This window comes from Nomascus leucogenys, chromosome X (genome assembly GCF_006542625.1).
Source record: "Nomascus leucogenys isolate Asia chromosome X, Asia_NLE_v1, whole genome shotgun sequence".
Taxonomy (NCBI): domain Eukaryota; kingdom Metazoa; phylum Chordata; class Mammalia; order Primates; family Hylobatidae; genus Nomascus; species Nomascus leucogenys.
Window position 1 is genome coordinate 115,612,130 of NC_044406.1, and position 58,489 is coordinate 115,670,618.

The 58,489-nt window shown below is 43.6% G+C and overlaps 2 protein-coding genes across 3 annotated transcripts in view; one reads left to right on the forward strand and one right to left on the reverse strand.

Moving 5' to 3' along the window:
* Window positions 1-739, forward strand: part of SASH3 (SAM and SH3 domain containing 3) — a 14,858-nt gene extending 14,119 nt beyond the window's left edge. Inside the window, exon 8 of the mRNA XM_003262310.2 lies at window positions 1-739. This exon is cut by the window's left edge and continues 820 nt beyond it. The gene's annotated coding sequence lies outside the window, so the exon portion shown is untranslated.
* A 9,660-nt stretch (window positions 740-10,399) lies between these two features.
* ZDHHC9 (zinc finger DHHC-type containing 9) lies at window positions 10,400-49,496 on the reverse strand. Of its 2 annotated transcripts, XM_003262311.4 has the most exons (11): window positions 49,258-49,496; window positions 48,835-48,902; window positions 47,345-47,646; window positions 34,139-34,299; window positions 28,795-28,953; window positions 19,780-19,917; window positions 18,800-18,848; window positions 17,841-17,943; window positions 16,525-16,628; window positions 16,025-16,121; window positions 10,400-11,948 (listed from the first exon to the last, which is right to left on the reverse strand). In XM_003262311.4, the coding sequence occupies exons 3-11, from the start codon at window positions 47,509-47,511 to the stop codon at window positions 11,832-11,834; spliced, it is 1,095 nt and encodes a 364-aa protein (XP_003262359.1). In that variant the 5' UTR covers window positions 47,512-47,646; window positions 48,835-48,902; window positions 49,258-49,496; the 3' UTR covers window positions 10,400-11,831. The 2 variants fall into 2 exon arrangements, with proteins under 2 accessions (XP_003262359.1, XP_030662435.1); XM_030806575.1 differs by lacking the exon at window positions 48,835-48,902 and having other exon boundaries at window positions 49,258-49,445.
* Between the last annotated feature and the right edge of the window lie 8,993 nt (window positions 49,497-58,489).

A 58,489-nucleotide genomic window follows, 5' to 3' on the forward strand; every position in this document is an offset into this window, starting at 1 on the left:
AGAATGGGTGATCACTGAAGGCCTTGCCTGCTCTGACATTCTGTGACATTAAATGTCTATTCTCCTGTTACCTGTGGCCTGGGACACCAGTGGGGTTTATCGAGGGGACCAGAGGGGCTTCAGGCTTTCAGATGAAATGGCTCCTCCTACTCACCCACTTTATTCCTCCCCATGTAACTCAGGACAAGCTGCAACTTCCCCCAGCTTAACACAATGCCCATACCTCATATGACATGCGCCCTCCCGTTCCATCCCTGGCCCCCTCAAACAAGACTTCTCAGAAGGCTGATTGCAGATGGTCAAACCTGGCTTCCAAGGACAGAATTGCCTCTCGGAAGCCAGCTGCGGATCTGAGTCCAGAGCTGGCCACTTGTGTGGGTCCTCACAAGCAAAGAGAGCACTAAACTTGACATTGGGGGTCCACCACTCCAACTTTGCTTTCTGAAGGTTTTGGTGTACATTGAGCCCCGAAGGAAAGGAGAGTATCTGTGAGTGGGGGCCTCCCTTGACCCCAGTACCAAGTCTGTGCCCTGAATCCCCAGAGTAGCCCTTCCCTGGTGCCCAACTGGCCTGGGGACAAACAGCGTCCACTACATCTAGGACTGCCGGCTAAGTGGACACACGTCTTGACCTCCTACCAGGAACTTTGGTAAAAGCTAGCTTTGGGGAAGGGGTTGGGTGTAAATATGAGAGGGTGGAGGGAGACCAGCTGGTAGCAATAAACATGGGTAGAACTAAATTACCGTCTCCAGTTATCTTTTCTATGGAGAGAGGGTTGTGGGGAGGGACAGACTGGTCTCCTTCAAAGCTGACCTCAGCAAAGTGTCCCTCACTGTCCTTTCAGGTCCATCTTTCCCTTCCCTTAAATGTTCAGTGCCTTTGACTCTGCTGACCTAAAGCTCCAGTCTGAAGCCATAGCTGGCTCTGCCCTTCCCTCTAACCAGCCCTCCTCAGAACAAGGCTCAAGCTCCCATGACCACAGGCTTTGTTGGGGTCCAAGAGGTGTAGGGGAGAATGGCTATTTCCCTCATCCAATAACTGTTCATTTTAACAGGACCCTTAAAGACCTTCACCTGTATGAAGAAAGGCCTGCACTGAGGAGCTGTCCAGGATCTAAGAGGGGGAGATTTGGGGTCAGCATGGCCTTTCCTCTGAAGTCACCTTTTCCTGGCCCCCACCCTGTACCCACTAAAGCAGTACCATCTCCTGGGAGGTAGGATGGAGATGAAGACCCCTAGCTTCCTTTCTGTTTCTGCCAGAATTAACTGCATTGGGCATTGGGAAGGGGGTTACTGGAGGGAGAGCTGCCACCAGAGTGAGGACAAGGCCACTTGACTTCCAGGCCTTGTTCTCAGCTGCATTCATCCCACCGCCCTTAGTGACTGGGGGTGCCAGGAAACTGCAAGCATGATCCTCACCAAAGATACAAGAGCCCTAACAGCCTCAAAGCCCCAAGGGTACTGAATAATTGCAGTCAGTTAAGGAGCACCTCCACTTGTGCCAGGCACTGAGCACTTTACATATAGCATCTCCTGTAATCCTTACAGTGTCCCCCTGAGGTGGGTGCCCTCATCATCCCAGTTTACAGAGGAGGAAACTGAGGGTTGGGGAGGTTGAAGAAGTTGACTAGAAAGTAACAGAGCAGGAGTCTGCCTGACTGCAGAGCCCATGTTCTTAACTCCTATGCTACAATGCTTCTCCAAAGGCCTCATCCAACAAGCATTCAAAAGTCCTGGGCACTTTGGAGGGCAAGCTGACTCTCTGACCCAGCCATTTCCCTTCTAGAATTTAATCAGCCACATAAGTGCAGTAACAGCCACATAAGTGCACAAATACCTATGGACAAAGATATCTACAACAGCTCTGTCTGTAATAGTAAAAAATTGAAAACAACACAAATGGGGAATTAAATGCTTTATGGTTTGTTCATATACCACGCAGCCATGACACATGATGTTGTAGAAAAATATTTAATAACATGAGGAAAATCTTTGTGCTTTTTTATTCTTTGATTCTATTTATTTTTCTAGAGACAGGGTTTCACTCTGTTGCCCAGGCTGGAGTGCTGTGGCACAATCATGGCTCACTGCAGCCTTGAATTCCCGGGTTCAAGTGATCCTCCCACCTCAGCTTCCTGAGTTAGCTGGGACTAGAGGCATGCGCCACCACACCCAGTTAATTTTTGTTTAGTTTTTGTAGAGATGAAGTGTGGTTATGTTGCCCAGTTGCCCAGGCTGGTCTCAAACTCCTGGGCTCAAGCGATCTTGCTACCTCAGCCTCCCAAAGTGCTGGGATTGCAGGCGTGAGCTACCACACCCAGCCTTCTTTAATTTCAAATTTGAAAATTACACAAATAATGTATAAACATTTTAGTTGTAAAATAAATTTGTGTTATAGCAAGGGGAAAAGCAAATCCTAAAACATTATTAATAGGATGATTCCATTTTTATTTTAGAAAAGGAGAACATATACATAGAATAAAGACTATGAAGATCTGCACCAAATGACTACTACTGGTGATCTTGTGAGGCGTGTGGGGTGGGACTAGGGGAGCGAGGGAGAAAAATGCTTACTTTCTACATTCTTGTTTTATTTGCACTTCAAAAGTATTATTTTTATATCTATGAAGAAAAGGAAACTGCATTTCAATTTTTGAAAAAAAAAATAAAACTAAATTACCAAATAAATAGGGCCCATGCCTCTGGCCTCCAATATGGTACAGTAGCAGCAAAATCATTATCCTGCTGCCTTTTGGCACACGGTTCTGGAAAGATGAGAGGTGAATAATGGCCAAAGTGCTTAAAATCCATGCATACCAGGGTGCACCTATCAGAGGAGATTCCTAAACCTTTTAAAGCCCCTGTGTAATAGGTATTGCTCTAAGCTGGGGAAAGGAAAAGATCAGAGAGAGAGGAATGCCTGGGAACATTATGTTTGGAAATCCTCTCCTACCCTGGGGAGGCAGCTCAGGGGTGGGAGTGTGTCTCAGATATCAGGCCCAGTTTGGCGTATAGGATGATTACAGGCTGGAGGTGGGTAGCTGTGCAAGGACCCCAAGGATCACAGGAGTTTGGGAGGGGCAGGTGAGGTGGGGCATCAAGCGAATGTAGAACAGGCCAGGGCCCGAGGGGCAAGAAAGGCAGTGCTGAGCAGGGCCACAGGGCCCAAAGCTCCTCCTCCAGGCAGGGCTGCTGACACCTATTGTCCTGCCTCATGCACTTCTAGAAGATGCCAAGTGGTGCCCTGAATCCAGCAACCAAGGTCTAGGGTGCAAAAAGCTGATTCTTCACAGCTGGAGACCTTACACGCCCACCCCAGCCTGGGACTTCAGCAGCCCAGAGAGCTGTAGCCTCTAGCTGACTCCCCTTGGAAGGGTGGGGACAGGCTGGTCTAAAAGGGTGATGAGGCAAGCTCTTCTTCTGCCCGTGGGCCTCTCCAGGGCCTGGGGAGAGCAAACAGAAGCTTCTCTAGGGTAGTTGAGGCCTAGCACTTAGGAGCTCAGGCCTACCTGAGTTCAAGTCTTGGCTGTGTCACTTCCTAGCTGGGTCACCTTAGACAAGCCACTTAACCTCCTTGAGCCTTCGTTTCCACAACAATAATGTAGGAATACTAGCACTAGCCCCATGGGACTGTTATGAAGATTTAATGTACTAGCATAAAGTCCTTTGCACAGTGTCCAGCACAAAATAAATGCTCAATGAGTGATAGTGTGTCTGGCTGCCTCGATTTGCTCCATCCTGCTACCTCCATTTCACTCCTTTCAAGGCCCATCTGACCTTTGACTCCCAGTCAGTATAGTGAAGTGACCAAAAGCAAAAGTCCTTGGAGTTCAAATAAAGTGTTTTCAAACTCTTGCTACACCAGTTACTAGTTATATAACATTGGGTAAAGTACATACATATACATTTCTTTTCTGTGGAACAGGAATAATGATCTAATAATACCTATCTCTTGGGGGTCTTGAGAGAAATCAATCAGATAACTCGTAGAAAGTTCCCGGCACATGGTGACATTAAATGGCGGCTATTCGACTTTTTTGTAACCTCCAAGGTACTGAGCTCAAGACTGGGCACAAAGGCCATGTCAGTACATGCTTGTCTGAGGACTGACTGATGTTCAGACCTGTCATATCCCAGACACCACTGATGTCCAGGCCCCCAAGAGGTATTGGGATTCAGGGGTAGAGGGTGCCAGCTCTGGTACCCAGAGAGGCTGGTAATGAAAGAAAACCCACTTGAGGAGCCTGGGGCAGCCCTGGCTCTGCCCAGTCCACAGCAAGTTGATCAGCCCTGGGCATTAGACTTACTTTAGGCAACTCTCTTGGACTTCTAGGGGCTGCTAGAAAGAAGAGAATAAAGACCAGATTTCAGAAGAAAGAGTTGAGTCTAGCCAGCTCCTCACCAGTTCAGAGTTAGAGCCACCTTCTGTATCTCCTTCCTATCAGGAGAAGCAGCAGGAGGCACCAGCACAGCCCAACTGAACCATGTCCTCCCTTACTTGCTTCCTCTCTATCTCACAACCTGACCTTAGACTACCCCAGCAGGTTCTGATCAGCCCCCCAAAGGCCTCTGCAAATTCCCTCTCCTAAACCCCAAACCCTATGGCACTGTGATCTGATACATGGCACTGAGGCCCCAGCCCCTATGAGTCAGTTTCTAATTTCCTACTCACAGAGCTCCCCGCCCACGGTTGGGCCATGAGAGACCTAGGCATTAAAACAAAGGCTAAACGAGGTTTTTTACAGGAAAAATAGGCACTGATCACCATCGTCTCAACAAGGCCCAACAAGGCCCTTCCCCCCTCCCAAGTCAGGAAATTCAGGATGAGGTATGAGGTTTCCCACTGGGGAAAAGAAGTGGCTCTCCCACCTCTCCTTCACAATAGAGGCTACCATAGCTTCTCACACAACATTGGCCATATTACATATTATTCAGCCAACAACACAATCAAGTGGGAAGGAACTGCCTCCCCTCTAGACTCAGCCAAGACTCCTCCTCCAGGAAGGACCTAAATAAATGGAATTCTATAGCACTTGATATGTAGGCTTCACCTTTTCCTATAACTTCACAGTGACCAATATAGCATTTGTATACCATTGCCTCTGGGACCTGCCAGGGATAGCGTCAGAAAGAGCCCAGAGCAATGGCCCTCACAAAGGGAAAGCCAACTTGACTGTGGGAACTTAGCAAGGCAATTTCCTGACTTTCTGTGCTAAAGAAACCACATCATCAGTTCAACCTAAATGCAGGGGTCTGGAGAGAGACTTAAGAGAGTTCAGTTTAAAACAAAAATCCAACAGCCAGCCTCATATCAGCCTGACTATATATAGTCAGTCCTCTGTATGCCTAAAATGGAGAGCTTATCAGTAATATTCATCCCAAATGGCAAATAATCCTAAAAATCATTGCTGTTTCTCAACTTACGAGGGTTGGTACTGCAATTTCTCCTAAAGTTAACCCTAGCATGCAGTCAATCTTCAACAAGTATTTATTGAATATTAAATAAATGAAAGCTTCATTTCACTCAAATGTCATTTGCAGTTATTCCAACTCTTTTATCTGTCTACACCCGCTTGACAGAGGACCAATCGGTTATGCCACAAAGCTCTCTAGACTGGGAGCCAGTACATCTGGGTTCTGGTCTTGGCTCTAACAGTAACTCTCTATGTGACCCTAAGTTACAGTATTTAATTTGAGGGAGAAAGAGAAAGAGAGAGAGAAGCATAGACTACATGATCAATATGTTCCTTTAAGCTATGTCGTTCAACAGAATCTGTGTTTTATGACAAATAATCATCATGTCTCCTATTTGGGCAGAAAACCCCAACCCTTTTCACCAAGTTGGAACAGCTAAACAGCTGAAGATGGGCAGGGGCTGGCAGAAAAGGCAGTGAGAAGGCAAGCGGAGGAGCGTGAAGAAAGTGAAGGGCTTGGAATGTCAGGGAGGTAATTCTACTCTAGATTCTAGAGTTGTAAAGCCACTTCTAAATCAAGGGCCCCTTCATTTCCTGGCCCATGGTGAAGTGTGAGCTCTAAGTTCTAATTTATTAGTCAATCAGAAAACCCCTTAACACCTGAAGAAAAATAGATAAAAGATTAGGACAGACAATTTACAGAGGAAATACAAACGGTAATAAACATAAGGCAGAGGAGAGGTGCAGAAAGTGTTTAACTTCGCTATTAATCAAATAAATATAAACTAAATAACACTGAGATATAAGTTTACAACTATCAAATTACCATAGGTTTAGGCCGGGCACGGTGGCTCACGCCTGTAATCCCAGCACTTTGGGAGGCCGAGGCGGGCAGATCACTTGAAGTCAGGAGTTGGAGACCAGCCTGGCTGACGTGGCAAAACCTCATCTCCACTAAAAATGTAAAAATTAGCCAGGTGTGGTGGCACACACCTGTAGTCCCAGCTAATCAGGAGGCTGAAGCAGGAGAATCGCTTGAACACGGGAGGCGGAGAATGCAGTGAGCCAAGATCATGCCACTGCACTCCTGCCTGGGTGACAAAGCAAGACTCTGTCTCAAAAAAGCTAAAATAAAAATTCGAAAGGTTTAAATGACATGGGTTGATTAGAGTCTTCTCTGATACACTCCTGGCAAAACAAATGGGGACAGCCTTTCAGTAAAGCAGTTTGGCCACATTTATCAAGAGCCTTTAAAAGAGCATTCCCTTTGACTCAATAATTCCACTTCTAGGAATCTATCCTAAAGAAATACTCACAGACACACCCATATTTAAGGAAGTTCATCACAGCATTATTTGTAATAATGAAAAATCAGAAACTCTTAAATGCCTGACATGTACAAGTTACAAAGTCATTAAGAAGTATTTTCAGCTGGGAGTAGTGGCTCACGCCTGTAATCCCAACACTTTGGAATGCCAAGGCAAGTGGATTGCTTGAAGTGAGGAGTTTGAGACCAGCCTGGCAAAATGGCGAAACCCCGTCTCTATAAAAAAACACAAAAAATTAGCCAACTTTGGTGGCATGTGCCTGTAGACCCAGCTACTTGGGAGGCTGAGGCAGGAGGACTGCTTGAGCCTGGGAGGCGGATGTTGCAGTGGGCTGAAATCGCGCCACTGCACTTCAGCATGGGTGACAGAGTGAAACCCTGTCTCAAAAAAAAAAAAAAAGTATTTTCAAATAATTTCTAATGATATGGAAAATACTAAGTTAAAAAAGCAGGTTTATAAAACTACATTTATAGTCTAATTCCAGTTATGTTTAAAAAAACATGTGCACAGAAAAAGACTGCCAAGAAATGCACCAAAACATTAATGGTGATTATTACATCTTGGTGATGAGGTTATGGGTGATTTTTTCAAATCTTACTATTCTGTACTTCTCCAATTTTCAAAAATGAGCTTTAAATTTTTAAAAAAGCACATTAAGGGTGTAAGGGGAGGAGGATGTTTATTTTCTCTCCAAGCTTTCCAAATATTAAGGGTTAGAAAGGGACCCTTGAGATAATCTAGTCCAGTGGTTCTCAAAACTAGCAGCCCTAGCACTCCCTTGGTATATGTCATATTTTGAATGCATCCTTTGCCACCCTGAAATGAACTTTATAGTTAATATGACCTGCTTATGCACATAATTTCAAGAACAGTAATATAATATACTAATTAGACTATAAAGAAGAAAAAAAGTAATTTATAATAGGATATGTATTTCAATATACAGATACCTAAGGCAAGACTATACCAAAGCATATAATAGAGTATGAGGTGCTTCCACCTATATGTAAAGTCACTGTGAAAGCAATCTCTATAAATGAAGACTCATACAGGTATGTTATATTGGCAACTTAAATACCCATGAATGGCACTGTCGTCAGTGACATGATTTTCAAAAGTTGTGAGCAACTCTTAGTAAAGTTTTGAACAAAATAAAATATCCTCTTCCCCCAATGTACACAGTTGTTGCATTCCTGGAAATTCAGTGTATATATTAAAACTGTAAAAACATTTTGTGTTCATTTGTAAAATAATTAGGTCTAGCTAATTATACCAGGTTTTTCCATCTACATTAACGTATAGAACGTTGAAAGTTTTACTGATGTAGATTTGCAGTTCCCATTGCCCTTTCATATTAATCCCAAATATAAAGTTTATAATGATTCTTTTTTCTGTGAGCTGGGTTTGCATCCTTTAAAACAAATGATATTCCGAGTTGTAGCCTTTGACACTGTTTCTAAAGCCTATCATCAAGAACAGCAAGAGATTCCTAGAATGTATTCTCCAAACTGACACAAATGCTTTTTGAATTACTGGGAACATGACTCTTCTTTAGTAGCACCAAGGCACGAGAACGAATTATCATTTTTTTAAAACCATTTACTGTGCTCCCTTGGTGATTTTCCCTGGCCTGGCCCCAGCTCAGGAGTATAAAATGAACTGAGCTGGAAGAAAAGGACTAACAGGGCCAGGCCATGGGGAGAGGGGAGGGGGCTGGGTTGCTAGGTTACTACTAGAGCCAATCGAAGTGGTCCCAGAGGGGTACCAGATACAGGACAGGTCCTTCTCTCTGCCCCACTAAGTTGAGGGCCCTCTCAGAGGAAGGGGGTCAAAAAGTGGGGGAGGGAGGCCAATCACTCACACTAGGCACAAGTAAAGAAATGAGGCAGAAGCACAAAGAAACAGACAGCCTTGTATTTCTAAAACCATTCAAGGCTCCTTCATTAATTGGCTTCCCCCCAAAAGAAAGATTTCTTTATTAAGAAATACCAGAGAGTGAAAAACCCCCAACACATACACATTTGTAGGCTCACACAAAAGTGCAGAGATTTACATATTAAATTGCATTTAAGTTAGAAAATAGATTTAAAAACAAAATACTTTTTTTCTCCAACAAAGTAAAGAGATTTGGTCAGTAGGAACGGGTGCTTTATGGGTAAAGGCAGGATGGTCAGGACAGGGAGAATGGAATTTAGCTGCTACGGAATCAAAATCCACCTCTAACCCAACCTCACTCCTGGGGTAAAAGCAAAGGAGGAGATGATGATCTCAGCTAGGGCCAGGAAGGCCTCAGAGCTGAATGGACATGAAGAAATGGCTCACCACAGCCAATTTCCACCTGCCCCCAGAGGTTTGGGATCAGTGCCAACCATCCTGGCCTGGGAAAGTAGGGTGCATAGGAAGCTTGAGGAAGAAGGAGGAAGGGGAGAGTTGGAGACAGTGTCAGCCATTGAAAAGACCAAACAATTTAAGGCCCTTTTCCCCTGGGAAGATTGATTCTTTAATCTCCCCTCTGATCAGATAGGGACAGTCCCGGCTGGTACATGGTATGAATGGGACAGACCTTCAGGCCAACATCTTAAACACAGAAGATTTATTAAGGAAAAGAAAGAGGGCAGGGAGTATGAAAAAGCAGAAACTTAAAAAAAAAATCATTTCACACTAGAGATAAGAGATTTCCACTTTGACCCTTCCCATCAGAAAGAGAAAGCTTCTCTGTCTGACCTAAGGGTCCTCAGGAGAACACTTGAGGTAAGGTGAGGGAGGAGAGAGAGCCATCTGAGCCCAGGAGAGGAGATGGGCTGAGTACTTATTAAAATGGGGTTCATATGAGTGCCAAGTTACCTGGGAAAACCTAACAACTTACAAACTCTCCAGGTTTGGCTTTATAACTTCAAGAAAAAAAAACTGGGAGAACCAGAAAAAGAAGCAGACAGGAGAGGGATCTGAGTCAGTCTCTCCCCATCTCTCTTCCAATCTCTTTCTCTCTCTCTCTCTCTTTATCTCTCTCTCTCTCTATCTCTCTCTCTCTCTTTATCTCTCTATCTCTCTCTCTTTATCTCTCTCTCTCTATCTCTCTCTCTTTATCTCTCTCTCTCTCTCAAGAATGCTCAACTTAAATCCTGTTACAAGGAAAATAGGAAGACATGGAAAAAAGTCTGGGAGCAGCCAAATTTCGTTAATTCCAATTAACTGGGAAGTATGAGATGGGAATTGATAGGGAGTCTTGATTATACACCACCTAGAAAGAAATATATACCATCACTTGTAAAAGACCACTGATCAAATATTTCCAAGGGGGGACCCTGATGAGCCTGCATTAATAACCAAGACTTATTAGCAATTAACGGCATCCATCTGCTTCAAAACAATATCCTAATATAGAGCTTGTTCTCTTAAGTAAATATAATCCCTCTACCTTCCCGATCCTGTTCACACTATATCTCCTTGAAAGTCCTTTCTTCATAGTCCAGAATAAGAAAAACTTCAGCCCGGAATATAGTACAGATCAATGGAGAGTTTGGAACTACCTATCCAACCCAAGGGTGCCCTGGTTAATGGAAGTTTGGGGAGTAACAAGCAACCCCTTCCAACCCCCACCCTCACCCTACACACAAACGTATTTTTGAAATGGAAGGGGGAAGGAGGAGGCAGGAAGTTTGCATTAGACACAGTTTAATCGCCTTCGAATAGATGAAAAGTTCTGGTTTACACTCCCCCACCGCATAAGTCATCCAGACAGGACCCTGGCTTAGAAAGAGGAAAACACAGGTGCTCTAGGAAATATAGCCACATATAATACATAAATCTTCTTCCCTGAAATAGAGCAGGTCCTGAGCAGAGCTGACTGGGGGCCACAGCCCACCGCCAGGGTGAAGTGGCTCTGGGACTCTGCCAGTGGAAGTGCTGGAAGAGTGGGGCTTGGAGGAAGCCCCCAGTGTGGTTACCATAGCCAGAGGTGGGCCGAGGCCTTAGAGTGAGTTACCCGAGAGGGCAGCAGTGCTGGGCTTTCCCTCACTCAGCCGAGGCTTAATGGAAGAACTGGTTAGCATTTTTTTTTTTGAGGGTACATCGGGGGAGAGGAGAGGAGAGGAGAGCCTCTCTGTGCCTTGGTTTCCCATTTGTGCATTCAGGGCCTCTGCAGGCCTCACACAGGGAGTCTGAGGGGATAGTGTTTAAGTGAGCACTCGGGCTTCCTCTGAGGAAAAGAAATGACCAAAGTGCAGACTTTTATTACTGCCATTCCTGCTCCTAATGGGAGCAGGAGTCAAAAGGAAAAACAAATTAAAAGGGGCTAATGAGAAAGGAGGAGAGATGAGACAGAGAGTGTGAAGGGCTATGCCGTTGGCATCTCATAAATTCTTATTGAGAATGGCACAGGTATTAAAAACGTTTCTGGGTAGTCTACGAGAAATGTCAATTATTATCTCTACTACAACTACTTACATATATCTAATGGGAAAAGAGCGGGGCTTAGGTGTCAGAGTGGATGGGAGACAAAGGAGAAGCTACACTAATAAATACAACAAGTGGAAGGTACCTGTCCCATTCCTAAAAGGATTTGTGGGCAATGCTGGCACTTGGTGGCCAGGAGAATCCTCTGACCCCACTCTCCCTTCTCTTCAATCCTGAAGACCCCAAGAACCCAGTTAGGATCCCCTGGCCAGAGGTCTCTGTGACTGCCTCTGGACTCGGGACGTGCAGCAGCTTGGGAGGATTTGAGCCAGTCTCAAAAACTTTTAGCCCCAGAATGAGACCAGTGACCCCAAGCAAGAGGGCTGGGATCTGGAGGGAAGAGAGGGGGTCCAAGAGGACCCTGTGGCTGAGGCCATGGAGAACCAGTGCCAGGGCCCAAGAGACCCATTTGTCCAGTTATCAGAGGTGACTGACATCTTCTGCCACTGCCTTGAGTTCAGAAATTTAAAAAAGCTTGCAGCAAGAAAATGCCAGTGTGCAACCAGGTGACTAAAGACCAAAGAAAAACAGTTAAAAGGGACAGCTTACTTGCTCTCTGTCTCAGGTTTATCTTCTCACCTGAAATCTCTCATAGCCCTAATTAAACACAAACAAAAGTCTCTTCCATAGATAGGCTACTTCTCAGCTTCAGCTGCCTCCTGTGGTGGCTCTGGGGGCTCTGGAGGTGGCATCTCTTCAGGAGTGCTGCTGTCCTCCGGCATCTCATTTGAGTTCAGGTGTTCTGTGGGGGCCTGAGAAGGAAAAAATATGAGATTCAACACAAAGCTGTCCCTCAAAATCCAAATGCAGATAAACCTTAGACACTGAACTCTTCCTCTCAGCCCCCTGACCACACTGATGCTACAGATATGCAGCCACCGACACCAAACTCAGAACCAACACCAGGCTATCGTCTTCTCAGCAGAACACAACTAAAGTTTATTTGAGTTTGACCCTTAACTGTCTGTTGGGGACAGATTTTTCTATTATTATTAATAGTCATAATAATAGGGATCACAAATAATTACCCAGGTCCTCCCCACTTCAGAACAAGTGTCATAACATACTTATGTAACAAGGCCGGACCCAGTGGTCCTCAATCGTGTTTCTGCCCGAACACATAGCTCACTAGAATAGTGATTCCGAACCACAGAAGGCCAAGTGTCCAAATTTTCAGCTGGTCATATGTGGTTTGAAAATGTCCCCAAGTGATTCTAAAATACCACCCTTCTCCACTTTGAACCAAGAATAACTAACCTAGATTGTTACAATTTGAGTCCAGACTCATTTAAAAAATAATATTAAAAATGACAACAATAATATATAAACATGGGTTGCTGTACTTTAAAAGGAAATTCAAAATTTAGGAAAGGCAAAGTAGAGAACAATTATCTACCTTATAAAAAGCTTTCACTTAAAAGTATGATTCTATTTTAAAACAAAGTTCAAACTACTAAAAATCTGTTAGAACTAATGAACAAGGGCCAAGCACGGTAGCTCATGCCTATAATCCCAGCACTTTGGGAGGCCGAGGAGGCCAGATCACTTGAGGTCAGGAGTTCGAGACCAGCCTGGACAACATGGCGAAACCCGGTCTCTACTAAAAACACAAAAATTAGCCAGCGTGGTGGTGGGCACCTGTGATCCCAGCTACTTGGGAGGCTGAGGCAGAAGAATCACTTGAACCCAGGAGGTGGAGGTTGCAGTGAGCCAAGATGGCGCCGCCACACTCCAGCCTGGGCAACAGAGCGAAACTCCATCTCATAAAATAAAAACAAAAACAAACAAAAAGAACTAATGAACAACCTTGGCAAGGTTTTAGGATATAAGATCCATATATAAAAATCAACTGTATTTCTATACACTCCAAGTGAAAAATCCAAAAATGAAATTAGTAAAACAATTTCACTTACAATAACATGAAAAATAATCAAATATTTATGAATAAATGTAACAAAAGTGTAAAACTTATACTCTGAAAACTACAAAATGTTGTTGAAAGAAATCAAATCATACCTAAATATGTGAAAATATTGTCCATGTAAATGGCTCAGAATATTTAATCTTGTTAGGATGGCAATATTTCCCCAAATTGATCTATAGATTCAATGAAATCCCCATCAAAATTCCAGCTGGCTTCTTTTCATAAATGACAAGTTGATCCTAAGATTCATATGGAAATTTAAGGCACCCAGAAGAGCCAAAACAATCATGAAAAAGAAGTATAAAGTTGGAAGACTCACATTTCCTGATTTCAAAACTTACTACAATGCTAAAGTAATCAAGACAGCGTGGTACTAGCATAAGAACAGACATATTGAGCAATACAACAGAACTGAAAGTCCAGAAACGAACTCTCACATTTACAGATTTTCAACAAGGGTGCCAAGACAAGTCTATGGGAAAAGAATAGTCTTTTCAACAAATGGTGCAGAGACAATTGGATAGCTACAGGCAAAAGAAAGAATGTGGACCCTCTACCTCACACCATATATAAAAATTAACTCAAAATGGATCAAAAACCTAAATGGAGAGCTAAAACTATACAACTCTTACAAGAAAACAAGGGCATAAATCTTCATGACTTTGGATTAGGCAACAGTTTCTCAGATATGACACCAAAAAGTACAAACAACAAAAGAAAAAAATAGACAAACTGGACTACATCAAAATTTAAAAATTTTATGCTCCAAAGGACACTATCAAGAAAATTAAAAGATAACCCACAGAATAGGAGAAAATATTTGCAAATTGTATATCTGGTAAGGGACTTGCATACAGATTACATAAAGAACTCTTACAACTCAACAATAAAAAAAATCCAATTAAAAAATAGACAAAAGCTCTGAACAGACACTTCTCCAATGAGCATATAAAAATGGCCAATCAGCACATGAAAAGATATTCGACATCATTAGTCATCAGGGAAATGCAAATCAAAACCACAATGAGATACCACTTCACATTCACTAAGATGGCTAGAATCAAAATGTCAGATAATAAGTGTTGCCGAGGATGTAGAGAAACTGGAACCCTCAGGCACTGCTAGTGGGGGTATAAAATGGTGCAGCCACTTTGGAAAACAGTTCAGCAGTACCTTAAAGGTTAAACATAGAGCTACCATATGACCTAGCTATTTTACTCCCAGGTATATAGCCAAGAGAAATGAAAATATATGGGCCATGCAAAAATTGGTACCCAAATGTTCATAGCAGCATCACTCATAATAATCAAAAGGTGGAAACAATCCAAATGTCCATCAACTGATGAATGGATAAATGAAATGTGGTATATCCATATAATGGAATATCATTTGGCCATATAAAGGAACAAAGTACTGCTACATAGTACAACATGGACAAACCTCGAAAACATGCTAAGTAAAAGAAGCCAGTCACAAAAGACCACATACTGTATGATTTCATTTACATGAAATACCCAGAAGAGAGAAATCTATACTAAAAGGAAGTAGATTAGTGGTTGCCTAGGGGTGTGGCTGGGGAAGTTAAGGGGAAAGGCAGAGTGACTGCTAATGGGTACAGGGTTTCTTAGGGTGGAAGGGTAACGAAAATGCTCTAAAATTGATTGTTATAATGATTGTACAACTCTGTGAATATTCTAGACCAGTGAATCATACATTTTAAATAGGGATCAGCTGGGCACGGTGGCTCACGCCTGTAATCCTCCACTTTGGGAGGCTGAGGTGGGCAGATCACCTGAGGTCAGAAGTTCGAGACCAGCCTGACCAACATGGAGAAACCCCGTCTCTACTAAAAAATACAAAATTAGCTGGGCGTGGTGGCACACGCCTGTAATCCCAGCTACTCAGGAGGCTGAGGCAGGAGAATCGCTTGAACCCGGGAGGCGGAGGTTGCAGTGAGCTGAGATTGCACCACTGCACTCCAGCCTGGGCGACAGAGCGAGACTCAGTCTCCAAAAAAAAAATAGGGATCTATGGTATGTGAATCATATCTCAATAAAGTTCTTATTAAAAAAAGAAAGCTCAGCTGGGCACGGTGGCACACGCCTGTAATCCCAACACTTTGGGAGGCTGAGGCAGGAGGATCACGAGGTCAGGAGATGGAGACCATCCTGGCCAGGATGGTGAAACCCTGTCTCTACTGAAAATACAAAAATTAGCCAGGCATGGTGGCAGGCGCCTATAATCCCAGCTACTCAGAGGCTGAGGCAGAGAATTGCTTGAACCTGGGAGGTGGAGTTGCAGTGAGCCGAGATCACACCTCTGCACTCCAGCCTGGGTGACAGAGCAAAACTCCATCTCAAAAAAAAAAAGCTCAAATAATATTTTTTTTTAGGAAAGTACTTTATATACTTTAAAGATATACTTTATAGATCTTAAATAGGACAGCTAGGAGAGTTTCCACAACTTTTCCATATTCCAGTTAGGAAGCCCCCTTCTACCAAGGTAACCACATCACTAATACAATCCCCTGACCTCTGTCTTTGCCCCTATAGCATTCCTCATCAAGGCACTTTTCACAATGTTGAGCAATGGCCTGTTTACTTGTTTCTTGCCCCCACTAGACAATGAGCTCCTTGAGAGCAGGGACGTCATTTGCCTCATTCATTGGTATATCCCTGGCAGCTAGTACAGTAGCTGGCACAGAGTCACTCAATATACACCAAAGAAATGACTAAATCTTAATCTACATCAAGGACACAAAGATCTGAAGGCAACATCAGGGCAGGTGTAGAGGCAGGGAAGCTGGGGTGATTAGAATACAATATTGCCTAATTATATTTCCAAGCTGTAAATTAGCCTCCGCCCTCTCTATCATCGACCCAGCCTTAAGTCAGGAACACTTACTGGGCTCTGTGGCAAGAGGCTGCTACTGGTCTCTTGAGTACTGGGAGGTCGACTTCCACTTTCCTCCAGTGGCAAAATACCCCTTCGATCCAGCACACTGAAGGAGATAAGAGAGTTAACAAAGAACTGAGCATTCAGCCCTGCACCCACCCGGCCTACTGAATTTTGCTGCATAGACTGGAAAATATAAACCTGTCCTTTGACAATCTAGCCTGAACACAGCACATGCCTCTTATCTCCCATTCACTTTTTCTTCCACAAACCAGGAAATGTCATGTTAACCAGGGAACAAACAAATGAAATAAGAATGAAAGATCATCCCTCCAAAACAACCAGCCCATGGTCTACGGTCCATGTAGACATGGTAACAAGTGGCAAGCCCTGGGAAGACCTATTTGACACCAAGAGGCCACACTCAGAAAAACACATCAGACCAGGTAACAGGATCAGGTTGAGCTGCTCATCCCAAGAGTCCCAGGACTTTTGAGTGCCCTGAGCACCTGGGGGGCAAGGGGCCACACAGCACTTCACAGCAGTTCTTCACAATATTGCCATGGCTATAGGGATTCTGGACACGATTCTTCCCTGTCCATGATCCTTTGATCTGCAAGATAAAAGCCAAGGCTGACATTAAAAATAATGTTAAAATGAACAAATAATAATAATAAAATTAAAAACACACACACAAAAGAAAAATAATAATAATCATGTTGAAGAAACACATGCAGCATGGGATAATAAAAAAGTTCTGGAAATGGATGGTGGCAATGGTTGCACAATGTGATGCCACTGAACTGCACATTTAGGATGTGAGGGCGATCTGGCTGCAACATCTGTCACCCCATTGATCGCCAGGGTTGAAAGACATTTAATATAGCACACTTTATATTATGTATATTTTATCACAATAAAAAAGAAATACATACACAGCCATGAAAAATACTCACAATAGAGTGAAAAAAGCAGATAACTGAATGATATATATTATTTTTATTTAAAAGTACATAATATAAACACATAAATAAACATGGAAAAAAGTCTAGACAAGTCTAGAATATATAAATCATACTACTAACAAAGGTGATGTCTAAGAAGTAAAGTAAGAGGAACTTACTTTTTCTTTTTGCTCATCTGTATTTTCTGATTTTCTACAGTGAATGTAGATTAATTGCTAACTTTTTTTTTTTTTTTTTTGAGACAGAGTCTCATTCTGTTGTCCAGGCTGGAGTGCAGTGGCATGATCTTCGCTCACTGCAACCTCCACCTCCCGGGTTCAAATGATTCTCCTGCCTCAGCCTCCCGAGTAGCTGGGACTACAGGTGCACACTACCACACCCGGCTAATTTTTGTATTTTTAGTAGAGACAGGGTTTTGCCATGTTGGCCAGGCTGGTCTTGAACTCCTGACTTCAGGTGATCCGCCCGCCTCAACCTCCCAAAGTGCTGGGATTACAGGCGTGAGCCACCACACCCAGCCTAATTGGTAACTTTTTATATAGCAAGGATTCATCCAGTGCAACTGTCCCTCTCCACGCCAAACAGAGGCACCAGCTAGCCTTTAAGGACCTGTGAACAGTTAAAGGCTGTATACCCACCCAACTTTTCAACCTCTTCTTCCTAATGCTCCACAAGCATTCAACTCCAAACAAAGCCCTCTCCTTTCTCTTCCACACGTCTGACTTAACAATCTCGCACACCACGTTTCTGCCTGCCTCAACCTCCCAGGCCCTGGAGACTCGGTAGTTCTCTAGCAGGTAGCAAGAGGATAGGCTTTGGGAAGAAGAATATGTGGTGAGGAGAAGAGAAAGTTGACTCACGTCTTCATTGGTTGTCTGGTTGAGAGCCACGAGGAAAGTGTGAAATCCAGTCAGTCCCACGACGGACCAGAGTGTAAAGAAGCAAATGAGGACTTCTAGAACAGTGAGGTGTGGTTAAGGAATATTGAAGAACTCAACATCGGGAGACTTGATGCCTCCACCCATATTCAGGGCACCAGTCACACCATCTTTACCTCCTGGAACGTATATCACAAAAAGCCATGTTTCCATATATAACAATAGATGAATTCTGAACTTACTGGATAGATCCCTTATGAAAGAATTTCTAGCGTATCTAGGGTATTTAAGGGTGTGCTTATTTACTCATCATTGGCTCTTGGAAGGGGATGTGTGGGAGCGGCCAAAGCTAAACAATGTTGGCCATCATTGCCAATGGAAATTCTGTCAAAAAACAAAATTCATGTAATCCCGGCACTTTGGGAGGCCAAGGTGGGCGGATCACGAGGTCAGGAGTTCGAGAACAGCCTGGCCAACATGGTGAAACCCCCATCTCTACTAAAAATACAAAAAATTAGCTGGGCATGGTGGCAGGCACCTGTAGTCCCAGCTACTCGGGAGGCTGAGGCAGGAGAATCATTTGAACCCGGGAGGCGAGCTGGGGCGACAGTGCAAGACTCTGTCTCAAAAAAAGAAAATTCATAAAAGAAGAACTGGTGGGGGAAAAAAAAGAGGATGTGATTTATAGAAATCTCATCTGAACCCCCTTTGCAGAAATGCAGCCACTGTCCTGAGCAGGGGGTGAAGGAAAGACCTCCCTTTTAGTCCCAGTCATCTTCCATTCTGGTTGTTACCATTAAGACTAATTTTTTTTTAATTATTTTAGACCTTGGCACTCTCTGATGTCTGAAAAACTAGATAGTGGGAGAACCGTGGGGAAAAGGCATGCTGGAAAGTAGCTTAAGAAGGCTTCACAGGGACATACTGCCAGGGGAGGATATGTTCCAGGAGTTTCTTTCAACGTCTCCAAGAAGCCAATTTTCAAAGATTCTGTGAAATTGGATGGAGGAGTAGAGAGAAAAATTAGTGACTTCAGTCAAAACTACACACTATCCTAGAGCCTACTCACTTCCTTCTCTCCCTCTCCCGTGTTACACACTGGCAAGAGCTAAGCTCTCACTCGGGCAAGGGTGAAGAGCCTCATCTCCTAGCTGGTAGTCTCATGACTAAAGAGTTCACATTTCCAGTGCAGGACCAGGCCCTGGACTAGACAGGCAGGCAGAAGAGCAGCAGGCTCCCTTCCCTTTTCCCTAGCCCCCAAATATGGACATATTAGGGGGATATTAACAGATAAAAGAAATCAGAAATACCCAAGAAAAATCCTCTCTCCTCGCCAATACGTGTCCTTCCCTTGTTCAAAATCCAGCTCAGAACTCTTCTCTTTCCAGAAAGCTGTCTTAAGACCACTCCCTTAATTCCACATCACATCTGCTCTTAGATTGGTGTGTGTGTGTGCGTGTGGGTGTGTGTGTATGTTTGTGCACATGCACACATGTGGGTGTGCTTTCTATCTCCCAAACTAGACCGCGAGCTACCAAAAGACATTTCTCAGGCAAAACTCTTTTCTACCCCTTAGCACAAGGCAAGTTTTACAAGGCAGAAGAAGAGAGGATGCTCCTAGACAAAATATATCCCCAACCTTTGGGATTACCTCAGAAATGCCCCGGTACTCTGGATACAGACCAGTAATTATGGCCCCAGTCCCCAGCAGTTGGCCAAAGAGAAGGCCAACACACTGATTAATACTCATTGATTGAGGTTTGCAACCCTGCTCAAGAGCAGATAACTGTGCTCATTTCTAACCTGTCCTAAAGTACCTTTCACAATGGTACCACCAGGAAACCCAACCACCTCTAAGCTGCCCTTAACTCTTCCCCCACCCCGCCCCACTCCAACAACGGACACTGCCCTGTATACTCACTGAGGGCAACATAGACGATGTTGAAGGCGAAGACATAGATTGTGAGGAGGGAGAGAGAAAGGATGAAGAGGTAGAAGTAGCGGTAGTTCCTCTTTCCAACACAATTCCCCACCCAGGGGCAGTGATGGTCGAAGCGCTCTGTGGGAGAAAGAGACAGTCCAAAGCCAAAAGCCTCCAGAACAAAAATCAACCCCGCCATCCCCATAATACCTAATTCAAAGACCTCCAGGATCATTGTCTATTTCAGTTGTAAAAAATACAGGGTTTTTTTTTTTTTTTTTTTTTTTACTTTTTCAAAATGTTTTCATAACCATCTCATTTGATCCTCACAATTTCCCTGGAACTTGGGCAAAAGGAGATACTCTTTTCCCCACTTTACAGATAAAGAAACAAAGGCATGGAGAGGTTAAATGATCTGCCTCACTCTGCTCATTAAAAGCAGAGACACTGTTTTTCCAAATAAAATCTTAATCGGTGGTCCTACTAAGTTCAAGAAGAATAAACAGGTCAAAATAGCCAAGGAAAAATGTAAAACTACAATATTTAAAATGGTATGGCATAGCTCAATGGAATGGAAAGAGCCCAGAAACAGATCTTAGAATATATAAGATTTTGTTGTCTAATAAATTCAGCATTACAAAATCAGAGGTAAAAGGAAGTATTATTCCATAAACAATTATGTGACAATTGGCTATTTGGTACAAAATAAGGATTGATTTTTTTGTTTTCATACTACTTGTCATAGTAAATTCCAGATGAATTAAAGAACTAAATGTAAAAACAAAGTGAATCCATAAAATAACTATAAAGAATAAATGTTTATTTGTCCTCTATATGCAGAAGGACTTTTTAAGCATAAAAGTACTGGAAGAAAACAGATGACAAGGAAAAATAGATTTGACTCCATAAACTTTAAAAAAAATTTTGTGGTTTTGATTTGCAGTTCCTTGGTGATCAATGATGTGATTATTACACATTGCATGCCTGTGTCAAAACTTCTCATGTACACCATAAATATACATACCTACTATATACCAATAAAAAATTAAAAATATAAAAAATATTTTGTGTATGTTAAAGTTACCATAAAGAAGACTAAAGAAAAAAAACCAATGGCAATCTGTGTAAAGTTGTACCTGACTACATGGAAAGTTCTTAGAAATCAATAGGAAAATACAAATACTTCGTCAAGAAAATAATAGTCAAAAGTTACTTGAAATTTGCTAAGAGAGTAATCTTAAGTGTCCTCACCACACACACACACACACACACACACACACATGCACACACAGTGGTAACTATGTGTGGTGATGAATATGTTCATTTGATCGTGGTAAGCATTACAGGCAGATACGAAAATCCACCCATACTCAAGTCATTCAGCAGCCCTGCAGAACCCACGGATAAGAAAAGTTGCCCCTCATGTACACAGGTTTTGCATCTTGTGAATACTGTACATTTGAACCTTGAACAACTCAGGTTAGAACTGCGTGCGTCCACTTGTACATGGATTTGTTTCAATAAATACAGTTGGCCCTCCACATCAACAGGTTCTGCATCCACAACTAAACCCAGATCAAAAATACGGCATTCACAAAATATGAAACTCCCGGATACGAATACAGAAGGCTGACTTTTCATATCCATGGGTTCCACAGGGCCACTGCAGGACTTGAGAATGCATGGGGTTTGGTATCCAAGGGCAATCCCTGAAACCAATCCCCCAAGGATACTTAGGGACGACTGTATTTTGGATCTGCGTTTGGTTGCAGATGAGGAACACACTGATACTGTATTTATTGAAAAAAAAAAACCCTCATTATTAAGTGGGCCCATGCAGTTCAAACTGCATTGTTCAAGAGTCAACTGTACATAAAACAAAATCAAAAAACAAAAAGGAAATAGGGCAAAAGCTAATAAATACCATAAAACCTATATTTAATATTTTTCCTAGTCACCAATAATTCAGTGTAATACTAGTAAAATAATAGCATATTTTATGCCTATAAAAATAAGAATATAAATAATAAAATCCAGTGCTAGTGAGAATAGGGTAAAATGGATACTCTAACACACTGCTTGTGGGAGCATAAAATGAAAGAACCTTTCCAGAAAGCAATTTGGCAGTACGTATCAAGAGCCTTCATAAAGCTTGTACCCCTTTGGCAGAATAAGTCCATTTTCAGCAATTTCTCATAAGAAAATAGAAATGTACACAGAAATTTTAAGTTCAAATTTTTATTTTTATTTATTTATTTATTTTTGAGACACAGTTTCACTCGTCACCCAGGCTGGAGTGCAATGGTGCAATCTCGGCTCACTGCAACCTCCGCCTCCCAGGTTCAAGCCTCATCAGCCTCCCGAGTAGCTGGGATTACAGGCATCTGCCACCACGCCCAGCTAATTTTTGTATTTTTAGTAGAGACGGGGGTTTGCCATGTTAGCCAGGCTGGTCTCGAACTCCTGACCTCAGGTGATCTGCCCACCTCAGCCTCCCAAAGTACTGGGATTACAGGCATGAGCCACTGCGCCCGGCCGAAGTTCAAACTTTTAAATTAAATTTTGTATTGTTTGGAAGGCCCAGGCAGGGGAATCACGAGGTCAGGAGTTTGAGACCAGCCTGGCCAACATGGTGAAACCCCATCTCTACCAAAAAATGCAAAAATTCGCGGGTCGTGGTGGTACACGCCTGTAATCCCAGCCAATCAGGAGGCTGAGATGGGGGGATCACTTGAGCTCGGGAGGCGGAGGTTGCAGTGAGCTGAGATCACGCCACTGCACTCCAGCCTGGGTGAGAGAATGAGACCCTGTCTTAAAAAAAAAAAATCTATTATGGTAAAATATACATAACATACAATTTGCCATTTTAACCATTTTAAGTGTGCAATTCAGTGGCATTAATTACATTCATAATGTTATGGAACCATCACCATTATCTATTTCCAAAACCCTTTCATTACTCCAAACAGAAACTCTGCACCCATTAAGCAGTAACTCTCCATTTCCCCCTTCCCCTACCCCCTAGCAATCTCTAATCTTCTGTCTCTATGAATTTGCCCATTCTAGATATCTCATATAAGCGGAATCATACAATATTTGTCTTTTTGTGTCTTTTTTTTTCACATAGCATGTTTTCAAGGTTCATCCACATTGTATCAGTACTGTATTCCTTTTTATGACTGGATAATATTCCATCGTATGTATATACCACATTTTGTTCAGCCATTCATCTGTTGATAGACACTTGGGTTGGTTACACCTTTTGGCTACTGTGAATAATGATGCTATGAACACTGGTGTACAAGTAGGTTTTGAGTCCTTGTTGTCAATTCTTTTGGCTATTGTTATGGAATGAACTGTACCCCCACTCCCCAGTTCTATATGTTGAAGCCCTAACCCCCAATGTGGCTGCACTTGGAGGCAGAACCTTTAAGGAGGTAACTAAAGTTAAATGAGGTCATCTGGGTGAGGACCTAATCCAATGGGACTGGTGTCCTTGTAAGGAGAGGATGAGACACCAGTAGTGTGTGAGCACAGAGAAAAGGTCACGTGAGGACACAGCAAGAAGGCAGCCATCTGCAAGCCAGGGGGAGAGGCCTCACCAGAAACCATCCCTTCTCGCACCTCTATCTTGGACTTCCAGCCTCCAGAATTGTGAGAGAATAATTCCCATTGTTTGAGCCAGCCAGTCTGAGGTATTTTGTATGGTAACCCAAGCAGACTAATATAGGTATACACCCAGGAGTGGAATTGCTGGGTCATGTGGTAATTCTATGTTTAACTTTTTGAGGAACCACCAAACTTTTCCACAGCAGCTGCATGATTTTACATTCTCACCAGAAATGTATGAAGGTTCCAGTTGTTCCATATCCTTAAGTTTAATAATTATGATTGCAGTGTTATAACAATGAATAAAACAGAAGAATGAATAATGTCTAATGACAGAAGACTGCCTGAATAAACTTGAATAGAACCATATGATAGATTATGCAGTCATTAAAATAATATATTAAAGAAACATTTATTAAAGATGTAGAAAAATGCTCAGGATAGAATGTTAAATGACAAAAGCAGGATTAAAAACTCTATCATGTTACAGTCCAATTTTGCAGAAACACTAATAGGAAATATAGCAAAATGGAGAGTGAATTTAGGATTAAGTTTTATTTATACTTTCTGCACTTCCCATATTTTCCACAATGAACATGTGTTATTTTGATGAATAAAAGACTACAAGAGAATAAAATATATCAATTTGGGCCGGGCGAGGTGGCTCATGCCTGTAATCCCAGCACTTTGGGAGGCTGAGGCGGGCAGATCACGAGGTCAGGATATAGAGACCATCCTGGCTAACATGGTGAAACCCCGTCTCTACTAAAAATACAAAAAAATTAGCTGGGCATGGTGGCGGGAGCCTGTAGTCCCAGCTACTCGGGAGGCTGAGGCAGGAGAATAGCGTGAACCCAGGAGGCGGAGCTTGCAGTGAGCCGAGATCGCGCCACTGGACTCCAGACTGGGAGAGAGAGATGGCCTCCGTCTCAAAAAAAATAAATAAATAAAATAAAATATATCAATTTGAAAGAAAAGTGAGCTGTGTACTGGTCAAAAAATAAGGCTGTAAAAATGGTCTATCTCCTGCTGAGGAGGCTACATCTTTTCAGGAAAGGGAAGAAAGGTATAGAGAAGAATGGTTATACAGACATATATTTTTTACAGTATTTTAAATCACATCTTTTCTGATAATAAAAGTAATACATGCTCATTGTAGAAAACTTGAAAAAAATAAAAAGAAAAATGAAGAAATCACAGTAGTGGAGGATGGCATACGAAAAAATGAAGGAAACAAAATCACTCATAATCCCACAACCTATAGATAATAAACTATAAAAATCGTGGCATATTTCCTGTATTTCCTTGCATATTTCTTTATACATCATTAGATTTTTTTTTTAAAATAGGTAACTGACTTCACACTGTAAATGTAGCCTATCTCCTGTTTTGTCATTTAGCTTTCTGGTATGAACTCTTTCCATTAGTCTAATGTACGAATGTCCTATTATTTATTTATTTATTTATTTAGAGACAGAGTCTTACTCTGTCGCCCAGGCTGGAGTGCAGTGGCACAATCTCGGTTCAATGCAGCCTCCACCTCATGGGTTTTTGATTCTCATGCCTCAGCCGGGGTCTCAGCTGGGATTACAGGCGCATGTCACCATGTCCAGCTAATTTTTGTATGTTTTAGTAGAGACAAGGTTTCACCATGTTGCTCAGGCCGGTCTCAAACTTCTGGCCTCAAGTGATCTGCCCACCTTGGCCTCCCAAAGTGCTGGGATTACAGGAGTGAGCCACCACGCCCGGCTCTATAATTTATTTGGCTACTCATCTATTGGTAGACAATTAGGTTCTTTTCAACTTTTAATTGTCATAGTAATCCTGAGTTAAACATTTCCACCCCTAAATATTTTCCCACATCTCTGATTTCATGGGACAGACTCCCTAGAAACGGAACCACTGGCATCAAAAGGTATAGATGTTTTAAGGCTTTCGATTAATCTTATTAGGTTGCCTTCCAAAAAGTTTGTTCCAATTTACACTCTTACTAGTGGAAGAATAAATATCAGGTTTTCCTTGCTAATTTTCTAGATTTAAAAAAGCATATTGGGCTGGGGGTATTGGCTCACACCTGTAATCACAACACTTTGGGAGGCTGCAGCAGGTGGGTTGCTTGAGCCCAGGAGTTTGAGACCAGCCTGGGCAACATGGGGAAAACCATCTCTACAAAAAATACAAAAAAAAAAAAAATAGCCAGGCATGGTAGTGCATGCCTGTAGTCTCAGCAACTTGGGAGGCTGAGGTGGGAGGATCACCTGAGCCCAGGAGGTTGAGTCAGTGAGCTGTGATTGTGCCACTGCCGTCCAGCCTGGGAAAAAGAGTGAGATCCTATCTCAAAACAAAAGCATCCTGAAATCATTTATTTGACTATTAGTCATGATAACTAGCCAATTATATTGTTATGAACTGTTTATATTTCTCCTGGAATATCAGTGCTTTTTAAAAAAATTGATTTGTATGAGTTCCTTATAGTTAAGAATATTAATAAGGAAAGGAAATACTACCTCACATCAGACCTTTTTATTTTACTTAAGTTCTGGGGTACATGTGCAGGATGTGCAGGTTTGTTACACAGGTAAATGTGTGCCATCATGGTTTGCTGCACCTATCAAGCCATCACCTAGGTATTAAGCCCAGCATGCATTAGCTATTTTTCCTAATGCTCTCCCTCCCTTCCCCACCCCTCAACAGGCCCCGGTGTGTGTTGTTCCCCTCCCTGTGTCCATGTGTTCTCATTGTTCTCAAAAGAAGACATTCATGCAGCCAACAAATATGTGAAAAAATGCTCAACATCACTGATCATTAGAGAAATGCAAATCAAAACCACACTGAGATACCATCTCATGCCAGTCAGAATGGCAATTATTAAAAAGTCAAAAAACAACAGATGCTGGCGAGGTTGCGGAGAAATAGGAATGCTATTGTTGTTGGGAATGTAAATTAGTTCAATCATTGTGGAAGATGTTGCGATTCCTCAAATATCTAGAACCAGAAATACCATTTGACCCAGCAATCCCATTACTGGGTATAGACCTTCTTTTTTTTTTTTTTTTTTTTTTTTTTTTTTTGAGATGGAATCTTGCTCTGTCGCCCAGGCTGGAGTGCAGTGGTGCGATCTTGGCTCACTGCAACCTCTGCCTCCTGGGTTCACACCATTCTCCTGCCTTAGCCTCCCAAGTAGCTGGGACTACAGGCGCCCACCACCACGCTCAGCTAATTTTTTGTATTTTTAGTAGAGACGAGGTTTCACCATGTTAGCCAGAATGGTCTTGATCTCCTGACCTCATGATCCGCCCGCCTCGGCTTCCAAAAGTGCTGGGATTACAGGTGTGAGCCACCGCGCCCGGCCAGACCTTCTTTAAATATCAAGTTTCCTGCTTCATTTAAAATGGGTTTTGACAGCTGGGTGCGGTGGCTTACGCCTGTAATCTCAGCACTTTGGGAGGCCTAGGTGGGTGGATCACAAGGTCAGCAGTTCCAGAACAGCCTGACCAACATGGTGAAACTCCATCTCTACTAAAAATACAAAAATTAGCCGGGCTTGGCTGAGGCAGGAGAATCGCTTGAACCAGGTGGTGGAGGTTGCAGTGAGCCGAGATCATGTCACTGCACTCCAGCCTGGGTGACACAGTGAGACTCCATCTCAAAAAAAATAAATAAATAAAATGGGCTTTGACAATAGATGCTGACAAGGCGAGAGAGAAATAGGAACACTTTTACACTGTTGGTGGGAGTGTAAATTAGTTCAACCATTGTGGAAGACAGCGTGGCGATTCCTCAAGGATCCAGTACCAGAAATACCATTTGACCCAGCAATCCCATTACTGGGTATATACCCAAAGCATTATAAATCATTCTACCATAAAGACACATGCACACATATGTTTACTGCAGCACTATTTACAATACCAAACACTAGGAACCAACCCAAATGTTCATCAGTGATAGACTGGATAAAGAAAATGTGGCACATATACACCATGGAATACTATGCAGCCATAAAAAAGGATGAGTTCATGTCCTTTGTAGGGACATGGATGAAGCTGGAAGTCATCATTCTCATCAAACTAACACAGGAACAGAAAACCAAACACTGCATGTTCTCACTCATAAGTGGGAGTTGAACAATGAGAACACATGGACACAGGGAGGGGAACAACACATACTGGGGTCTGTCGGGGGGTGGGGTGAGGAGGGAGGGCATTAGGACAAATACCTAATGCATGCAGGGCTTAAAACCTAGATGACTGGTTGATAGGTGCAGCAAACCACCATGGCACATGTATACCTATGTAACAAACCTGCACATTCTGCACATGTATCCCAGAACTAAAGTAAAATAAAAAATAATAATAATAATAAAATGTGTTTTGATTTATAAAAATCTTATCTACATATAGTAGTTTTTTAGTATACATGCTGCCGAAGAGAGCACCATATAGCTTTTCACCATATAAAGCAATATATATCTCCCAACCTTTGCCTAAAGAAATGGCTAGTAAGAGGAAAGCAATGCCCTCAGGATGCCACATGGTATACAGAAAAAACATTATCCAATCATGGGAACTCAAGAAAAAGTAATTTTAAAAAGAATGTTAGAAGTATGCCTAGTGATGATATAAGCAATTTCACATATAGGCCTATCAACAGGAATCCTTATGGCCCATTTCTCATCTTGGCCAGGGTTTAGCACACAGTAGGCAGTGATTACAACAAAGCCACATATATGTGGATGGAAGCACAGACCACTGTATTAGACACACATATACCCGACCCTCTTGCAGCAGCAGCAGAGAGAAGAAATAAGCAGTTTGGAATCAGACCTGCTCTAGCTTAATCTCATACTAATTATGTGAACTTACATACTGGTGCTTCACCTATTTCCTCATCCGTAAAATGCGGATAATACCAATCTCATGGGGCTGTTACAAGTCTTAAATGAGAGAAAGGTAAATCACTTAGCACAGTGCCCAATATGTAGTAGAAACTCAATGAATGCTAGCAACTTTCCTCTTCTTGGGTTGCGTCTTAGACAGACCTTCCTTCCTCAATGCTGCCCTCCAGTGGACTAGGTGTCTCCTCCCACTATGTAAGGTGGGTCCCACATGAAAATTCAGTACAGGAAAATCTAAATTTCAAAAATAGGTAAAGCTTATTTTTCCCATTTACTAAAGAGGTTTTTGTAAAGTTTAGGCTAGAGGATATTTAAATTTTGATTCGATCTACACAAGTACAGCTGATTTGCAGTTTTTCAAGAGCTTGTTGCCTATCTAAATTTCTTATCTAAATCTAGCTCATTTCTCATCTAAATCTATCTTCCCTCCTCCCAAAATTGGTGACCACCCTGACTTTCTTGTTCAACTCAGCCTTTTCCCTAGGCAATGTCCCCGTAGTTTTACTCACCCACACAGTTGTCACAGATGCTGCAATGGGAGGCCCGGGGAGGCCGGAAGATCTTGCATGTATAACAGTATTTCAGTTTCACAATCTGGTTGTTTATCTGGAAATTCTTGATACGAGGGGGTGGTCGCTGGCCCTGGGGCACCGCACCATTGGTAGCTTCTGTAAATCAATAAAGACAGTTAATATCACAGCTAGCCATTATTTGAGCCCAAAAGTCTCACCACCTCTCCAAAACCAATAGGGGCATTCAAAGGTTCCCTAAGCCCCCTGTCTTTTATAGACTAGACACTCAACATCACAGAATATGCCCATAAAACTCCACTAAGTGCATGCAGTTCTGTTGTATACATATGAAAAAGTGTTTCTTCGAGGCTTTTTTTTCTGATTACAAAGAAAAACATTCATTAAAAAATAGCTAAAAATACATTAAATGAAAACATCCAATTTCACTAATAATCAGAAAAATAAAAATTAAAGCACAAAGATACTGTTTTTACCTATCATATTAAAAAACATTACAAAGAATGAAAATACCCCATGTTAGCAAGGGTGGGGAAAGGTCATTCTTAGATCTTATCAGTGAGCAATATGGCAGCTGCTACTAAACTTTTTTTTTCTTTTAAGATGAAGTCTCGCTCTGTCACCCAGGCTGGAGTGCAGTGGTGGGATCTCAGTCTTGGCTCACTGCAGCTTCCGCCTCCTGGGTTCAAGTGATTCTCCTGTCTCAGCCTCCTGAGTAGCTGAGATTACAGGGGCCCACCACCATGCTTGGCTGATTTTTGTATTTTTAATAGAGATGGGGTTTTATCATGTTTGTCAGGCTGGTCTCAAACTCCAGACCTCAAGTGATCCACCCGTCTCAGCCTCCCAAAGTGCTGGGATTACAGGTGTGAGCCACCGTGCCCAGCTAGCTACCAAAGTTTTAAACGTGTATATTCATTTACTGATCAAGTCTACTTCTAGAAACTTATCAAAATTATAATGAGATATACGAAAGATGTTTACATAAGGATATTTGTCACAGAGTTCCTTTTAATAGTGAAAAACTAAAAATAACTTCAATGTCACAATAGGAGGTTGGTTAAGTAAATTATGTTATGTGCATAGAATGGAATATTATGCAGCCATTAAAAATGATATAGACGAAAGAATGGTGAAAACAGGAAAATACCATATATGGCAAAATGAAAATGTATGTTAAAAAGCAATATGCATAAAACAATACTATCTTGCAAACATAAAATTTATGCATGTGAAAAGACTGGTAATACAAAAACAGTTATTGAAATAAAAGTAATGCTTGCTTATTGTAAAAATTTTGGAAAAAAACAGAACAGGGCCAGGCATGGTGGCTCATGCCTATAATCCCAGCACTTTGGGAGGCTGAGGCAGGCGGAGCACCTGAGATCAGGAGTTCGAGACCAGTCTGGCCAACATGGCAAAACCCCGTGTCTACTAAAAATACAAAAATTAGCCAAGCATGGTGGCACGCATCTGTAATCCCAGCTACTCTGGAGGCTGAGGCAGGAGAATTGCTTGAACCTGGGAGGCAGCCTGGGTGACAGAGCGAGCGAGACTCCATCTCAAAAAAAAATTTTTTTTTGGAAAAAACCAGAAAGTATAAATAAGAAAACATAAAAATCACTGACAGTCTCTCAGCTCAGAGATATTTATATTTTTTGGCGTATTTCCTTCTAATCTTCTATTAACAGGTAAACATTCATAATTTTTAAAAAATTGAGATCATATTATAAATGCAGTTTTGTACCATGAAGTATTTACTTAATATTATATGCTGTGAACATTTTCTCATTATTAATTTTTTTCTAAAACATAACTACTGGTAATATTCCATCATATACGTGTACTATGATTTATTTAAATATTCCATATTGTTGGGATTTTTTACTATTTAGGTGATGTTACGTGTAAAAATTTAAAACATTACAGATAAAAGCTTAAATCCCCTTCTATCATCACCTCAATCCTAGTCCCCTCCTCCCTTCCAAGAACATACTCATGTGTTAAAATTAATTTCTAAAACAGAAAGAATAAAGAAAAGAATGTTGAAGTCTAAGCAGTAATACATGAAGTTGCCGGCATTAAAATAGCTACTCATATTTAAAAGAAAAGAAAAAACGATGCACCAAAAATCCTTCTACAGTAATTTGTAAAAATCTGTTTATCTCCTTTAGCTAAACCCTCAGAGAAGTAGAACTACTGGGTCAAAGGGTATGACCCTTTAAAGTCCATATTACTTGTTGCCAAACTGTTTCCCAGACAGACCGTATGAATTTGCATGCCTGCCCATCCGCAGCATATGAGAGTGCCTGTCTCATTGCACCCTCACCATGCAGTATAATTCTAAAAACAGAATATTTTTCAATTCACTTTGATTTTAAAAATATCTGCCATATGGAACATTTTTCCTTTTTTTGTGGAGTGGGGTAGATGCTGTGAAATCAAACAATAACAATGTGTCACAAGTCTTAAAAGGATGAGGACAGCTATTCATTAGAGGATAAGTACCAGCATGCCACCTTAATATTCTATGCATATGCTTTCCATGAGGGCACCTGGGAGACAGGGTTCATGGTTCACCTTTCTCAGGAGGCCGTATCAGGCAAGGGTATCACAAGACTTCCTCTCTCCCCATCCCCCACCCACAGCATACCCAGTACAGGACTGAATATAAGATGACAAAAACTTGCTAACATAAACATACATATGAACTGAAAAATGTACTCCTCTAGTGAGAGAAACATGCTAAATGCAGAGGCCGCAATGTGACTGCTTGAGTCTGAGCCCCAGGCCCAGTGATCAGGCAGAAAAGAGCTAACTTTGTTAACCTGCTGTGAGAGGCAGGAGACAAGTAAAGGTACTGCCTTGACCCTCAGTTTCTCCACATGTGAATGGGAAGGGAACTGGCAAAGAATAACCCAGATAGAGAAAAAACAGCACTCACAACTCTTCCTCACCATCTTGCTCCTAACTACTCCTAGTTCTATCGGGTCTCCCCAGAACTCCAGCTGTGCCAGCACACATCGCTTCTGCTCTCTTCCCACTATCCCCACCCTCACCCCACCCCCAAATAGTTATAGCACACATGTGCACAAACCCATTTCTCCTTAGCTCAACTAAAACAGGCTGGAATTTTTCAAAATGAAATCCATTAAGAAGCCTAAGGGAAAACACAGCTAAAATAAACAAAAGAAATACATGGGCCGGGAGAGGTGGCTCACGCCTATAATCCCAGAACTTTGGAAGGCCAAGGAGAGAGGACAACTTGAGGTCGGGAGTTCAAGACTAGCCTGGCCAATATGGTGAAACACCGTCTCTACTAAAAATACAAAAATTAGCTGGGAGTGGTGGCGGGTGCCCGTAATCCCAGCTACTCTGGAGGCTGAAGCACGAGAACCACTTGAACCTGGGAGGTGGGGGTTGCAGTGAGCTGAGATCACGCCACTGCACTCCAGCGTGGGGACAGAGTGAAACTGTGAAAAATAAAAAAGAAGAAAGGAAGGAAAGGAAGGAAAAATAAAAAAGAAGAAAGGAAGGAAGAAGAAAGGAAGGAAGGAAGGAAAGGAAGGAAGGAAGGAAGGAAGGAAGGAAGGAAGGAAGGAAGGAAGGAGGAGGGAGGGAGGGAGGGAGGGAGGGAAGGAAAGAAAAAGAAAAAAGAAATACATGGAAGCCTTCAAAGCACCCTCAAAGAACTAAAGGCTAGCCACAGATTGGTGCTCTGCTGGCACAGCTTCTTAGTCTTACAAGTCCTGGGTCCCATTTTCTTACTCTGTCTAGCTTGGATGCTGACTCAAGCTACCTGGCTACCAAACCTGAGAACCATTTAGGTAGGCACTGCTGTTGATCTGGTGGGCTCCCACTCCCTCCTAGTACTTGCATCATAGTCTTCTTTCTCACTGTGAGATTCCAGGATATCTCCTCCTCTGGCCCTGGGATGGTTCTGCTTCAATTCATGAAGCCACCCTGGCTCCTAGATAATGTAGCGCTTCATCTCTGTACCAAAGATCCTTATCCTGAGCTGCAGTCTGCACTCTACTGAGCCTGCAATTGCTTCTTTTACCCCTCCTAGAATTCTCAGTGGTTCCTAGCACCACAGCTGCCCCCTTTCACATCGCATGTTCCCCTAAAGCAGGGTTTTTTGTTTGTTTGTTTTGTTTTGTTTTTTTGAGACAGAGTCTTGCTCTGTTGCCCAGGCTGGAGTGCAGTGGCACAATCTATACTCACTGCAACCTCTGCCTCCCAGGTTCAAGCAATTCTCGTGCCTCAGCCTCCCGAATAGCTGGGATTACAGGCACATGCCACCACGACTGGCTAATTTTTGTATTTTAAGTAGAGACAGGGTTTCACCATGTTGGCCAGGCTAGTCTTGAACTCCTGACCTCAAGTGATCTGCCCACCTCAGCCTCCCCAAGTGCTGGGATTACAGGTGTAAGCCACAGCTCCCGGCCTAAAGCAGGAATTCTTGGTTGCGGGGGACATGAATGCGCTTCAGAAGATCTATGAATCCCTGAAATTACATACAAAATTGTGTACATGTACATGCATATAAGAGCATTTTTATGGGGAGAAGGTTTACAGCTTTCATCAAAAAACCAAAAAGTGGCTCTTGAGCCACTTGGCTCGAGCCCCCTCCCACTCTGTGGAGTGTACTTTTGTTTCAATAAATTTGTGCTGGCCAGGTGTGGTGGCTCATGCCTGTAATCCCAGCAATTTTGGAGACCAAGGTGGGCGGATCATGAGGTCAGGAGATTGAGACCATCCTGGTCAACATGGTGAAATCCCCATCTCTACTAAAAATACAAAAATTAGCTGGGTATGGTAGGTGTGCCTATAATCCCAGCTACTCGGGAGGCTGAGGCAGGAGAATCACTTAAACCTGGGAGTCAGAGGTTGCAGTGAGCCAAGATCACGCCACTGCATTTCAGCCTGGTAACAGAGCCAGACTCTGTTTCTAAATAAATAAATAAATAAATAAATAAATAAATAAATAAATCTGTGCTTTCATTGCTTCAGAAAAAATGTGTTGGTGACCACCTCCCCAAAAAAAGTAAAAAACCATCCTCCTGGGAACAATACAGCAGGACCTTGGTAACAAATCCTTCCTGAAATGTGACCAAATCAGTGAAGGACGAAGTCTATGACTTTAGACTGTTGCTACACCTGCATTACTAAATTCACAGGGTAGTCATGATCTCAGATTCAGGATCTCAGAGAGAAAAGGCTAGAAGTGATTATTAATCTGCAACTACTATTATGATTCCATTCTCTTACTGATTAGGGCCACCCACTGCACAGCAGCTTGCCAGCTGGTTGGGAGACTCACCTATCTCCATTTCTATGAAAGCTGCTTCATCTGGTAGCGCCCGAGGAATCACTCCAGGGTCACTGAAGCTGGTCCTCAACAGGGTAGCCATGGAGAAAAGGAAGAGCATGGCAGCAAACACAGGGATGGCAGGAGACAGCTGAACAGCCAGGTAGCGGCACCTGAAGAAAGCAGGCAATTCAGCATTTAATGATACCTACCCTAAATTAATCTCCAATTGTTACCAGTATGTCAATCTGGCCCCCATGACAGAATCAGCAGCACCTCAAGGGCAGGGACCACGTTTCTTCTCTTGAATTACCCAAAACTCCTAACATATGGCTTTACCCATAGTAGGAGCTCAACAAATAATTGACTGCTGCCACCTATAACATACAGAAGACACTCTTGAGAACACTCTCTTACCCCCAAGTCCAGTCTATGCTATCAATCCACTGGGAGCTACATTTCCTCTACCTCAGGAAAGGTTCACACCTGCTAAGAATAGGGAAGCAACTGAACCTGGATTTCTAAGCAACACAGGTTGATCTCACTCTGGGAATGTCCAGGGCTTTTCATATCCACTGATCTGGCATTCAAGCTGAGCTTGATGAAGAGGGAGAAAAGGTGAGGACCAACCAGAAAGCAGGTTCACAGTGTCAGACAGAGAGTATCTCAGCATGCTTCAAGACCAGTGAAAACCTTCAGGGCTGCTGACTGACTCTGCAACATCCATTCCTCTGGTCTCCTCAATTAGCTCAGCTAATAAGTGACTAATGACTAACGGGAGCGGTGGCGGGCGCCCATAATCCCAGCTACTCTGGAGGCTGAGGCACGAGAACCACTTGAACCTGGGAGGTGGGGGTTGCAGTGAGCTGAGATCACGCCACTGCACTCCAGCGTGGGGACAGAGTGAAACTGTGAAAAATAAAAAAGAAGAAAGGAAGGAAAGGAAGAAAAAATAAAAAAGAAGAAAGGAAGGAAAGGAAGAAAAAATAAAAAAGAAGAAAGGAAGGAAGAAGAAAGGAAGGAAGGGAAAGGAAGGAAGGAAGGAAGGAAGGAAGGAAGGAAGGAAGGAAGGACCAATATCCCTCATGAACACAGACACAAAAATCCTCAGTAAAATTTTAGCAAATCTAAGAAAATCGTTTCTCCTTAGTACCCCTTCCCAACATCATGTTCACTCCCCTCTTTCCTCATAATGCATCTGGCAAGCTATTTCTCTTCCTCTCTGAATATCCCAACTCTACTCATCTTTCAGGTGCCAGAGACATCAATATCATCATTGTCATCACTGCAACTATAATTTATTGAGGGCTCTCCATAAGACAGGCACTGCACTAAGCTCTTCATCTACATTATCCCATCCAATTCTCACACTAAATCTATGAAATAGATTCTACTATACCCATTTGATAGATGAAGAATCTGAGACTTAGAGAATTCTTACCTCCTCCAAAAGGCTTATGCTAAGCTGCACTAATCTCTCTCTTCTCTACTCCCTGTGGTCCTCACTTCCAGAGCCTTGCATTATTTCCTAGCTATTTCTCAGTACGTTGATGGCATCTCCCTCAACTGGACTTCCTAAGAGCAAGGACCTAGTCTTATTGGACTGGGAATGCTCGGGTTTGAATTCTGGCTCTACCAGCTCCTAGCTGGGTGACTTAGTTAACTTCAGTCTCCTTATCCATAAAATGAGGATAATAACAGTGCTTGATGAGGTCATTGTGTGGATCAAACACACTAAAGTGCTTAGAACTGCACTTGACACACAGTAAATACTAAACACTAAGTAAAATGTTAGCTATTAACATTATCACCATGATTCTGTATCTTCCAGAGCTTTAATACAAGTAAGGGAACAAAGAAGCTATCAATAAATACTTGTTGATCTGAACTGAATTTCAAACAAAATAAATAGGAATATGTGAGGAGAGTTATCGCTGACCTATTTTTATCCTCCTCCTCCTGAGGCACATTTCTCCTTGAAAACAGAGTTTTCACTTGGAGGCAGACTATAAGTGGATGAGCAAGGAGCAGAGAGAGCAGAGAAAGTAAGCTAAGAAAAACGCTTACCTCATCAGCATGGGGAGTAAGCAAGCTGCTGGCCATTCAAAGCAAACATTTAACCCCCGGTTATATATTCTCTGCAGTTTCGGAACAACCCTCATGAGGTCTTCCCCTAGCTCCCTGCCACACACACAACTTCATGGGGGGACACGAGCCAAGTTTTATATTAGACTAAGCAGTTTTTGATGAAGGTGAACATATGTACTGAACCTGGAGGATGATTTTAGTGACTTTTGTGTTTGCTTGCTTGCTTATTTTTAACAAAATCCTTCATCTTAAGTTGCTTTTTAAATGATTTACTTCCTTCTCCTAAAAGCCAAGGGTTGGGGGAAAACTGGAGAACTGAAGGGTCCGGCAGCTGAGTTCAGGGTAATTAAGGTTCTTACATATCACTAGCTTGTGGATTACCCTATTTTCCACTACTCCTTTTCACTGGTACAGATTAACCAAAAAGAGAATTCAGAAGCAAAAATCACCTCCACTTATCAGGAACTCAAAGGATGCAGGAGAAGCATGAGGCTTCATTTCATGAACAAGCCAAATGAAATTACCACACTAACAGCAAATAGGAATCTTCCTGGCCACTGCCCATCACTAAGATCATTCTTGAAAACAAAGAAGTAATGTCTCCAGGACGCAAACTGCCCTGGATGTATAGTCTCCAATCAAAAGCCTTAAAAAATCAGATGTATCTGATTGGCCACCAAAGAGAGTTTAATTTTTTTATTAAAGGGAAAACATACAGAGTGAGTAGAGCAACAGCAAAAAATTCTAAATTAATGCTGCCCTGCTGCACAGAAGGACCCGAGCTTAACTAAGTCCAGTTCCAACACCTGCTTGTAGGCCAGACAAAGGACAACTTAGATTTGAATTACGCTATGCCATCAAGGATAAAGGTCTCTGTAATCTCCACACACAGCATCTTCTGCACCTGCTAAAACAATCCACTCTGTATGTCAACAAGTACACAACAGGCCTATTGTATTGTTCTCCACCAGAGATGAGGCTATTGGCAGCCAGTCGTCTCTAGTGAGTGGGTGTGGCTGGGAAGCCAGATGTGGGACTAGCAGGCCTTTCTACTCTGAGTAAGGGGAAACTTCGAGCGCCAGCTCGACTACTGTGAACTACAACCCATAGTGTTTGTCTTCAAAAGTTATGATAAAAAATACCCCCACCGGGGGTATTGGGAAGGGAAGATTGGGAAGATGTTTGTCAAAGGACATAAAATTTCAGTAAGGAAGAATAAGTTCATGAGATCTATTGCCCAACATGGGGACTAAGGTTAATAACACTATATTGCATACCAGAAAATTGTTAGGAGAGTAGATTTTAAGCGTTCTCACCATTAAAAAAATAAGTATGTAAGGTAATACATATGTTAATTAGCTTGATTTAACTATTCCAAATGTATACATGTATCAAAACATCATATTGTATACCAGATATATATATCTTTGTATATATATCTTTGTATATCTATCTTTATATATATATTTATATTAAATATTTGTCAATTTAAAAAATACTTCAAAAATATCACCCTAGGCTAATCCCATAATTGCTATAAGCTGGAAGTCTGTCTCTGACAAGAATAAGCTACGTGAAAGTTTGGTGGTAATTCCCAGTATAGACCTCCAAAGTCAAGAGTATCCTCAAACATCACTAATTTGTCTTAGATAAAGACTAGATCAGCCAGGCACAGTGGCTCACACCTGTAATCCCAGCACTTTGGGAGGCCAAGGCAGGTGGATCATCTGAGGTCAGGAGTTCAAGACCATCCTGGCCAACATGGCAAAACCCCGTCTCTACTAAAAATACAAAAATAAGGCCGGGTGCGGTGGCTCACGCCTGTAATCCCAGAACTTTAGGAGGCTGAGGCAGGCGGATCACAAGGTCAGGAGATCAAGACCATCCTGGCTAACACAGTGAAACCCCGTCTCTACTAAAAATACAAAAAATCAGCCAGGCATGGTGGCGGGTGCCTGTAGTTCCAGCTACTTGGGAGGCTGAGGCAGGAGAATGGCGTGAACCCGGGAGGTGGAGCCTGCAGTGATCAGAGATTGTGCCACTGCACTCCAGCCTGCGCGACAGTGCAAGACTCCATCTCAAAAATAAATAAATAAATAAATAAATAAATAAATAAATAAATAAGCCAGACGTGGTGGCATGCACCTGTAATCCCAGCTTACTCGGGAAGCTGAGACAGGAGAATTGCTTGAACCCATGAGGCAGAGGTTGCAGTGAGCTGAGATTGCACCACCACACTCCAGCCTGGTGACAGAGCAAGACTCCACCTCAAAAAAAAAAAAAAAAAAGACTAGATCAGATCTGTCATTCACGAATATAAGCTAATTGTTTTTGAAACTCCCTATATCACTCCTTGGAATAATAATATCCATATACTTCTTAAAACAGAACTCTCCTGTATTCAAAGTACCAAGAGGCCTTTCTCCTTCCTGGGGATTAGAGTTCCTTTTCTCCCTTGTGAATTTTATAAATGCAACCATGTCCCAACTAAGTCTTCATTTCTGCCACCTGAAGAGACATCATCATTTTAAACTATCCTCTACTGACTTCTTGACTGTCCTCAGGCTACCATAGCTGGACTAGACAACTGGACTCCCACATGTCCCCTCAGGCGGCATGGTGGTACTGACCAGCAGTAACCATCAGTGCCAGGCTGGGCTCGTGTGTCATGTCCCATCCCCCATCCCTAGCATGCTAGTTCACTGCAGGGATGATGATAATGACACAGACTTCGATTCACATGAAAACACTCAGAAGAGATTCATGAGTAGAATGGATAAGAATCTAGACAGAGAGCTATGCCTTACAGATTGGCAGCTTGGATTGGCTTCTGTACAATACACTGCTTCTAAGTTTCCCTAACAGCTTTCTTGCTATGTTTTTTGGTTTGTTTGTTCTTTTATCAATGTAATCAGTCAGCCAACAAGTACTTGTTGGTCTAACAAATGAAGAACAAGGGAAATAGGAGTTAATTTTGTTGGGGAAAACATAACTGACATATGAAACAGCTAAAGAATAAGATGACCGATAATCAAGTGTTAGAATGGTGACTCAGCCACTAAGGGCTGTAAGTGGTCAGGGAAGAGCTCTGTCGGGGAGCTGCTGGCTGCTTGAAACTGCTCCAGTAGCAGCTGGTAAGTATGGCTTTAAGGAAGAAGGCCCAAGGATCAGAGCCCCATGATACTCTTTGGTCACACATGAGAGAAATAAGCCTTTGCTATAAAATACCTCCCTGATATGGATGGCCATCTGTCCTCTTACTACCTACCTGCTACTGACTGAATGTCTGTATCCCTGCAAAATTCATATGTTGAAATCTTAACATCCAATGTGATGGATTTTGGAGGTGGGGCCTTTGGGGGGTGATTAGGTCACCTAAGGCTCCACCCTCATGAATGGGATTAGCATCCTTATAAAAGAAATCCTGGCAAGCTCCCTTGCCCCTTTGGCCATGTGAACACACAGAGAGAAGACAGCCATCTATGAACCAGAAAGCAGGCCTTCATCAGTCACCAAACCTGCAGGCATCTTGATCTTGTACTTGCCAGCCTCCAGAACTATCAGACACAAATTTCTGTTGTTTATAAGCCATCCAGTCGATGGTAGTTTCTTACAGCAGCCAGAACAGACTAAGACACTACCTCTAGAACACAATAAACATGTAGAACCACCCATAAGATTGTTTCAAGATTCTTCTGATGACCCTCAGAGTCTGCTGAGAGGGGAAGTTTCCCTTAACACTAAAAACATAATTTACAATCAGCCTCCAGATTTACTTCTATGTGAAGGTCAGGGAAAAATGTACAACCCTCTTTTGCACCAGTAGCAATAAAGAAAATTAACCAAACAGGGACACTTTGAATTCTGAAGTGAGAAGCCATCCTCTCATCAAAATCTCCATCCAGGCAAACCCGCTCAGTAGTTTCCAAATTTCAGTTATGATAACAAAGTTCAAATTTCAATTACAATATACCCCTGCTCGAGAACTTAGAACCATTCACTGCTGCCTATTATATTATGCCCCAAACTCCACAGGTCAGTATTCCAAGGCTCTCCATTAACTGGCCTTATCTAATCATCGTCATAAGGCCCCTGTCTTTCCCGCTCCATTCCAGAAACATCCCACTAATTAATTACCCTGAATTAGCTAGCTTCTTGCTACTGCAAATAGCCTAAGATACCTCCTTTGTTCTTAAGCACAATACCAGCTCCAGCATCTCTGAGGAGAAAGATTTAGGAGTCTCTTCTTTCCCTCAATAACATCTCAACTGATGTCAGCATGTTGGGGAACATCCCTGTTCTCTGGGCTTGCTTTACCCAAAACAGAGGATCACTATATTTAATTAAGACTCATCCTCAAAAGATGGGAGAGGCATTCAGTGGAGACTGACAACGTGAAACTCATTACCACAAAAGGTAATAGAGGCTGAAAATGTAGAGAAATTCTGAATGACAGAACCATAAAGAATTATTAAAGAAGCCAGGCATGGTGGCTCACACCTGTAATCCCAGCACTTTGGGAGGCCAAGGCTGTTGGATCACTTGAGCTCAGGAGTTCAAGACCAGCCTGGGCAAGATGGTGAGATCCTGTCTCTACAAAAAATACAAAAATTAGTCAGGCACAGTGGCTCACTCCTGTAGTCCCAGATACTTGGGAGGCTGAGGTGGGAGGACTGTTTAAGCCCAGGAGGCAGAGGATGCAGTGAGCCAAGATCACACCACTGCACTCCAGCCTGGGCAAGAGAGGGAGACCCTATCTCAAAAAAAAAAAAAAAAAAAAAAAGAGGAAAAAAAAGAATTACTAAAAGAAAGCAAACTGCCGCCAGGTGCGGTGGCTCACGCCTGTAATCCCAGCACTTTGGGAGGCAGAGGCAGGCGGATCATCTGAGGTCAGGAGTTCGAGACCAGCCTGGCCAACACGGAGAAACCCTGTCTCTACTAAAAAATACAAAATTAGCAAGGCGTGGTGGCGCATGCCTGTAATCCCAGCTACTCAGGAGGCTGAGGCAGGAGAATCGCTTGAACCTGGGAGGCAGAGGTTGCAGTGAGCCGAGATCGCGCCATTGCACTCCAGCCTGGGCAACAAGAATGAAACTCTGTCTCAAAGAAAAAAAAAAGAAAAAGAAAAGAAAAAGAAAGCAAACTGTTCAGGAGATACAACCCAAGGAACTCTTAGGAAGAACTCTCTCTCAAGGAACGTACTTTATCAGGAAGTTAAGTTTAGCTAAGTACTGTAACAGATTGATATCAAAGAGGCAACTATGCCTTTCTAAAACTCATTTGGTTAGCCAAGTCATAGACAGAATCCGAAGCTAGATAAAGCCAAGACTGATCTCCATAGTGTCATTCCCCAGAGAATGCACTCTTGGTTACAGAGCACAATACAGTCACTTTTTCCTCTTCCCAATCTCACATAAGGATGCTCTTCAGGAACCTGGACCTTGTCACTGTGGGCACTAACATTCTGGCATGTCAAAGTTTGGCTTTGGTCTACATAGTCTTGTGTCTCCTCAAACCTAGTAAGTTCATATATTCAGGTCTGCGTTTTCTATTTCACCTGTCTGCCAGACACGCCTCCTCTTTCTTTTTTTTATTTTATTTATTTATTTAGACGGAGTTTTGTTCTTGTTTTGTTGCCCAGGCTGGAGTGCAATGGCACAATCTCGGCTCACTGCAACCTCCGCCTCCCGGGTTCAAGTGATTCTCCTGCCTCAGCCTCCCAAGTAGCTGGGAATACAGGTGTGCACCACCAAGCCCAGCTGACTTTTTGTACTTTTAGTAGAGACAGGGTTTCACCATGTTGGCCCGGCTGGTCTTGAACTCCTGACCTCAAGTGATCCACTTGCCTCAGCATCCCAAAGTGCTGGGATTACAGGCATGAGCCACTGCGCCCAGCCCATGCTGCCCCTTTCATCAGGATAACTCACTAAGTAACAATGTACAGAGCACACATTGCTCGATTTTTCTCCAAGCCATCCTCATCTTGGCAGCAGGGACCAAGAGTGGCCACAGCAGTAATGATCCCTCGTTAACTCACAAAGCTCCTGATAGGCTTCCCTGTCCCTGCAAGGCTACCAGAAATGCCATGCTGCAATACCATCAGTTCTCTGCAAAGATGCCTTCATTTTCTAGGAGCATAAGCTTGAGAGACCCAAAGAGCCTAGACACCACTGGGTAACACACACACTAGCTCGCAAGAATCCGGAATATGCTGGCCTAGTATTTGGTACTATGTACACTTTACTAAAGCATGTGTGTTTGAATGTCTTCAGGATTCCATAGCCAAAGGGTAACAATGAACAATGAGATGAAAGGTCGAAATTAGAAGAAAAAGCCCTGAGTCAGTATAGAGACGTTGGCTGGCCAACTCATCTTGATGAAGGAACCTCACTTCTGTGGGCCTGGTTTCCTCATCTACACAAGGATGGAGATAGTCTCCAAGGCCCTTCCCAGATCTACCATCCTATGATTCTGTGGGTCAAGATTGTTAAATTTTAAGTACATCCAGAATGTTTTAATTCAGCAACACTTATTGGCCATCTACTCTATGTAAGGCATGGTAGAGAGCACTGTGGGGGCTACGCAGCCATTGAACATAGTCTCTGACCTTGAAAGAGACTAGCTGCGGGGGACAACAACAGTGAGAAGTGTAATCACCATATAGCTCCAAACTATAAGAAATGTCATGTGATTATTTGTTAAATGAGCAGTGTGTACAATTAGCCCAATGAATGCAGAAATTACTGGAAAGTTTTCATGAAGAAAGACTCAAGAAAGAATTTGAAAGAGGGGTAGAATTTGGATAGGCTAGAAAAGTATTTTTTTGTATTTTTTGTATTGATTACTATTGATTACTAAGCAGTGTTACAAAGCTGTTTTCAGTTCATCCAATTCAATGACTCTTCTGCCAATACATACATCAAAAGCTCTAATGGGGACCAATCTGACAGAACCTGGTCCGACAGTGCCTTGATAAGATTTCCTTCATATACACAGGACACAGTGAGACCATAAGCACTGATTATAGCAGCAAACTGCTTCTGCTTCAGGGGTCAAGAGTCTCACAGTCATTCTTGCCACAAGAGAAGTCTGAGGACCTTGACCCCACTAGTGGCCAGGTCAGAAAGCTAAAACAGAAAGCTGGAAGCCAATTCCAGGAGACAGTGCACTTGTTCCCTTCTCCAGGATCACACTTTATCAGGAAGTTGAATTTGACTGAATACCACGATAGCCTTTCAGTAGCTGGATGGCTCCTAAGTTGTCAGTGTCATTCTGCTACAGTGTCCTGACACTTCAGGCCAAGCTGGTAGCTATGTGTTCATCGCACAAACTGGATAGAGCTTGAGCAGAAAGAACTGAAAATTGTTCATGTGCTCAAAGCTGAAACTGGCAATACACACTGACATTTCTTAAATACCTCACCCTAAGAATTAATTAGAAAATCCTTTTTCTTTAAGCATTATACCATTTTTCACTCTGCTTTTAAACCTAAATAAGTGTACCATGAATACAATTATATTTAAATATAGCAACCTACTGGTAATCTATAATCTCCTTTTGTGTGTATTTGAGTCTTCCAGACAGACACAGAGTTATACAGAATTTCAGGTTCTTGGAGTTGCAAGAGGCTTAGTGAATATTTGGCCAAATTTCTACTCTGTGACAGCGGGCCTGAGAGAGATCCCCCGGCTTCTTCAGAAACACCTCTAACAGGCCGGGCGCAGTGACTCATGCCTGTAATCCTAGCACTTGGGGAGGCTGAGGCAGGTGGATCACTTGAGGTCAGGAGTTTGAGACAAGCCTGGCCAACATGGTGAAACCCTGTCTCTACTGAAAATACAAAAATTATTTGTATTTGGCAGATGTCTGTAATCCCAGCTACTCGGGAGGCTGAGGCAGGAGAAGTGCTTGAACCCGGGAGGCAGAGGTTGCAAAAGCAGAGATCATGCCACTGCACTCCAGCCTGGGCGATGGGGCAAGGCCCTGTCTCAAAAAATAAATAAAAAATTTAAAAAAATTTAAAAAAAGAAACACTCTAACAATACAGAGCTAACTGGCCCCAGGATGGACAACTTTTTTTTGTTTTATGTATTCAATCTACTATCTGTCCACTGAAAATTACAGGTCACTCATTTGAAAAGTCTTCTAGAAGATATGTAAAGGCATAATCCAAAAATAAAAGGACATCTGCCAGCACTGCTAACGTTATGCGTTTTTCATTAAGGGGCACCCACATGCCTGACCAGCCTTCTCAAGCCATCTGGCTGGCCCAGAGCTGTGCTGCAGGCAGCTATAAATCAACTCACACTGGTTCCTAAGCACCTGCTGCAAGCAGGACCCTGCTACTAAAATGCAGCTCCAGATGTGCCTCAAGATTTGGACTATCTTCCCACAAGGCAAAAATGCAGCAGCCAGAGGATGTGGAGTCTCTACTCCTAGACAATGTAAGAATGAAAATAGATCACCATTTGTCTATTCAGACACCCTCACCTGCCTGAAGGCAGGAGGCTAGATCAACTGATTTCCTGAGGCCTCACTAAGTTCTTTTTATTTTTTTATTTTTATTTTTTTTAAGACAGAGTCTCACTCTGTCATCCAGGCTAGGATCTCAGCTCACTGCAACCTCCACTTCCCAGGTGCAAGGGATTCTCCTGCCTCAGCCTTCCGAGTAGCTGGGACTACAGGCGCACAACATCCACACGGGGCTAATTTTTGTATTTTTAGTAGAGACGGGGGTTTCACCATGTTGGCCAGGCTGGTCTTGAACTCCTGACCTCAAGTGATCTGCCTGCCTCGGCCTCCCCAAGTGCTGGGATTACAGGCACGAGCCACTGTGCTAAGTCCTAATACTAACAAAGCAGCCCATGTTCTGCTCCCCAAACCCTGCCCCCACTATGTGGTGGACAGGAAATTATAGACGCCAAAGAAAAAGGCCGACCAGAAGGAGATTTCATTCCTCAGATGCATGCTGGTGTACCTTGTACAACCTGTCACTGGCTAGGCACAAGGCAGCCACCACCTAAAGTGTCTATGTGTCTGTATATGGCAGACACACACACATACACAAGCACGCACGTTCAAAAACACAAATTCCGCCATTCTCAGTACAAAGTATTCATCACCAGGGTCCTCTCCTCTGTGGTCACATTTCCACCTCCCCACTCCACTCCTCTGCTAACACATTTACTTCCTTCTCCCCTCTTCTTCCCACTACTCCCTCCTCCAGCCCTATCTTCAAAAATATTTAGTCTTTCACACAGACAGCTGGTACTCAAGTAAGTTTTACAAATAACCTCACCCTTCAAAATGCAAGAAATAACCTGGGGGAGGGGGGAAGTCATCATGGTAGAAAACTCAACCTGCCTCTGTCAAACGGTAACTTGGCTAATTAGAAGCTTCATCCCACCAGCGGTTTTCTTCAGAGGCCTGCAGGGGCCTCAGTGGAACAGATTCCAATCAGATTGTTCTGCTGGCTTCCAGATACAAAAGGGGACAAATGGCAATAGCTCGAAATTTCAAGTACCCCTGGCCAGTCAAACCAGAGGTTTCCTGGGCCCAGAACTACCAACTAACTCAAAGCCTGGGAACAAGGCTCATCTCTGTTTGGAATAGTTGCAATAATAAAAATTTAACCTGGGTGTGGGGGTGGGGACAAAAAGAGAAAAAGAGAGGAAGAACGATAAAGAACAGAGGTCAGCTTTGCACTTCCAAGAAGCAGCAGGGCAGGAACGAGGCAAGGAAGACTTGGAGAGAAGGGTGAGGAGAAGGAAAAACAATTTTTAATGCTAGGGGCTTATGCCTGCCTGACTACACATGCTCACTGGTACCACACACAAGCACGTGCGTGCACACATGCACACACACACACTCATTCAGGAAACTCAAACTGGAAATCAAATAAGAAGGCTTCAGCAACCTGCCTGACTTCGCTAAACACTTCACAAAGTCAGCAGTAGCGGCGGCAGCAGCAAAAGGACCTTTAACAAAGAGTTCCTCTGACCTTACTTTCCCAGCCCCGTTACAAACTGGGTCCCCCTCCCCCTGCTGTTACTCAAGCCTGCTGCAACCACCCAAAAGTCTGGCAAAGCAGCCCAAAAATCACTCTGGGTGCACTGGGAAAGCCTGAAGCCCTGACAGAAGGACAAAAATGAGCCCCAAGGGACCAGAGTTCATTTTACTTCCCCACTAGGCTGGCCAAGGTGCCCCCTCCTACCTCCCATGGCCACACCCCAGCATGAGCCCTCCATTTCCAGGTCACCCATGTACATACACCACAGCACGCTCACCTCAGGTGTGACTTACAGTCCACACACACACCTCTTGGCTCTCAAAGGCATCCTCACAGTAATCCCAAAACAATTAGCAATGCTCTCATCCCTGGAGTGTAGAGCATTCTCAGCACACCCAGGAGACACGCCACAGTGCCCTAGAATCCAGCCGGCCACCTCCCCTAGAGACGAGACCTACACAGACTTCAAACAGTGGCTCGAGTACGAGGTATTACACCACAGAAAAGAAATCACTCCAAGGCTGGTACCAGGCATACACAGAATATAGAGTTGTTTACGTTGAGTGATTTTGAGGGAAAGAGCAACTCACTTCTAATAAGCACGTATGTGCCACGCATACAACTAGTATGTGGTCCAGCTGAGGCTGTAACTAATCCATAGGTTCCCAACTCAGTTGGCTTTTCACTGTAACAGCTAGCTGAGAGCTGAGCCTTAAGGAAACAGGACCCAGAATAACAAAATAGGTGAGGATTGCTGAGTGACGTAACAATGAGGGGTGCCCTTAGGTTTGTGTGCAGGGGAGGCCATCTGTCATTTGGCTTCTAAGGAGACCACTAAAAGGGAGAGGTGAGTAATTAAGACAAACTTCCTTATTTCCCAAGTCTATCAAGGACAGCCCCAAATCAGTACTACAAAATTGGTATCAAAGGTATTGGTCTTTTTAGGAAGCACATACTCTGTGATGACCACGAAGCAATGAATTCAGCTGGCATCTCTACAGACATTGCTCAAGAGGACGTTAAAGTCATCCAAGGACCAGCCCCAAACTCCCCAGAGAGCAGGTTCTTCCCCTGGACCCAAAGTAACCATAATCAGGCAACTCTACTCAACCAAAACTCACTCAAAGGCGAAGAAGAGCGTACATGTCCCCAGGATGAGGAAAAGGGTCAGGTAGAAAATGCCCTTCTGCCGGGCCATCATGACGCGGCCATCACAGCAAAAGGTGTTCCTGCCTGGGAGTTTCTCCCATTTCCGTGTCACCTTCTTCCTCACCACCATCACAGACATGATTGGAATTCCTGCTCCAAAATGGGTTTTGCGATTACAGGAGAGAAGAAACAGAGGCTGAGCCCAGCTTTGAAATCACGTTGCCTGCTATTCCTGCCGCTGGGTCAAACATCATCAAAAGTCCAATTGCTAGCCCTAAGAAAAAGCAGAAAAAGAAAAAAAAAATGAGGCAATAATAAGAAAATACAGTTCAACCCTCCTTTCCCAGAGACAGAAAGTTGAAAACTGACTGAAGGGGTGGGGACGGGGAAGTGGGAAAAGTTTATTTCCAATTCGTGTTTGTTCTCTAAAAGAAGGTATGATTAAAGGTTCTCAAAAAAGGAAAGAGGCTAGTATTTCTTCTCAAATAAGCCTCTATGCTTCCAAACTAATGCTGAAGATCTGATCATCACAGAACCTTGGAACTAGAGAGGATTTTATAGGTGATCGTGCCAATTATTAATACTTTGTTTTGTAAATGAGTAAACTGAGGACCAGAGAGAGGAAATAACTTATCCAGGGCCATACAGCAGTAATGCTGATACTGCTAACTTCCAGTCAAGGGCATGTTCACTATGCCACAATATTCTTTCAACATCTTTAAAAGGACTCTAAAAATAATAGTAGAGTTTCTGTCCTTATAAAGCCTCCCTCCCTTCCTCCACTTCACCTTCTTTCTTCAATTAGCCACTCAAACATGAATCACAGCAGGGAACAAGTCACCCTCTGGCAGGGCCAGGAGGTTCTGGACGCTCTGTGCACATACGTGCATTGTATTTACACAAAACAGATTTGCCCTCATCAAACCCTCTGCAACTTCCTGAGTCCGGGAAATGAAACAATCTGGCTGGTCTAGCCTAACATTTGTGGGAATCTTAATGAAACCACATCAGAGACCTGTAGGTGAAAGGCTGACTTAAGCAGGAGAGATTCTGGAATGGTTGGTGACTGCTGATGGCTGGTTGGGGGGTGGGGAATGGCAGCAGCTAAGAAAAGTCACAAGGGCGCTTTCTGGGACATGTGCTAAGTACCATCTCTATTCAGCATCCTGAATTCCCAGGCCCAGACTTTCTCAGCCTCTGCCACCCTTCTCCTCCGCTCAGGTGTGGTGCTGTGGCCTCTATTTACCGACACCACATGCCCCACGCTGGCAGGACTGAGGCGGAAGCCTGCAGCCCGACGGACGGAGGGAGAAACAGCCAACTCGAGATCATTCCTGGGCTGGAGAGGGCAAAGGTCCAAAAACAGCCTAGGAGCGGAGCAGGGAAACGAGAAGGTAGAAGGCTCAGGGAAGAGGAGGGGGGCCCAGAGGTGCAGAGAACCCGTCCTTTGTGTAAAACTAACCTGGAAGACAATCTCCTCCCGATAAACCGCCCCAGCGGGAGAAGGGAGACCAGGAAGGGGGAGCCGGCCTGGAAGAACAAAGATCAAAATCCGTCGGGAAGCAGCGACCGGCTCCCCAGCGGGGGGCCGGTGGCCGGGGCCGGGCCGCGGGCGCGGCCTCTCGAGGCCCGCCCTGACTCCACCACGCCGCGGACCACCGCCCCAGGCAGGTTGGGACGCGCGCCACATCCACACGCACACGCAGCCACACGCTCGTACACACTCACACACGCCCCGCCACGTGTAGTCACCCCGGGCCAGGGGCTCGGCGGCTGCCGAGTTGAGAAGGGCGGTGCCGACGTCCCCGCGTCCAGGCGCCGCGGAAGGGGAGGCAGCCCACCCTGCAGCCGAGCCCGGGAGACCCCCGCCCCCACCCCTCGTTACCTGAACCACGCAGACCCAACTCGGCCGGCAGCTGACGGCAGGAAACGGACCGTCCCAGGGAATCGCGTCGGCAGCCAAAGGTGGCAGCGACTTCTCCTCCCCGGGCCGGGAGGCTGTCTCCTCCTGACAAGGGGCCCCAGTGGTCGGGGCCCTAAACCAGCTGTGGCAACCGCCCACCACTGGCCAAATGGAACGCTCCTCACGTCACCAGGTCGCTCCAGTAGTTGCTCGCCCTCTATTGGCCGATCGGCCTCGGCGCCTCCGCCCCGGCCGCCCCTATCCCGAACTGCCATTGGTTTTGCCGAACGCCACTCGACGATGCCTCCGCCCACTCCTCCACCCATCTCCCTGCTGCATGCCCACCTGCCAAGCCACTGCCAGCCTCTCTTTGGGGTCTGAGCGCCAGTATGTGAAGTGTTGCCTTCTATTAATATAGTTATGCAGAGACGGAGGTTAAGGGTAGTGCCGATGGGACAGCGAAGGGTGGAACCAGCCTACACATACACGCGCGCGCGCGCGCGCCCGCGCGCACACACACACACACACACACACATAGAGTGAGATGCTGAAGCAACACTAGCTCACAGATCCGGGTGCTCACCCCAAACTAGGTCTGCCGTGGGCAGCCTACTTGCATTTTAAAATCAACCGCAACTTGAGATTTTACTCTTTATCGGCATAAAAACAAGTCCTCTGCCTCCCAAGTCTCATTCGGTAGCCAGGGACCCCATATCTGTCCCAGTCACCCTAGCCTGCATCTCTAAGGCTTTCAAATCAAAACACACAAACAAGCATAAAAAGCATGTTGTAAAGGATAAATGTCCCCAAGAACATATTATCATTTTGCAGCACCTAAAACAACTAATTGACATTAATGGAGTTAAAGAAACTCCACTGAGGACATAAATTTTTCCAGGCAGGTAATGAAGTAAAGATTGCCAAAAAGGTTGTAAATTTTTATTCGGTTTGGAAAGCTTATTATAATTAAGGGGAGAATCCAAGGCAGAATTCCCACCCACCAACCAGATTGATTCTTTCCTTCTGCCACCCAGCTCTGCATTACTGCCACCATGAGCCACTGCTACTGATCCGAGTGAGTTGCATGCATTAAAAGTTTGCGATTGGGCTGGGCGCGGTGGCTCACGCCTGTAATCCCAACACTTTGGGAGGCCGAGGTGGCTGGATCACCTGAGGTCAGGAGTTCAAGACCAGCCCGGCCAACATGGCAAAACCTGTCTCTACTAGAAATACAAAAGTTAGCCAGGAGCGGTGGGACTTGCCTGTAGTCCCAGCTACTAGGGAGGCTGAGGCAGGTGGATCGCTTGAACCCAGGAGGTGAAGATTGCAGTGAGCCAAGATCATGCCATTGCACTCCAGCCTGGGTGACACAGAGAGATCCTGTCTTAAAAAAAAAAAAAAGTTTGAGATTGAAGCGGGGAAACAATTGAGAACCACAGTATTATATTATAGGATGACTTCAAAAGACACTAGGTCTGTTTTCACCAGTGTGGCTCCTGCCTTCCAAATATAAGATGAAATATGAGAAAAGGTTGAAGGTGGCATCTCCATCTCCTTTCCAAGTGTAAGAGGAAATGAGAGAAAAGGTTGAAGATTGGAGGAGAATGCCTACATTACCAGCCTAGGTTTTCCTAAGTGTGATAAAAATTTCAAAGTTTTAGAAATTTGGTATTTGGAATTAGTACAGAAGAGACTGCCAAAGCTCTTCCTAAGGCAGTTGTATGTTAGTTAAAGGACCACATACATGGACAAGAACTGTTTTTCCTTTACAGTATATGTGTCCCACACAATATGAAACAAAAAGCTACATACATAATAACTACATTGGACACTTTCATGGCACCCTTCAAAATTTTTAAAGGATTTAAAAAACACTAGGTAATTCTGAGATGTGTTGTAATTAATTTGCAAAGGAAGATTTGTCTTTATAAAGCTTCCATTGTTCCTTAGCACTCATGCTGATTATAATCATCAGTTTATTCCTCATGAAGTGTACGATCAGTATCATTGCCTTCAATTCTCCCGCTTTGAATTATGGAGGGTGCTGGTATTGCACACACTTGGTATGGGAGGGAGAAGAACTTCCCTAAACCTCATCAGCTCTCTGGATTTCCAAGCCTATGTATATCAGATGCTATTAGGAATAGTATGGTCACCCCAGCTGCCATCCTTCTGACTATGGAGCAGTGAAAAATAAGCCTCTGTAGCACTCAAACATATTTTGTCCATAGCTCAGGTGCAGGTGAAGCCTGAGGAGTCCTGGAATCGATGTGTCATGGTGACACATTCCTGAGCTCTGCCCCTCCCTGCTCTGGGTCACATTCCCTCTGGGATTAAGTGGCTATGTCAGTCAGGCTTGTTTTATTACAATCTGTTATTATTTATGCTCAACACTCAAAGAAAAATAAGGAAAATTTATGTGGACAAACATCCCATAGTACTTCCTTCTATGTAGTTACATCATTTTATATAATCCTTAAAGTCAATACACACACACAACTAAATTTTGACTATAAACTGAGACTGTTTTTTCCTATTCTTTTTTCTTCTCTTTTCAACAGACTTCCCACTTTTTACATCCAAGTCACTGTTGGCTCTTTTGAAAAGAGGTTATAGGCCGGGCGCAGTGGCTCACGTCTGTAATCCCAGCACTATGGGAGGCGAAGGCGGGCAGATCACTTGAGGACAGGAGTTTGAGACCAGCCTGGCCAACATGGTGAAACCCTGTCTCTAGCCAGGCTTCGTGGCAGGCGCCTGTAATCCCAGCTACTCAGGAGGCTGAGCATGAGAATCACTTGAACCTGGGAGGCGGAGGTTGCAATGAGCCCAGATCGCTCCACTGCACTCCAGCCTGGACGACAGAGCGAGATTCCGTCTGAGGGAGAGAGAGAGAGAAAGAGAAGAAAAGGGGTTATAGTCGTGTGATGAGCACTAGAAACACCACAAAAATCAAGGTATAGCCTTCCAATTTATAAGACAGCTCCTTGTGTTATCATGTATGTTCTGGAGTATTTGTTTAAAAATACCTGTCTCCACATTTATGCTTCGTGTGTGTGTGTGTGTTTGTGTGTGTGTGTGTGTGTGTATGTAGGCGTGTGTAGGTGTAGGTGTAATGTGCTGTTTGATCCTGAGTGCCACCACTGGGTTGAAGCTTTCCTGTTAGTGTTTCTTCAAAGACTGTCTTCTGTAACCACCCGGAGACCCATTCAGTACTACATCCAGGAGCAGACATAAAGCATCAGCCCCCATCCTGCTTTTGAGCTCATGATAGCTCCTTTATTCTCTATTTTCTGTAGCCTCAAACTTGTCATGTCACTTTGCCCTCCTCCCCACACACACGGCCCTTTCCACCCCACCTCTCTGACTTGCACACCTCTTTCTGCTTTCTGGATATAAATATATGTGTGTGTAGAACGAACTGATGAACAAAAGAATGAACCACGGAATGCCCTACCCACGCATGATGAGCTAGTATTCTTAAGCAACGTCTGCTTCTCTGAGGCCTGGGCTGCTATCACTGACATAGAAGAGCCAGGATGGTAGGTAGCTCAGAAAGCACATAAGCCTTATGGCCAGGCAGGCCTAGGTTCAAATCCTGGCTCTGCTACGTAATAGCTTGTATAACCTGTGGCAAGTAATTTATCCTTTCTGAGACTATTTCTTCATCTGTAAAATAAAGCTAATACCTATTTCATAGAGTTATGAAGGGAATTTTGTGCTAACTGTCTGGCATGGAAGAGAGACACAGTCAATGCTGTATGTTACAACGACGTCTCCATTACTGCCCCCTCCCACCTCCCTCCCTTAGCCACCCTGCTGACTGGGGTAGAGACGTAGAAAAAATGAGACCCATTCTTCACTGTATAGCGTCCTTGTCATCCATGTACCACCACGTTTTCATAACCTCTAAATTCATCACTGAATTGAATCCTTATCTGACTGGGTTTCCCAGTCCCCTACCCCACCCGGGACTGGGGAAAGCCTGGATAGTAATCTTGTTCTAGTAGAATGGCTGATCCTTAGCCTCATCTTCTCAAGTAAATCATTGACATTCCTGCCATATTATCTGTTTCAACAGGCAAAAGGTAAATGGGATTGCTTTCACTGAGCACCTCCTATGTTCACAGCCCTGTGAAGCTGAAGATTGTTGGCTTCTCTTGGGAACTGAGCTGCACCTTAAAGACGTCCTCGCATGGCCAGGTGCGGTGGCTCACGCTTGTAATCCCAGAACTCTGGGGGGCTGAGGCGGGTGGATCACCTGAGGTCAGCAGTTCAAGACCAGCCTGACCATCATGGCGAAACCCCAACTCTAATAAAAACACAAAAATTGGCTGGGCTTGGTGGCAGGTGCCTATAATCCCAGCTACTTGGGAAGCTGAGGCACAAGAATCGCTTCAACCCGGGAGACAAAGGTTGCAGTGGGCTGAGATTGCGCCACTGCACTCCAGCCTGGGCGACAGAGCAAGACTCCGTCTCAAAAACAAACAAAAAAGATATTTTTGCATGAAAGCCAAACATGCAGAAAGCCCCCCCAAAAAAAACAGCCTGGGATGGCCAGGAAAGTGTTCATCATAATGCAACTGAACTGCCCAAACCCAGGTCTCTGTTTCTGCCTCAGATGCATGGCTGCTCCCACTGGTTCCCAATTTGACTTCATCTCTAGACTGTGGATTTCTGACTCTGCCTGGGATGGCTTTAGGTCCTATGCTTGAACCCTCAACACTAGCCCTAAGACAATCCTCTCATTAAAAGAGAATCATAACAGCAATAGAAAACATTTATTGGCCGGGCGCGGTGGCTGACGCCTGTAATCCCAGCACTTTGGGAGGCCGAGGTGGGTGGATCACGAGGTCAGGAGATCAAGACCATCCTGGCTAACACAGTGAAACCCCGTCTCTACTAAAAATACAAAAAATTAGCCGGGCGAGGTGGCGGGCGCCTGTAGTCCCAGCTACTTGGGAGGCTGAGGCAGGAGAATGGCGTGAACCCCGGGGGCAGAGCCTGCAGTGAGCCGAGATCGCGCCACTGCACTCCAGCCTGGGCGACAGCGAGACTCTGGCTCAAAAAAAAAAAAAAAAAAAAAGAAAACATTTATTGAGGACCTCCTCTGAGCCAGGGATTGTAGTAGGTGCTTTATACATTTAGATTCTCAGATTACGGTCTAAACTTGATGTGCAAGTGAGAGCATCTGATACTGACCCGGCACAGCCCTAGTCTCTGACTCTGCCCAGCTCTCTCATTCCAAGAGCTGACCTCAATCACTGTGCAGCCCAAAAGTAGAACCAGTTTATCAGTCAATCATGAAGTATGTATTAAACAGCCATAGTTTTCTCAGCCTGTACTAGGCAATATGGGAAATACCAAGGAAGTATATGACATGATCCCAGCCTCCAAGGAACTTAAAATATTCTGGGGGCAAAAAGACTAGCACCTATGAAGTCATTAAAGATAAATACAAAACAGTGCAGAGTCAAATTCTCAACTATGCATAGCACAGTCTCCAACCTCTTAAGGAGATCTTGCCTCAAAGGGTTGTAGCTTCTCAAATACTATTGGTAGAGGAGTAAACTGGTAAAAAAAATCTTTCAGCAGGGCTATTTGGCGGTATCTCTTAACATTTTTGCATTACACAACCACTGACTCAACAATCCTACTTCTATCTAGAAATACTCGCACAAATGTTCAAAGATATATGTTCAAAGATGTTCACTACACACATTGCAATTGTTTGTGAATGTGCATAATTGTGTATGTGTAATTGCAAAAATTAGCAAACAAAAAAGGCCATTAACTATTGGAAATCCACATAGTGCAGTACTATGCAACTATTAAAAATAATGGTATACAACATTCATACAGAAAAGAGCAGACCACTGCCTTCCTATATGTGGGAATATTTCAATGAAAATTTTACATTAAAATATTTTCTTGAGGCCAGGCGCACTAGCTCACACCTGTAATCCCAGCACTTTGGGAGGCTGAGGCAGGTGGACTGCTTGGGGCCAGGAGTTTGAGACCAGCCTGGCCAACATGGTGAAACCCCGTCTCTACTAAAAATACAAAAATTAGCCGGGTGTGGTGGTGCGCACCTGTAGTCCCAGCTACTCTGGAGGCTGAGGCAGGGGAATCACTTGAACCCAGGAGGCGGAGGTTGCAGTGAGCCGAGATCACGCCACTGCACTCCAGCCTGGCGACAGAGTGAGACTCCGTCTCAAAACAAATAAAAAATAAAATTTTTTTTTTAAAAAAGAAGCTCTGGAAGCATATAGGTGAGAGCAGAAAGGCAAGAAGGGGGCCTCAGAGCAAAAGAAGAAGGACAAAGACAAAAAAACAGACTTGGAAGAGCAAGACAAGAGCAGGGATGAAAACAGTGATGAAGATGAAGAAAGGCTGGAAGAAGAACAGAACAAAGAGGAAGAAGTAGACAACTGAATAGGGCACGAGACTGTGGCACCTTGGAAGGTACCACTTTAGATGAGATGTGCTACATGGTTCTGTGAAGCTTTTTCATGCTGGGCAGAGTAGTCTCAGGCAGAAGTGCCTGAAAAGATCAGAATAAAAACTGACTAGAAATACCATCAAAACCAGCACTTCCTAAACTCAAAGCATCTGAGTAGCAGAATCCTGTTTTACTTAATCAACCTGAATGTTATGACTTTTTGGCAAGAGGGATTCTGAATGGCTAAATTAGTCAATTTGATCACTTTTGGTTACTTATTTGTAGGGTTAGGTGGTTTTAGATCCGCAGTCTTTCCTATTCCCCCAAATAAGTAATAATAACTTCCATGCTGCCTGCTGTGTTCCAGATCACAGAGGCAGCCAAGGCTCAGGAAAATTGGGGCTTTGCTTATGATCAGACTATGTTTGATTGCACAGTCTTTGACAATAGTAGCTTACTAAGACTGGTCAGAATGAGTAAGCTTTAGGAAACTACTAAAATGCTGTGGGAGAATAACAAAATCTGTTTTGTCTCTTCACTTGACAGAAGCATTAAATGAATTTTGTTTTTCATAGACCCAATTGGCTCAAAACCTTTCTAAATTGCCTGTAGATATTCGACCTGCTGGGGTGGGGGTAATCTGGTCACAAATGTTCTTAAATCAGCAGTTTAAAATGGTATTCGTCAAGCAAGGGTGCCAGTGTCTTACTTTTACAAAAACAGATGGCATAGTGTCACATGTACCTTACTCTCTGCTACTGTACAGCTTTAGGATTTGTCATCACCTGCTGGAAGGTGTAAAACCTCAGGCTTTCTCTTCTTGAAGTCCATCTCCCAGACTTGTGACTACGGCTTTTCATTCTTCAATTCATGATGAGTTCCAAACTTTATTTACTCTAGGCACAGCTTCCTCCCTCTGCGCCTCTTACTTCCTTTCTCTCTTCTACCTCTCCTCTGCTCCCCATCCCACTTTCTGCTCTCCCTCCTTTTCTCACTTCTGTCACTTTAGGAACTTTGATTACCTGCTTAGTACTCCAAAGTGTGAGTTCCTCTGATCTCTTGATTCCTTAGTTCTAATCTCATCATGTTTTTTGTTGTTGTTGTTGTTGCTGTTTGTTTGTTTGTTTTTGAGATGGGGTCTTGCTCTGTCGCCAGGCTGGAGTGCAGTGGCATGATCTCGGCTCACTGTAACCTCCACCTCCTGGGTTCAAGTGATTCCCCTACCTCAGCCTCTCAAGTAGCTGGGACTACAGGTGCGCACCACCATGTCCAGCTAATTTTTTGCATTTTAGTAGAGACAGGGTTTCACCATGTTGGCCAGGATGGTCTCGATCTCCTGACCTCATGATCCTCCCACCTCGGCCTCCCAAAGTGCTGGGATTACAGGCGTGAGCCACCATGCCTGGCCTTGTTTATTTATTTATTTATTTAATTATACTTTAAGTTCTACGGTACATGTGCACAACGTGCAGGTTTGTTACAAATGTATACATGTGCCATGTTGGTGTGCTGCACCCATTAACTTGTCATTTATATTAGGTATATCTCCTAATGCTATCCCTCCCCACTCCCCCCACCCCACGACAGGCCCCAGTGTGTGATGTTCCCCTTCCTGTGTCCAAGTGTTCTCACTGGTCAATTCCCACCTATAAGGGACAACATGCGGTGTTTCATTTTCTGTCCTTGCGATAGTTTGCTGAGAATGATGGTTTCCAGCTTCATCCATGTCCCTACAAAGGACATGAACTCAACCTTTTTTATGGCTGCATAGTATTCCATGGTGTATATGTGCCACGTTTTCTTAATCCAATCTATCACTGATGGACATTTGGGTTGGTTCCAAGTCTTTGCTATTGTGAATAGTGCTGCAATAAACATACGTGTGCATGGGTCTTTATAGCAGCATGATTTATAATCTTTGTGTATATACCCAGTAATGGGATGGCTGTGTCAAATGGTATTTCTAGTTCTAGATCCTTGAGGAATCGCCACACTGTCTTCCACAACGGTTGAACTAGTTTACAGTCCCACCAACAGTGTAAAAGTGTTCCTATTTCTCCACAACCTCTCCAGCACCTGTTGTTTCCTGACTTTTTAATGATCACCATTCTAACTGGTGTGAGATGGTATCTCATTGTGGTTTTGATTTGCATTTCTCTGATGGCCAGTGATGATGAGCTTTTTTTCATGTGTCTTTTGGCTGCATAAATGTCTTCTTTTGAGAAGAGTCTGTTCATGTCCTTTGCCCACTTTTTGATGGGGTTGTTTGATGTTTTTCTTGTAAATTTGTTTAAGTTCTTTGTAGATTCTGGATATTATCCCTTTGTCAGATGGGTAGATTGCAAAAATTTTCTCCCATTCTGTAGGTTGCCTGTTCACTCTGATGGTAGTTTCTTTTGCTGTGCAGAAGCTCTTTACTTTAATTAGATCCCATTTGTCAATTTTGGCTTTTGTTGCCATTGATTTTGGTGTTTTAGACATGAAGTGCTTTCCCATGCCTATGTCCTGAATGGTATTGCCTAGGTTTTCTTCTAGGGCTTTTATGGTTTTAGGTCTAACATTTAAGTCTTTAATCCATCTTTAATTAATTTTTGTGTAAGGTGTAAGGAAGGGATCGAATTTCAGCTTTCTACATACGGCTAGCCAGTTTTCCTAGCACCATTTATTAAATAGGGAATTCTTTCCCCACTTCTTGTTTTTGTCAGGTTTGTCAAAGATCAGATGGTTGTAGATGTGTGGTGTTATTTCTGAGGCCTCTGTTCTGTTCCATTGGTC

What these genes read in the sequence shown, in the direction of transcription:
- ZDHHC9 (XM_003262311.4), bottom strand. Translation starts at nt 47,511, where the DNA reads ATGTCTGTGATGGTGGTGAGGAAGAAGGTGACACGGAAATGGGAGAAA. An exon ending in CATCTGTGACAACTGTGTGG is followed by an intron (nt 19,918 to 28,794) that starts GTGAGTAAAACT and finishes TTTCTCCCACAG; the next exon opens with AGCGCTTCGACCATCACTGC. An exon ending in TTGAAAGAAACTCCTGGAAC is followed by an intron (nt 17,944 to 18,799) that starts ATATCCTCCCCT and finishes ACCACACCTCAC; the next exon opens with TGTTCTAGAAGTCCTCATTT.